At 43.7% G+C, this 72,089-nt stretch overlaps 1 protein-coding gene across 1 annotated transcript; it reads right to left on the bottom strand.

Moving 5' to 3' along the window:
* Positions 1-14,749: 14,749 nt before the first annotated feature.
* LOC143277463 (ubiquitin carboxyl-terminal hydrolase 25-like) lies at positions 14,750-67,539 on the bottom strand. Its single transcript, XM_076582298.1, has 24 exons — positions 67,352-67,539; positions 64,333-64,509; positions 62,684-62,813; positions 60,992-61,115; positions 59,495-59,660; positions 51,691-51,768; positions 51,111-51,260; positions 48,046-48,218; positions 46,430-46,515; positions 43,770-43,924; positions 41,507-41,634; positions 39,985-40,080; positions 38,514-38,711; positions 37,184-37,512; positions 32,030-32,100; positions 29,149-29,377; positions 28,245-28,475; positions 26,842-26,996; positions 25,102-25,289; positions 22,637-22,730; positions 21,703-21,782; positions 19,050-19,176; positions 16,695-16,881; positions 14,750-15,453 (listed from the first exon to the last, which is right to left on the bottom strand). The coding sequence occupies exons 1-24, from the start codon at positions 67,391-67,393 to the stop codon at positions 15,239-15,241; spliced, it is 3,609 nt and encodes a 1,202-aa protein (XP_076438413.1). The 5' UTR covers positions 67,394-67,539; the 3' UTR covers positions 14,750-15,238.
* Positions 67,540-72,089: the final 4,550 nt, after the last annotated feature.

Genomic DNA, 72,089 nt, shown 5'->3' with positions numbered 1-72,089 from the left:
CGTCCCAGAGGTGCAATATTGTTTTAAACAAGATGACTGGAAAGAACTGAATTTTTCCTATTTTTATGCCTAATTTGGTGTCAACTGACAAAGTATTTGCAGAGAAAATGTCAATGTTAAAGTTTACCACGGACACACAGACACAAGTTTACACAAGTGAGTCAAAAAACCACCCAAACAAAACACAAACAAAACAAAAAACACACCTGATGGGGATCGTTCCACGTTTCCCCAGTCGTCAGTCCAGGACGCCGATAACCACTTCGCCCACGGCTGCTGGTTGTACGAGCAAACTCTGAGACGTGTAACTTAATCGCGAGCACGCTTGCTGCCAGTGGCGAGAAAGCGAAATTTAATAATAATAATAATACTTTATTTTTATATAGCGGTATAATACAAAGCTCTGAGCGCTTTACAATCCAGTACCTAAAGTGAAACAAGAAAGCATATAAAAAGTAGTAGAAACATAAAAACAGAATAATTAATATTATAAAAACAACAACAAAAAAACAACAACAAAAAACAAAATAAACCAAAATAAACCACAATGCATAAAACTCAAAAAGTAACATACTATCAATACTACAACTGTTACACTCCAACACTCACACTAACACCCACGCACACACACACACATGATTAAATGGCTAAGATGACAGCAATTTTCACTTAAAATACATACATGTAAAAAGGAACATAATTGTAATCTGCATGCCACAGATTTTGTAAAAATTGTCAAATAAAATTTTGGATAGAAAAGGTAAAAGGGGTAAAAATCAGGTCATTCTCCCTTTCAACCCACACCACCACCATCCATCTACACACTCCCATTCTCTCTACTCTCCCATCACACACACTCACATAGCCATGGGCCTGGGACAACAGCACTACTGGAGTTATGACAAGTGTTTTTTAAAGAGATAAGTTTTAAGATTTATTTTAAAGGTACATATATGAGTTGTTTGTCTGAGAGCAATAGGCAGAGAATTCCAAGTTGTTGGGCCGAAGACGGAAAATGACCTCTTTCCACAGGAGTTAAGAAAATATCGAGGAACATTTAGCTGGGAGGAATCAAGAGAATTCCAAGTTGTTGGGCCGAAGACGGAAAATGACCTCTTTCCACAGGAGTTAAGAAAATATCGAGGAACAGTTAGCTGGGAGGAATCAAGAGATCTCAATGTTCTGTTTGTCAAGTACAGGTTAACAAGCTCAGAAAGATATGAGGGTGTGGTATCACAATTCAGGCACTGAAAGCATAGGCAGGGAACTTTATATTCAATTCTGGCTTGAACAGGCAACCAGTGAAGTGTCCGCAGGAGAGCAGTAGCACTCTCTCTCCTCGACTTTTTTAAGGACGAGTCGAGCTGCACTATTCTATATTTTCTGGAGCTTATAGAGTTTATCATTGGGAAGGCCAGCAAAGAGAGAATTACAATAATCTAGGCGGGATAAAATGAAAGCAACAGCAAGTTTGTTGGCGGCATCAACAGACAGGAAGGGGCGGATTTTACTTATCTTACGAAGCTGAAAGTAAAGAACGTTACACAGGTGGTTCACATGAGTTTCCGTCGTGAGGGATGAATCGAGGTGAAAACCAAGATTGCGGACAGAACTATAAAAAGAAATTTCTATGCCAGAACAAATGATAGACGTTGTATTTATCTGCTTCGGCTTATTTTTTATTACCAGTCAACATGAGTTCTGTTTTGTCATCATTCATTTTAGTTTGTTTTGTTTCATCTACTTTGCTACATTTTCAATCCCAGTTTTAAATTTAGAAGCTAAACATGGAATTTCAGAGGGAGTAGTAGAATCGTGCAGTTGAGAATCGTCAGCAAACAGATGATAGTGAGGTACAGACTGTTGGATGATCAAACTTAGACGTTGTGTGTACATTGTAAAGAGTGCAGGTCCCAGGACAGAACCTTGTGGTACCCCATATCTGAGCACACACGGAACAGACTGGTTTCCATTTACAAGGACAGAGTGTGTGCGACCTGATAAGTAGGAATGAAACCATTTCAGAACAGCACCATTGAGTCCGAACACAGCACACAACCTTCTGACCATAATGTCATAGTCTATCGTGTCAAATGCTGCAGAAAGGTCCAGCTGTGACAGAATGGATACCTTGCCTGCATCAGGTGCTAGCAACAGGTCAATGACCACACATAATAAGGCCGTTTCCGTGCTGTGTCCCTTTCTGTATGCTGACTGAAAAGGCTCAAGGAGACTGTGGATCTCAAGGTGTTTCATAAGCTGGCCAAGCACAATATGTTCTGGTAAGGGTAGAGGTCACCTTTACCAATCTTACAGCGCCTGGTAAGGGTAGAGGTCACCTTTACCAATCTCACGGCACCTGGTATGGGTAGAGACCAATCTCACAGTGCCTAGTAAGGGCAAAGGGCAGAGATAATTTTTACCAATCTTAAAAGTCTGCTTATGCACAAACCTGCTTCTAGTACTTCCAACCCTTTTCATGTGCTTAATTACTCATTCTGAAGATGAAAGACACAGGTCAAACACACCAAAATCCCTGTCAGCGCTCAGAGGGTTATGGAAACACAAAACACACCAAGCATGCACATGCCTGAAAACGGAGTGTAGCTGCCTGCATGGCAGGGTTAAAACAGGCCCACCACCGGACACAAGTGAACGTAGGGGCGAGGAGCAGCCCCATGAAAACAGTGTTAGTGCAGTAACTTTGTGCTTCACACACACACACAAACACACCCAGATACACACACCACACACACACAGAACGTACATAGCCAAACAGAAAACACACACATACATATATACATCTGCACACAGATACCCACAAAGAGAACAAAATCCAAATTTAATATGTTATTTATTTCTTGGAAAAAAAACAAACAACAACAACAACAACAAAAAAACAAAGAAAATCTGCATCTTTGTACACTGTCTGAAGTTGCTATGTACACACATGGTGATAATTCGATATCACAGACCCACTCACACACAGTGATAATTCAGTTATCACAGACTCACACAGTGATAATTCAGTATCGCAGACTCACACCCACACTCACATACAGCGATTTATCAGTTATCAGGGACCCACCTCCACCCCCATACACCCCCTTTCCACACACATTCACACAGTGATAGTTCAGTTATCACAGATTCCCCACCTTACCCACACCTACACGCTGATTATTCAGCAAAGCACACACACACACACACAGTGATAATTCTGTTTCACAATCCCCCGCCCCCCCACTCCCCCAACCACAAACAGTGATAATTCAGCATCACTCACCCACACACTCACCTGAACAGTGATAATTCAATATTGCACATCCACACGCACATCAGGTTATGCACAGTCCTATGTACAGGTTCACCACTGAACACTCAACTCTCAACACACCCCCCGTGACAGGAAAAGGACAAACACACCAACCCATAAACATATGGAAATAAGGACGAACACACCAACGCATGAACACATGTAAAGAAGGACGAACACACCAATGCATAAACACATATAAAGAAGGACGAACACACCAACACACGGAAAGAAGGACAAACACACCAACACATGGGAAGAGGGACAAACACACCAACGCATAAACACACGGAAAGAAGGACAAACACACAAACACATGGAAAGGACAAACACACCAACACATAAACACATGGAAAGAAGGACGAACACACCAACGCATTAACACATGGAATGAAGGACAAACACACCAACGCATAAACATACGGAAACAAGAGGAAAAAGACAAACGCACCAACGCACAAACATTCGGAGAGAAAACGGAAGGACAGACACACATAACACACAAGCATACAGAAAGGAGGAGCAAATGGAAAAACACACCAACATACAAGCAGACGGAAAGAAGGAGGAAAGGACAAACTCACAACCGCCATCAACTTACAGAAAGGAGGAGACACAAATCGACACTGTAACACATGGGAAACGGCGGAGAGGGAACAAACATGAACTTTTACAGATCTTCATTTAAACAGCAGCAGCAGCAGCATCAAAATAGAACAATTACAACAACAACATTCTGACCTTCCTATTTGTGTGTGTGTGTGTGTGTGAGAGAGTGAGTGTGGTTGTGTGTGTGTGTGTGTGTGAGAGTGTGGTTGTGGTTGTGTGTGTGTGTGTGCATGTGAGTGTGGTTGTGTGTGTGTGTGTGTGTGTGTGTGTGTGTGTGTGTGTGTGAGTGTGCTTTTAACCGTACAGGTTTCTGGACAGAACGCTGCCTGGTCTAACCCTTTCTCCTCAAGCAAATTATTATTATCATTATTATTATTATTATTATCATTTTTCAGATTATCTTTGTTCAATTGAGAAAGCAGAAAATCTGTTTTGTGTTTCAAGGTGAACAGGACTACCCAAATTAAGTACTTAAAAAAAAAAAAAAAAAAAAAAAAAAAAATCAACCATGTTAAACATAAACCTCCTGTCATATCCAGAGGAAAAATAAGAAACAATAAAAAAAAACAACAACCAACAACAGCAAAAAACAACAGTTTGTGGCATACCATCCTAACCATTACGCTCCTTACAGCAAATTATGACAAGGCTATGCTGAGGATATCTATCACTTAATCTATCAACCCAAGATTAACAAAAAAACAACATCATCATCATTTAAGCCACACACACACACATACACAAAAGAAAAGAAAAGAAAAAAGGAAAAAAAAAAAGGTCATATGGATGAATAACACTGCAGAGTGGACAGCAAGTGCCTGTCCCATTTCAAAGGTGAAAAGAAACAAGATAAATAATAATAATAATAATGATAATGATGACAACAATAATAATACTAATAATAACATAAGATCAAAGAAAATCTCTTCCAGAACTTACATTTTCTCTGTGTGTGTCACAAGCCAGGTCAATCACAACGTCTACTCTCTCCAGCCGACAACAAAGACCAAAGCAGACCTCCAGATATATTAAAAAAAACCCCAAAAAACAAAAACCCCAGAAGCTGTGCATTAATTAATACTCAACCCCCTATTCACGTATGTAGTCATTCATCTTTTATTTTGCTTACAGCCCAACTGGCCACACATGGCTGAAAAAAAGTGTATTGATACCACAGACCCCTCCCACATCCCCCCCTCCCCGCCCTCACCCCCAAAAAACCCAAACAAAACAAAATAACAAAACAAAAAAACCCAACAACATAAAAACGACAACCAAACCTCGGGAAAGAAAATTAGGCTCAACAATAACGCACAAACACTATTCAAATCTATTTTTTTGCCCGAGGGATTGGGGTAAAAAAAACAAACAAAAAAACCCAACAATAATGACAACAAAACAACAAACTTTCCTGATCATAATAATTCAAAGTACACAAAACTGTACATATAATAAAAGGCATAAAAACAAATACATTTCCAACAGGGCCATCACTCCTCAAAAGTGTATAAAAAAAAAAAAAAATTTTTAATCCCAAGTTCAGAAAAAGAACCCCCCAAAATATTAACTCATTCACCACCAAGTTTCTGTGTGAACAACACTCCCCCCAGCGCCAAATATTTTAGAAACGACACTCTCAGTCACACAGGCTTGCGTTCAAGTCAAAACAACACAACGGACTTGTTCACTTCAAACACAGTAAAGGGGTAAAGGTTAGTCATTGTTCTACTGGTGGGAAACCGGCTGCAGCTGTCAACCTTTGTTACAATGTGAAAAACTGGTCTTATCAACATGACCCCTCAATGTCAACAAAAATCGCCAATGGCGGTGAACTGTCTAGTCAACTGAAGTCGCCTACGGCAGTGAAAGAGTGAAGGCTTTCCAGGGGGGAAAAAAAAAAATTTCATGGAAGCCAGAAGATAAGAAAAGGAAGAGACGACAGGAAGAAAAGGAAGAAGCCAGAAGCGAACAGAGCGATAGAAAAGTGAAAATTCCTAACAAAGAATTTCCAGGAGGTAGGGATGCTGCTGAAGCTGCACCGCCACCCTTCTACTGATCACAGCAGATCACATCGGTAAGAAACGTAACCAATCACTCAATCCTTTGGTAAAATGCCCATACTAACCAGAACATGCTACATTAAGAAACATAACCAATCACTCAATCCTGTGGTAAAATGCCCATACTAACCAGAACACGCTACATTAAGAAACACAACCAATCACTTAATCCTGTGGTAAAATGCCCATACTAACCAGATTATACTACAGTAAGAAATGTAACCAATCACTTAATCCTGTGGTAAAATGCCCATACTAACCAGATTACACTACAATAAGAAACGTAACCAATCCCTTAATCCTGTGGTAAAATGCCCATACTAACCAGATTACCCTACACTCAGAAACAAACTAAACAGTCACCTGTCCTCTACTGATCAGACCATACTACATTCACTTTAACTCACTCAGTACGGCCAGTCCTCTCTTCTCCTCTGCACAGACCCCTCGGATGTCCAGTGGGTGTCTGAATGACCCAACCTTTAGCTTCTGTCGTCAGAATTGTGGTTTTCTTTGTCAACATTCACGTCTTCAGTATAAGAGCCTTCCGTTTGCAATATTTTGATGATGGTAATTGGGGTGAAACGCTGTTAGCGTCGTCTCTTTCGCCGTTCGCATGGAGAGAGTTAAGAAAGGTAACCAAGCAATCACTTATCCCATCCTGTGGTAAACACCCATGCTAATCAGTACAGTATCAGTATCAGTAGCTCACTGTGTTTGGACAAATCCATATATGCAACACCACATCTGCCAAGCAGATGCCTGATCAGCAGCTTAACCCAACGCGCTTAGTCAGGCCTTGAGAAAAAAAAAAAATAGAAAAAAGAGGAAGAAAAAAGAAAGAAAAAAAGAAGTAAATGAATATTCAGATAAGAAAAAGAAGAAAAAACCCCGAAGATATTAATAATAATAATAAATACAAATAAGAAAAAAAGACAATAATGATAATAAATAAACAAACAGGCAAATAATGAAAAACATACCGACTCACATACACATGCGCACACATGCATAACAGATATGCAACGAACATGCAGTTTCACAGACACACATTAAATTAACTGAAAAAACATAGCCAAACAATCACCTGTGGTAAACCCCCACACTAATCATAACACATTACACCAACAAACATAACCAAACAATCACCTGTCCCTGTGCTAAACACCCATACTAATCAGGACACATTACATCAAAGAACATAACCAAACAATCACCTGTCCTGTGCTAACCCCACACTAATCAGGACACATTACATCAAGGAACATAGCCAAACAATCACCTGCCCTGTGCTAAACACCCATACTAATCAGGACACATTACATCAAAGAACCTAACCAAACAATCACCTGTCCTGCGCTAAACCCCACACTAATCAGAACACATTACATCAAGGACATAGCCAAACAATCACCTGCCCTGTGCTAAACACCCATCTAATCAGGACACATTACATCAAGGAACATAACCAAACAATCACCTGTCCTGCGCTAAACCCCCACACTAATCAGAACACATTACATCAAGGAACATAACCAAACAATCACCTGCCCTGTGCTAAACACCCATACTAATCAGACACATTACATCAAAGAACATAACCAAACAATCACCTGTCCTGTGCTAAACACCCATACTAATCAGGACACATTACATCAAGGAACATAACCAAACAATCACCTGTCCTGTGCTAAACCCCCATACTAATCAGGACACATTACATCAAAGAACATAACCAAACAATCACCTGCCCTGTGCTAAACACCCATACTAATCAGACACATTACATCAAAGAACATAACCAAACAATCACCTGCCCTGTGCTAAACACCCATACTAATCAGGACACATTACATCAAAGAACATAACCAAACAATCACCTGCCCTGTGCTAAACACCCATACTAATCAGAACACATTACATCAAGGAACATAACCAAACAATCACCTGTCCTGTGCTAATCAGAACATAATGCATTAAGAAACGTAACCAAACAATCACCCATCCAATCCTACGGTAACCGCCCCCCTCCTCCCCCCACCAAACCACCCATATTAATCAGGACGCTCCACATGAAGAAATGTAACCAAACAATCTGTGTTAACCCCCCCCCCCCCCACACACACACACTACTCAGAAAACATCAAATCACCAACAAAAACAAAACAACAACAAAACCAACAACAATGTAATAACCAATCCTAACCGTAATAACATGTGACATGAATGCAAAATCTCAATAACACACCACAAGAAGGCACAAGTTAAACAAACAACACAACACATAAACGCAAATCTAACAAACACCACCACAAACAAACAAAAATCAAACATAAACACTACCAGAAAACATGAACAAAAAATCTGAACCGACAACGCATGACCAAAACACAAAACCGAATAAAATATTACATGAACTCAAGTAACACATGACATGAACTCAAATAACAAGACATGACCTCAAATATCACACAACATGACCAATTCCACAGACACCAGCACGCAGGGAGCCCACAACTCTAATACCACAATACAGAAAGGTGAATTCAATAAAACAGCACACAGCTAGAAAGCTACTTCAACTGAACATCAACCGCTAAACAGCCTCACAGCAAAACTCTTTGGAGGCAAACTACCCACCCTCCTGAAACCAACGGACGAAGCACACACGTTTGACACATGGGCTCAGCAGTGATTCAACGACCGGGATCGGTACAATTTGTACAAACTATTGTGAAGCAACGTCGGGCCCGGTCAGTACTTGGATGGGTGACCGCCTGGGAACACCGGGTGCTGTTGGCATTCCTTATGTCCCAACACTCGGCTTATATCACATATTAACATAAGTTTACGTTTGGGCCACCAGCAAAGTGAGAGCTGTATCATCAATGGTTTCTCCAGTCAATGGGAAATCATTTACAGCTTAGTCTTTTGTGAAGGACTATGACTCAAACTAGGAGGTAAAACTGCACTGGCTCTTAGTGCTGCAGCCTTGGGGGGTTAGTTGGCCTTTGGGAACCATCCCAACGCCGACTGTCCTAAACCCTCTTGGCCGAGAGAGTGGGGATGTAACTTGGGCAAGACACTCTCCACTATAATCAAATTCTAGCCCAAATAGTGGGAACAACAGTTGCCTCCTCTGCTGTTCTGATGGTCATAGTCGGACACGACGACTATCATATTGTGAATTCCAGTTTTTTTTATTAAAAAAAAAAAAAAAAAAAAAAAAAAAAAAAAATCAGCGTCACTTCTGAAAAATCACACACACAAACAACTGACACGCCTTCAAGCAAAACTGAAGATCAATGGTCCTTCGCATAGCGTTCCACTAAATGTCCGATTTAATAGAAATAATAATGCTGCTACTGACAATACCAATAACAGTTCTCCAAATAAAAAAAATGATGCCCATGATTACAACAACAACCATAACAAGGAGAAAAAGAAGAAGAACCCCCCCAAAAAACAACAACATTACAAAATAAAACTGGAATGGAGAAAGAAGAAAAAAAAAAAAAAAAAAAAAAAAAAAAGAAGAAGAAGAAAACTTAAGTTTTAAGAACAGTGCAGAGATCACTGATCAAGCAGTCACACAGGTGAAAAATCTATTTATCATATAAAAAATAAAGTATAATAAGAACAACATGAACCATAAACAAGAATACTACTACTACTTCTAATGAATTAAGGAAGAACAATCAACATTCCACCCACCAAGTACAGTAGAACTTCTTATTGCTATTCAGTTGACATTCTCCATCATAACACACACACACACACACACACACACACACAGTGACTCACACACACAATTTCAACAAGAAGCTAGCAACTCTTCCTCTCATTCTCCACCGGACGTGAAACCCGTACAAAAATTTGCGAGATTCTCTTGTGTGCAAGTCCTGCAAATGCAGCGATATGAACACTATTTAACTGAATCAAGAAAAAAAAAAAAAAATGCAACAGAGAAATAATGTATACATTCACACATCCTAACACCACACACGAAACTAAAAACAGCCAGTCTCGGATAATCTCAACAGTCAAATTCCGACAACGCTGTGAACTCAAACATCCAGCAAAATTCACAGAAAAGCTGGACAGTTCTGATCAAGTCTTTTTTTTTTTTTGTGGAGGGTGTGAAAGGAAATGTCATTGTTTAACTGACGCAACTGATTCTGCTCAACAAACATAATAAAGTTACTGCCATCATTCTAAAGTGCAGCAACCACTGCCTCTGCACTGGATTAACTCATTTCGCCCAACACAAAATAAAGCAAGTGGCATTGGTTTGAAGTGCGATAACAACATAACTGTTTTTAAATAGATTAACTCATTTCGCTCAACAAATATAAAGCAAGAGGCATCAAACTACAAATGGAAAAAAAGTAAAAAAAAACCACAACAAACAAATCACCACCACCGCCAATTAATGCTGGTTGCAAAAACAAGACTCACTTTTGATAAGAGACAACCAACGTTTCAGATGAAAGGTCTGTCTTCGGGGACTGTTAACTGGGAAACGACAGTGGAGGTAAGTGCAAGACGAAGGAGAAGTGGCACCAACTTGTAGCTTGAAGTGCAAGATCTATAACTTCTGTACATTCAAAGTGGCATAACTCAGCATAACTCATTTCACTAGAAAAAAGAAAAAAAAACAAACAAAAAAAACCAAGTGGCGTTGATGCACTCTTTTCAGCGGTATAACTCACTCTGTTCAACAACAACATAAATGCTGTCGGAAGGGGAAGGCGCTCAAATAGATAACACCACCCAACATCCTGGCCTGTAACCCGGTCTGTCACTTCTGCCTCATTTCAGATTAGGCAATACACACACACACACACACAAAAAAAAAAGAAAAAAAGAAAAAAGAAAAAAGAAAAACACAGATTCAAAGAAACTCCATCCTTTTGCCCCCTTTTTGGGGTGTGTGGCAGATACAACAAGAGTACATACTCACTGAATCAGTCCAACACCACCACTGAAGCAAGCAAAATACACACACACACTCACATAAAATAAAATTGTTAAAAAAATATAAAAAGAGACAACAAAACAAATCAAACTTCAACATATTAACCAGTATGTTCCAGATGTAAAGAAAACGTTCCACAACCTCGCCAAGCTTTATGAATTTACTTAAAAGTTGAGTTTTTTCCCATCGCCAGTCAACGAGTTCATTCGTCAAAACTGTCAGTGTTCGCTTGCTCATTCGTCAAAACTGTCAGAGAGTTCGCTTGCTCATTCGTCAAAACTGTCAGAGAGTTCGCTTGCTCATTCATCAAAACTGTCAGTGTTCGCTTGCTCATTCGTCAAAACTGTCAGAGAGTTCGCTTGCTCATTCGTCAAAACTGTCAGAGAGTTCGCTTGCTCATTCATCAAAACTGTCAGTGTTCGCTTGCTCATTCGTCAAAACTGTCAGAGAGTTCGCTTGCTCATTCATCAAAACTGTCAGTGTTCGCTTGCTCATTCGTCAAAACTGTCAGAGAGTTCGCTTGCTCATTCGTCAAAACTGTCAGAGAGTTCGCTTCACATGGAAACGTAGGAAACGAGGCGAGACAGGAGAATGAACATGGAAACCACACACACTGGGACATAAATCAAATAAAACAAAAAAAACAAACTTTTGTATTTCTTTATTTTTTTTTTTAAAGTAAATAAAACCCCATACAATTTATGGACGTTTTCATTCTCAGTGGTTTTCTGTACAATTCTTTTTAATCACCATTATAATTACTTTATAATTATTATCATCATTCCTTTATTTCTAGGTATTAAAGGACAGACACAGGGGGATCCTCAGCATGAACAATAAGCAGCAACGCATGAGCGTACATTTGAACACACACATGCGCATATAAACACATACTCACTTCGACTGATCATAGCACCGTTACAAACAATGCAAACTTTTACCAGCTTGACAAATGACGACCAAGACCTTCCAAACTGACGTTCCAGGTGATCAACGACTCCGTGGCATATTCAAATCCTACACCGACACTTCACATCACTCATGGGACGAGTCAAGCAGACGCTAAATCTACGACTACTGTTAGTCGCTCAGATCCCAAATTCTCGCTTCACAGAGAAGGGATCGCAAGGTTGCTCACTGCTTTATCCTGTTGCACACAAATACATGCACCTGTTTCAAACATTTTGCTGTTGGTTTTTAGACAGTATTTCATTAAAAACAAAACAAAACAGAAAACCCCCTGAAAAGTGACAGTACAAATGCAGCTCAGCATTTGCCCACGGTACAGCGCTAATTCATTTACCCTCTCTCAAAATAAAACTTTCAGTTCTTCCACAACAATATAACAAATAAAACAAATATCAATATCAAGTTTTAAAGCAAAAAAACAAAACAAAAACAATAACAAAAAACAAAAACAAAAACTCCACAAACCAAACAATAAAAACAACTCCCCACACATCTATACAGTAATGTGCAGCTGCAAATAACCCTAACCAAGCATGGAAAAAAAAAAAAAAAAAAAAAGAAAAAAAAAAAAGGTTTGTTTACCTGCAAAACACAAAAAAACTGAATGCAACACACACACGCGTTACACACACACATTTTATACACACTCAGACACACACACCCTCCTCTCTATACACGTACACACACACAGCGCAATGATGCGAATCACTCAAGACGGGGACCTGCCTGCTCACTTTAACATTGTCGTCACACGGCAGCCTCTCTCCGCTTCTGTTTTCTTTTCCCAACCATCAACATTCCCTATGCCGTGAACACACACACACGCACTCTCTCTCTTCTCTCCTCCCCCGCCCCCCCCCACACCTCTCCTCTTCTTTTTGTAGTGTGTGGTGACCTAGTAGTGGCAACACATCCGCCTAGAAAGCCAGAGGATCTGAGCGTACCGGATCGAATCCTACACTCCTAAGTATTTTCTCCCCCACTCCACTAGACTTTTGGGCGGTGGTCTGGACGCTAGTCATTCGGATGAGGCGATAAACGAGAGGTCCCATGTGCAGTGTGAACTTAGTACATGTTAAAAAAACAAAAAACAAAAAAAAACTAAAACTTAAACCCCCCCCAAAAAAACCATAGCAACAAAAGGGTTGTCCCTGGCAAAATTCTGCAGAAAAATCTGCTCTGACTGGAAACCAAGAACACTTGCAGACAGAAAAACCCTCAGAATACATGAAAAAAAAAAAAAAAAAAAAGGATGGGGGGGATGAAGCAGCACTGAACTGTACAAAGCATTCTTCCCAAAGACAGCGACCTGAATTTCACAAAAAAAAAAAAAAAAAAAAAAAAAAAAAAAAGTACAAACACCACAATATTTTTTATCCTTCAAACTCTACCCTGCCCTATTTCCTTATCAACATTTCATATCATTACCATTCTTTTCTTTTTTTTTATAGTTTTTTTGGGGGGAGGGTGGAGGGGGTGGGGGGTGGGGTGGGGGCTGCCCCTCCCCCTCTGAACCATTTCAGTGGCATTACTCCCACACCGCTCATTCAGAGTCCCCCATATGGGATCGTCTGTTGCAGTCAGGAATTACCAATATTCCACAGCCACTTCTTGTTCTTTGCTTACTGTTTTATTATTTTTTTTTTTTTTGGTTTGTTTGACATCCAGTTTCTCACGAGGCCAACACGCATTTATTCTTTTTCTTGTTCTTTTCCTCTTTTTGCTTTCTGCATTTTTTCTCTCCCCTTTCTCTCTCTCTGCCTCCTCGAAAACAAATCATCCACTCTCATTCTTTCTTCTCTCCCTCTCTCCACACCATTCTCCTGCCCTCTCTCTCTCTCTAGACACGCCTCCCTGAAAGTTATTTTGCGCCCACCTCCTTCACTTCCTTAAAGAAAAAGAAAAAACAAAACAAACAAAAACAAAACAAACAAAACAAACAAACAACCCCACATCACACACCCTTCAACTCATGTCTGTCCCATCCCATCAATTCAACCCCCCCCCCCCCCCCCTTTTTTGGTCGTCAAACCAACACAACAGTCTCCACCAATCCCTGCCCCTCATCCTCACCCCAACTCACCACCACCACCACCACCATCCGAGGTGAGTGCTATGCAGGAGTGGGGGTGGGGGTTGTAGGACGGAGGGGGTGGTGAGGGTTCGGGGGGTGGGGTGCTAGCTTTCTGTCTCTCTCTCTCTCTCTTCCTCTTCTTCTGTCTTTCAGTCTCTCTGTGGTGGGGGGTGGGGGTCCCTCTCTCTCTTCCTCCTCCTCTGTCGTTCAGTCTCTCTCTCTCTCTCTTCCTCCTCTGTTGTTCAGTCTCTCTCTGTGGTGGGGGGTGGGGGTCCCTCTCTCTCTTCCTCCTCCTCTGTCTTTCAGTCTCGCTCTCTCTCTCTTCCTCCTCTGTCGTTCAGTCTTTCTCTCTCTCTTCCTCCTCTGTCGTTCAGTCTTTCTCTCTCTCCTCCTCCTCTGTCGTTCAGTCTCTCTCTCTCTCTCTTCCTCCTCTGTCGTTCAGTCTCTCTCTCTCCTCCTCCTCTGTTGTTCAGTCTCTCTCTCTCTCTCTTCCTCCTCTGTTGTTCAGTCTCTCTCTGTGGTGGGGGTGGTGGGGTGGGGGGGTCTCTCTCTTCCTCCTCCTCTGTCGTTCAGTCTCTCTCTCTCTCTCTTCCTCCTCTGTCTTTCAGTCTCTCTCTCTCTTCCTCCTCCTCTGTCTTTCAGTCTCTCTCTCTCTCTCCATCCTCCTCTGTTGTTCAGTCTCTCTCTGTGGTGGGGGTGGTGGGGTGGGGGGGTCTCTCTCTCCATCCTCCTCTGTTGTTCAGTCTCTCTCTGTGGTGGGGGTGGTGGGGTGGGGGGGTCTCTCTCTCTCTCTCTCATCTGGTGGTCAGGGCCCGGTCAATGTCACCCTCTTCTTTCTCTCCCTCCCTCCCTCTCTCTCTCTTCCTCTTTTTTCTCTCCATCTCTCTCCCTCATGATTTTCTCACTCTCCTCTTCCTGTTCTCTCTCTCTCTCTCCCTCCCTCATGATCTCCTCTTCTCTCTCTCTTTCATCTGGTGGTCAGGGCCCAGTCAAGGTCATCCTCTTCTTTCTCTCCCTCCCTCTCTCTCTCTTCTTTCTCTCCCTCTCTCTCTCCTCCTCCTCCTCTATCATGACCTCCTCTTCTCTCTCTCTCATCTGGTGGTCAGGACCAGGTCAAGGTCACCCTCTTCTTTCTCTCCATCCCTCCCTCTCTCTTCCTTTTCTTTCTCTCCCTCTCTCTCTCCTCCTGTCCCTCTCCCTCTCTCTCCCTCATGATCTCCACTCTCTCTCTCTCATCTGGTGGTCAGGGCCCGGTCAAGGTCGCCCGCCTCGTGGGCCATTGCCATGACGGCGCGGTGCCGCTCGAACAGACCCGTCATGTCCGTGGGCCGGACGCTCTGAGGCCTCTCCAGCTTCCCCCCTTCTCCCTCGTCCTGCAGTCTGGCGTCGGCTAGGTTCTCCACAAACATCTCCGTCAGGAACGATCGCAGCTCCTCCACTTTCTTGTCTGGGGGTGGGAAAAAAAAAAAAAAAAAGAGAAAGAAAAATGTAAATCATTACATGGTCCGTGTTCTTTTTCCATTGTTGCGTCGCTTGACATACATCAAAGTGTCAATAATTCAAGGCTGATGCTAATACAATGCTTATTATTTGTTATGGCATTGCATCACTATCAATGTCTGATAACTGCTTTCACCCTGACCATGACAAAAAAAGTGAATTAAAAAAAAAGAAAAAAGAAAAAAAGGAGATACAGATTAGGAATATTTCAAGTCAAAAAGTTGGAAAAAAAAAGAAGATAAAAAAAAAGAAAAAGAAGAAATGGATTAGGAACAAATATAACGATTAGAAAAGCTGAAAAAAAAGAGCACCATTCCCACCATCACCCTCCAACCCCTTCCCAAAACAAAAGAACAAAACAATGAAAAACCACAAAACCCCCCCACAAAAACCCCCTCCCTGCACTGACTGTAGAGGTCCTTGAGCAAGTCACACAGTGCACTCCCTCCCCCCAATCCCCACGGGCAAGAAAAAAACAAAACAAAAAAAAACAACCTTCCCCCTACAAAAAACACAACCCCCTTAACAAAAAAACCCCCTCCCTCCCTGAACTGACCAGAGAGGCCCTCCTCAAGAAAGGTGCGTCATTCCCACCCTCACTCAGCCCCCTCCAAATACAAAACAAGAAACAAAATAAGAACCCCCCCCCCACCCCCGCCCCCCCCAAAAAAAAACCACCACCACCACCAACAAAAATATCCCTCCCTCCATTCACCAGAGAGGTCCTTTTTCAGGAAGATGCATCATTCTTACACACAGCTCCCTAACTCTTCCAACCCCCCCCCCCCCCCCCCCCCCCAAATAAAACCCCAAACAAAACCCCACAAAAAACACCCCCCCCAAAAAAAACATAAACCCCCACCCACACAAAACCCCCCAAACAAAACCCACAAAAAACGCACCTCCCCCAAAAAAAACACAACCCCCGCCACACACACACAAAACCCCAAACAACCCCCCCAAGAAACGCACCCCCCAAAAGACAGAAAATCCCACCCTTACCCACTCCCAACTCATCCCCCACACCCCTTAAAAAAAAAAAAAAAAAAAAAAAAAAAAAAAAAATCACACCCTTACCAGCCCCTCTTCCAACCCCCCCCCCCTCCTCCCAAAAAATAACAAAAAAACCCCACAAACCCCCCCACCCCACCCCCAAAGAAAAAAACAACAACCCCTCCCTGCACTGACCAGAGAGGTCCTTCTCAAGGAAGGCGCACCACTGTCCCCGGAGGTCCTCCAGGCTTGCCGTGTCGGCCTCCAGCCCCGACTGCGCCAGGAAGGCCAGGGACGGCAGGATCTGGTTCCGCATCAAGGTCAAGGCCTCCGACACGTCCGCGTCCGTCTCAAACTGCTGCATGGCCTCTGCGTTCACGTGCTGTCACCACCACCACAAAACCGCCCATCAGAGAGTCAAAAAGTGTCAGTTTAATACAGACGAACAAACTTGTTTGGTATTCAGGGGGGAAAAAAACAACCAAGAGAGTGAGAGAGCGAATGAACAACTGAATGGAGGGAGGGATTCAACTTCTTCTTTTTTTTTTTTTGAAGGTAGAAAAAGCAGAAAGAGTAAAAGAATCAACAAACGGATGGACATGTGAAGACTCTTATTTTATTAAAGTGAAAAAAAAAAACCAACCCAAAAACAACAACAAAAAAAAAACCCAACCAAGAGAGTGACAGAACAAACGAACCAATGGACAGAGGGATGAATAAACAACTCCCATTTTTTTTCATTATGGGGAAAAAACAGCCAAGAGACTTCAGAGAGTAAAAGAATAACAAATGAACAGACAGACAGACGTCACAGAGAGACGTACAAACTAACGTTTTTCTTAAGTGCGGGGAAAAACAACAACCAAGAGAGTGAGAGAAACAAACAAATGAACAGATAGATGGACACATTTTTTTCTTTTGTGGGGAAAAACTAAATGAAATATGACAGTGAGAGAACAAACAAATGGACAGACATACAAAATGAATGGACAGATACACAAACTAACTTCTTTTTTTTTTTTTTTTAAATTGTAAGATAAAAACAACCAAGACGTGGAGTGATGGCCTAGAGGTAATGAGTCGGCCTAGGAAGCGAGAGAATCTGAGCGCGGTGGTTCGAATTACGGCTCAGCCGCCGATATTTTCTCCCCTTCCACTAGACCTTGAGTGGTGGTCTGGATGCTAGTCATTCAGATGAGACGATGAACCAAGGTCCCGTGTGCAGCATGCACTTAGCGCATGTAACAGAACCCACGGCAACAAAAGGGTTGTTCCTGGCAAAATTCTGTAGAAAAATCCACTTCGATAGGAAAAACAAATAAAACTGTACGCAGGGGGGGGGGGGGGGGAAGAAAAAAAAGGTGGCGCTGTAGTGTAACGATGCGCTCTCCTTCGGGAGAGCAGCCTGAATTTCACACAGAGAAATCTGATGTGATAAAAAGAAATACCAATACAAAAGAACTAACAAACTTATTTTTTCATCGAGGAAGGAAAAAAAAAAAAAAAAAAAAGACAAAGTGAGAGAAAAAAAAATTAATGAACGGATGGACAAACGAACTTTTTTTTTTTTATATTTAGGGGGAAAATGATTTGTTAAAGTATATCTGCTTCTTTGCTCAAGTGGGCTTTTTGTATTTGTTTAATTTTTGAAGCCACTCTTTCTTATTTACATGGTGTGTGTAAACGATACTCATGTATAATGTTAAAAAAAAAAAAAGAACCAAAAAATCCAAGAAGAAGCTTGTTTTCATCCTGCCATCATGGTGACATTAAAAAGAGAGAGAGAGAGAGAGAGAGAGAGAGAAACAGGAGACACTGAGAGAACAAATAATCGGTAAGATGTACAAACTTTTTTTATTTAGAGGGGAAAAATAAACAACAGAAAAAAAACAAGCACACAAAGCTTGGTTGTTTTTTTTATATTGCCCCCATAGTGTCATTACAAAAACAACAACAACAGAATGGACAGACAGATGTAAAAGCTTTTTCACTAAGGGTAAAGAAAGTAACCCCCACGAACCCCTCCCAACCTTCTTCTTCTTCTGCGTTCACTCGTATGCACACGAGTGGGCTTTTACATGTATGACCGTTTTTACCCCGCCATGGAGGCAGCCATACTCCGTTTTCGGGGGTGTGCATGCTGGGTATGTTCTTGTTTCCATAACCCACCGAACGCTGACATGGATTACAGGATCTTTAAAGTGCGTATTTGATCTTCTGCTTGCATATACACTCAAAGGGGGGGTTCAGGCACTAGCAGGTCTGCACATATGTTGACCTGGGAGATCGTAAAAATCTCCACCCTTTACCCACCAGGCGCCGTCACCATGATTCGAACCCGGGACCCTCAGATTGAAAGTCCAACGCTTTAACCATTCGGCTATTGCGCCCGTCAGCCCTCCCAACCAAAAACCACAAAGATACACACACACACAAGAAGTGCAGAAGGGGTGGAGTTCAGGTGGGTGAGGGATTGAGAGGGGGGTGCAGGGGCTAAGTGGGGGGTGGGTGGGGGGGGGGCGGGGCGCGGATGAGAGGGGGGAACCGAACCTGCAGGCAGTTGTGTCGGAAGAAGGAGATGAGTCGGTTGTCGATGCCGGCCAGGTCCGACAGCCCGCTGCAGGCCGAGCGGTTGTGAAGCCACGCCTGGTTGAAGTAGGGCAGGGCCTCTGTAAACCTGCACACACACCACAACAGTAGTATAGAGACCATCTTTGGGCCAACGGGAAACTGAGAGCTGTATTGTCAATGCTTTCTCCAATGCAATGGGAAATCATACACAGCTTAGACTTTTTTTTTTTTTTTTTTTTTTTTTTGCTGCCCCATCATCTGTACCGTTTCAGTGGCATTACTCCCACGCCGCTCATTTAGATTCCCCCATACACGGTCACACCCGGGTTCGTCCGTCGCAGTTCCAGCGTCGGCAGTCCACAGGGAACCATCGATGTTAGGTCACCAGGAGGCCACACACCAGAGGAGACCCTGCACTGCTGCTGAGTCACTTCGGTGGTGTTCAGTGGTGCCTGTTCTGATTTTACGTACTTAGGACACCACCTACTAAGCCCCCTACTAACGACAATAATGGCTTAGTCGCGGAGCCAGACTGAGTGAGCGTCCCTCCCAGAGTGGAGACCGCCACCACGTCCTTCAAACAACAGCCCCCCACGAAACCACCGACACTGATGACATTCACAGCTTAGACTTTTGTGAAGGACTACGACTCTCAAACTTGGAGGTGAATTTGCACTGGCTCTTAGTGCTGCAGCCTTGGGGACTAACTGGCCTTTGGGAACCATCCCCAACGCCGACTGTCCTGGAACCTTCTTGGCCGAGAGAGTGGGGGATGAAACTTGGGAAAGACACTCTCCACTATAATCAAATTTCTAGCCCAGATAGTCGTGACAGCAGTTACCTCCTCTGCTGTTCTGATGGTCATAGTTGGACATGACTGACTATCATACATATATTGTATAGAGACAGCCGTCTCTACAAAAACCGTGTGGTCCCAAAACGGCTGTCTCTATACTACTACAAACATCCTTTTTGACTCACTTGTGTAAACAAAGTGAGTCTATGTTTTAACCCGGTGTTCGGTTGTCTGTGCGTGTGTGTGTGTGTGTGTGTGTGTGTGTGTGTGTGTGTGTGTCCGTGGTAAACTTTAACACTGACATTTTCTCTGCAAATACTTTGTCAGTTGACACCAAATTTGGCATAAAAGTGGGAAAAATTCAGTTCTTTCCAGTCATCTTGTTTAAAACAATATTGCACCTCTGGGATGGGCACAAAAAAAATCAAAAAAAAAGAAGCCTAATTATATGCAAACTGCATTTACTGTTATATTTATATTTTTTGTATTCTCTGAACTTGGCACTCTGACCTCTTATTCTGACACGACAACAAGAGGAGTCATTATTATCATTTTTTGTTCAAACAGGAACTTCTTTTGCTAAGCATGGAATTTTTATTTATTTTGCAAACGTTTTGGTGCAGATAGTAAACAAGGGAAATTACTCTGTAATTAATGCTAGGGAACTTAATTTATCACAAGTGAGTCTTGAAGGCCTTGCCTCTCTTGTTTTTTTTCTTTTGGGCTGCTCTAAAGAGATGCCAACAACCCCTGTCAAGTGTTTGTAGGAACAATCAGGAAATTTGGAAGGAAATTTTGTGAATTTGGTTGGAACACTCGAGACTCTGAGCCAAACCAGGAAACATACATTTTATCATCAAGGCATACAATCACTTGGGCCTGCCTGCAACATGGTTTAACTGTTATCGGAGGCTGTTTGAAATTGCTACATTAGGTCTGTTTTCAACTGTCCAGTCTCGTAACAGTCTTACTGGTGCTCTGTTTATGCTTGTTCCTTCCTTGCACTCCACAGCTTAATCCAATGGGCACAGACGCTGTTTGACCGAGACGCAACTTGATTCAATGGTAACACACACACGTGAGACCAAGGTTAGTAGTGACTGCCTAGCCTTGTGATTGATAGAGCGTCTGGGTACTGTTGCGTCTGGGTACTGTTACGACAGGAGTCACATGCTATCTAGTCCAAAATGAACTCGTCGGAACAATTCTGACACTGGCGTAACGTCGATAGTAAGCTTTCCTTGTAGTAAGCTTGCAGACCTTGTACAAGTGACACAACCCTTACCTTTCCTTGTAGTAAGCTTGCAGACCTTGTACAAGCGACACAACCCTTACCTTTCCTTGTAGTAAGCTTGCAGACCTTGTACAAGCGACACAACCCATACCTTTCCTTGTAGTAAGCTTGAAGATCTTGTACAAGCGACACAACCCTTACCTTTCCTTGTAGTAAGCTTGAAGACCTTGCTCAAGCGACACAACCCTTACCTTTCCTTGTAGTAAGCTTGCAGACCTTGCTCAAGCGGACACAACCCTTACCTTTCCTTGTAGTAAGCTTGCAGACCTTGTACAAGCGATACAACCCTTACCTTTCCTTGTAGTAAGCTTGCAGACCTTGTACAAGCGACACAACCCTTACCTTTCCTTGTAGTAAGCTTGAAGACCTTGTACAAGCGATACAACCCTTACCTTTCCTTGTAGTAAGCTTGAAGACCTTGTACAAGCAACACAACCCATACCTTTCCTTGTAGTAAGCTTGCAGACCTTGTACAAGCGACACAACCCATACCTTTCCTTGTAGTAAGCTTGAAGACCTTGTACAAGCGACATAACCCTTACCTTTCCTTGTAGTAAGCTTGCAGACCTTGTACAAACATGTGCACTGCTTGCCGGAAGTGATGGTAACGCCGATGCCAGTCCTGACGACAAAACCACAACCATCACTGTCAGCTTCACTTTCAAGGAGGTGTCAAGAGTGTGTGGTCTGATCTATACATGCCACACATCACATCTACTGCATAAAAACAAATAAAAAAAATAAAAAATAAAAAAAAAAGGACCCAAGGTACTGATCAGGCCTCGAGTCAGAATATTCAGATTCAAGGAAATGTCGAACTGGGCAGACTGGCCCACATGCATGCTATACCACACACCCTCAGATAAGCCTGCCTGCCTACTCATCTGTCGGCAGGGGAGCCATTTTGTGCAAACTGTCATACAAGTGTAACACTCTGTACAATGAAAAATACTTAATACCATGGTAAACACATACTGGGGTCTAAAACCTGGAGAAAAAAAACAAAACAAAACACCAACAAACCACACACATTTGTATTTGTGTTTGTATTTATCTTTATCGTCACAACCAGATTTCCCTGTGTGAAATTCAGGCTGCTCTCCTAAGGGAGAGCACGTCGCTACACTGAGAATGCCACACACTTTTTTTTTGTACTTTTCCTGCGTGCAGTTTTATTTGTTTTTCCTATTGAAGTGGATTTTTCTACAGAATTTTGCCAGGGGCAACCCTTTTGTTGCCATGGGTTCTTTTACGTGCGCAAAGTACATGTTGCACACGGGACCTTGGATTATCGTCTCATCCGAATGACCAGCGTATGCATGTGGACCAGTCTGCGCACGCACGCACACACACACGCACGCACACACACACACACACGCATTCACACACTCACACACAGAGGCACATACACACAGGCAAAGTCTGGAGCGAATGAATCCACATGCACACTGACAAAACTACCATTAAAACACTGACCTCATATTCCTCGTTAGCATGACCGGTGGAATCCGAATTGGCCTTCTTTATCTGGCTTATCTTTTCCCAAGAAGACAACCTCAGCTGTTTTTTCCTGGAAACAGGGGGGAAAAAAAAAACCCAACACATGAGCATCAACAGTATAGTCGAGACTGTTGCCTCTGTATGCACACAGACATCACTGTTCAGTTCATTTTCATGACAGAGTAAACAGGGGAGGGAGAAAAAGAAAAAAAAGGCACGGTGTGTCTGCGAATGGTGTTTGGGGGACGGCTGATCGGTGCTGATTCCTCCCGCATTACAAAAAGCTGATCCAGCTATTCCTTGGTCAAGAACAGAACCATCAAAAAAAAAAGAGGTTACCTCATATGGCATACAATATACTGTATTCTTTTCAAATGATTGTGGAAAGAAGTTAGTGTGTGCTGGGAAAAAGCGAGAAATGTGGCACAGTGATTCTGACTATAAAAAAAAAAAAAAAAAAAAAATGTTAATCTATCGTCTGATGTTGTGGGTGCTACATGGCCGCAACGCACAGCTTGTCTTTGAATAATTATGTCTTTTTCTTTCTTGTTCCGTTTTGCTTGTTGTTTGCTTGCTTTTTGCTTTTTCTCACTTACCTACACCATTTGCATTTTCTGTTATTCATCAATGCTACTGGGTAAATTAAAAATACATTCAAAAAAGAAAAGAAAAAAGGAACAGAACCATCTGCATGAACTTTCAGATCATATCTTTATTATCTTTAATAATAATAATAATGGTACTTATATAGCGCTGAATCTTGTGCATAGACAAATCTAAGCGCTTTCGCACCAGTCATTCTCACGCACGCATAACTCTAAAACTGGAGAAACTAAAAACACGGAAGAGGCAGGGAAGGGAGGCTATTTTGGGAAGAGGTGGGTTTTAAAGCCTGAACCGGACTATAAATGGCGGGCGATTTGAATCAAGCCAGTTTCTCACCAGAGTCTGACACTGTGACGTCGGTGAAGGTTTATTCAAAATAAAAGCCTAATAAAGCTACGGTTTGGCTTCATTTATGGCAGAGAGCGAGATTTGCCTAGCAGCTTCCAATCTAGACCTGAATTGACTTTGGAAAGTACAAAATGTGTCAGCTACACGTAATACAAAATTTGAATGCAGAGAAAAGGGGCGGAGCTAGAGCCGTTTGTGTTTGCGCTAGACGTGTCTGTCAGATAAAAATAGCACCAGCACGTGGTACTGTCCGGTGAGAATTGGAAAGCATGCAGACAGCCCCTCGACGTTGGCAACCGTAAACGACCACATTGTGTGGCAGGAGTACACGGATATCTTTCTCCGCTAACAGTGAGTCGGTCTTTGTTTTGCTTTCACCTCCCACATGTTTACATTTCTACCGGACACGTGCTCGCGCTTTTTATAGATAAACTCCGCCCCTTTCCCTTTTATGGATAGGCTCTAGTGCGCATGCGCAACCGAAACCTTGCTCTCGGGAGTTAAGACTTTAAGGCCAGACTTGAAAGAGCTGAGTGTGGAGACTTGACGAAAGCATACACGGCTTTTTTTTTTTTTTTTTTTAACAAAAATAACTACTTTTTTTCCCTGCAAATTTGTCAGGCTAGTGTCAAAGATGGGATTTTCTCCATTCCCACGATCGAACGGTTGAGAAGGATGGGTTTAGCAGCAATTAAGTTTCATGTCAACATCTGATTCACTGAGGATGCCTTCAATAAAAGTACTGACAGACTTTAAAAGACTGGATTGTTCTGAGTGACCCTTTTCGAGAAATCATTGCCCAACTTAAGATCTCTCTCTGCCTCCCTCAGACATACACACTTCTTCTCCCTCTTTGTTATATGTCTCATTCTACACTCTCTCTCACACACTCACACTCCCCTCCGCCCCCTCCCCCACCCCTCCTCCACCCCCATGTTGTTGGTGTGACTCATTCTCACACTCCCCTTCCCCCTTGTATTCGATAAGTCTCATTCTCACACTCCCCCTCCTATTCAACGTGTCTCACACTCCCCCTCCTATTCAACATGTCTCACACTCCCCCTCCTATTCAAAGTGTCTCACACTCTCCCTCCTATTCAAAGTGTCTCACACTCCCCCTCCTATTCACGTGTCTCACACTCTCCCTCCTATTCAACGTGTCTCACACTCCCCCTGTATTTGGTGTGTCCCACTCCCACTCCCTTCTTACTTAGGCGTGTCTCCCACTTAATTCAAACACCTTCTGACTCTCTCACTCACACACACACAAAACCCCCTCCCCCCCCAAAAAAAATCCCCCACCCCACCCCAAAACCACCATTTCCTTTACCCTTCTCCATGCTGACTGACTGACCCCCCAGAGTGGGTGGAGGGTGGGCAGGCCCCCAGCCCCCACCTCTAGACTGACCTGGGGGTGTGACCGCCCCCTCCCCACTCCTCCTCCACCCCACCCACCCCTCCCCCTCCCCCACCTCTCTCAGACCTACCTGGGGGTGTGGTCGAGCAGGGTGAGGTAGGCAAACTGCTCCAGCAGCACCCGGTGGAGGGTGGGGTGGCTGGCGGAGTTGCACAGCAGGTAGACCACCATGTGGCAGAGCCGCACATCCTCCCGCGGGAGCCGGTGCCCCACCGTCCCCGACAGGTCCCGCAGACGCTTCAGCTCGCTCGCTGCCGCCTGGTGGTTTTTGGGCAGAGGAGTTGGGGGTGTGGGGGTGGGGTAGGTGAGGGTGTAGGGGGGTGGAGGTGGGGAGAGGGGTTGTGGGGGATGGTGAAAATGGTGTGAGTCGATGGTTGCGGTAGGGCAGGCGTGGTTGTGTTTTGTTGTGTTTGTGTTGTGTGTGTGGCTGTGTGATGTTATGGTTTGTTGTGTTGTGGTGTGGCTTGTTGTTGTGGTGTGGTGTGGTTGTGTGGTGTGGTGGTTGTGTTGTGTTGTGGTGTGGTTGTGGTGTGGTGTTGTGTTGTGTTGTGTTGTGGTTGTGGTGTTGTGTTGTGTTGTGGTGTGGTGTGGTTGTGGTGTTGTGTTGTGTTGTGTTGTGGTTGTGTGGTGTGGTTGTGGTGTTGTGTTGTGTTGTGGTGTGGTTGTGTGCCTATGTGGTGTGGTGTGGTTGTGTCGTGTGTTGTGTTGTGTGGTGTAGAGTTGTGATGTGGTTGTGTGTTGTTGTGTGCCTTTGTGGTGTGGTTGTGTGGCGTTGTGTTTTGTGTGATGCTGTGTTGTCTGGTGTGGTTGTGTGCCTTTTGTGGTGTGTTGTGTTGTGTTGTGGGGTCATTAAATCTGCATTGACAAACGCACTCTCTCCCTCTCATCCATACACTCACCTCAGAAAAAAAAACCCACACACACTCATCTTACACTTACCACAAACAATCATCTCTCTCTCTAACACCCATACAATCAATACTTTCCTCTCTCTTTCATTCATACACTCAACACACACTCATCAATATCCCTCATCCATACACTCAACACCAGACTTATCTCTCTCACCTATAACACACACTCATCAATATCCCTCATGCATACACTCAACACAAGAATTATCTCTCTCACCTATAACACACACTCATCAATATTCCCCATTCATACACTCAACACAATACTTATCTCTCTCACCCATAACACACACTCATCATTATCCCTCATCCATACACTCAACACAAGACTTATCTCTCTCACCTATAACACACACTCATCATTATCCCTCATCCATACACTCAACACAAGACTTATCTCTCTCACCTATAACACACACTCATCATTATCCCTCATCCATACACTCAACACAAGACTTATCTCTCTCACCTATAACACACACTCATCATTATCCCTCATCCATACACTCAACAAAAGACATTTCTCTCTCACCTATAACACACACTCATCATTATCCCTCATCCATACGCTCAACACAAGACCTCTCTCACCTATAACACACTCATCAATATTCCCCATCCATACACTCAACACAAAACTTATCTCTCTCACCTATAACACACAATCATCATCATCCCTCATCCATACACTCAACACAAAACTTCTCCCTCTCTCCCATAAATCACCACAGGCATCGCTCATCTCTCTTTCACTCATACACTCACCACAAATTTTATCTATCTCCTTCACCCATACACTCAACACAAGCACTCAACTCTCTCTCATATGCGTGCCAAAAATACCTCATCTCTCACTCACGCACACACACACACACAGCCCTCAACTGCCCCCTCACCTGGGTGAGGGCGGATGCTGGTGAGGTCTCAGCTTCCAAGAAGTGGGCCACGTTCTCCACGGCCCTCACCGTGTCAGGGAACGACAGCTGTGCGTGGACGTTGGGCAACGACGGCGGCAGGGGCGGCTGACTCATCGGAGGCGATGCCGGCACGTCTGCACACGCAAACACAAACACATGAAACAAATACAAATAAAGAAAGAAACAAAGAAAGAAACAATAAACCCCGAACCCCCCCCCCCCCTCCCAAAAAAACAACAACAACAAACCCACGTATGAATAATCAGACAGGAACAGGTGTACATTGTAAATCCTGGTTATGTATTTTTTTTTGTTTTCTTGACAACACACGTGAATGATGCTTGGAATTTGGATGAGTGTTCTCTATTTCTTTTTGGAGAATTATTTGTTGTAATGTATCACACACACACACACACACTTGAGCAACCAAAAATACAGACATCTCCATGAGAGTACTTAAATACTCATTGAGACTGCCCATGAAACAGAATAGTCAACTGTGAACACTTTATTATGATACAGCTTTACGCATACTTAGAATAATACTTACTCAACGGAAACTGTGCAGAAATGGGAACATTTATGCGAAAAAGACCAGAAAAAAAAAAGAAAAAAAAGAACTGGTGTAAAGATAACCCAGGACCATGACCCTCAAAGCCCTATCCAATCAGAACCCCGACTCCAAAAAGTCCCCAACCAATAGTATCCTGACCCTAAAAGTCCCCCCCCCCCGCCCCCCCTGCCCCAAACCAATCAGTATCATGACCCTAAAAGTCCCCCCCCCCCCCCCCTGCCCCCAACCAATCAGTATCATGACCCCAAAAGTCCCCCACAACCAATCAGAACCCTGACCCCAATGGTCCCTAACCAATCACTATCCCGACATCCCAAAAGCCCCCCCCGCTAAAGACCCTATCAGTCCCTCCCACACCCCAACCACCCACCCTCTCAATCAGTACCTCAGCCCCAACAACAACCTTAACCACGCCACCCCTCCCCAAACCCCAAATTCACTCAATCAGTACCTTAACGCCAACTACACCAACCTCAACCCAATCAGAACCCTGACCCCAAAAGCCCCCCCAACCCCAAGACCCAATCAGCACCCCCCCCCCCACCCCATCTCCCAAATTTTCTCTATTAGTACCTTAACCCCAACTAAACCAACCATAACCAATCAAAACCCTGACCCCAAAAAGCCCCCCCCAAGACCCAATCACCCCCCCATCCCCCCCCCCCACATCCTCACCAGTCCCCCACACCACCTTCGACTCCAAAATTCTCTCCAAATCAGTACCTTAACCCCAACTACACCTGACTTTAACCAATCTGAACCCTTATCCCCCCCCAAACCCCTCCTTCAGACAGTCAGGACGACTCACTAGGTTTGTGCTGGGAGGAGGAGGCGGGGGCGACGGCAGAAGGGCCCTCGCTGTCGCCCGTCACCCATCTGCGGGCCTGGTCCTTGTCCCAGTCGTCCATCTCCTGAGCGAAAGCCTTGTTGTCGTTGGCAACCTCCGCTTGTAGGTGCCGCGGCAGCATCTCTATGGACTCCAGGATCTGGGTCACACTGCTGGAAGCGGAGGCCTCCGCCCTCTCTGGCGGAGTCGGACCTGCAGGAGTCAGACAAATCAAATGAAAAAATTATGGTCCTTAGAGCCTCATTGCAACAGAACACAACACAATGAAACACAACACAACGCAACAATAACACAACACAACACAACAGAATGCAAACAACAGAACACAACGCACCACAACACAATGCAACCCAACCCAACCACAACAAAACAGAGACGCAACCCCCCCCCCCCCCCAAACCAACAGAATGCAACCCAACCCAACCACGACACAACAGAATGCAACCCAACCCAACCACAACAGAATGCAACCCAACCCAGCCACAACAGAATGCAACCCAACCCAACCACAACACAACAGAACGCAACCCAACCACAACAGAATGCAACCCAACCCAGCCACAACAGAATGCAACCCAACCCAAACAGAATGCAACCCAACCCAACGAAACCCAACCCAACAGAATGAAACCCAACCCAACCGCAACAAAACAGAATGCAACCCAACCCAGCCACAACGCAACAGAATGCAACCAAACCCAACACAACAGAATGCAACCCAACCAAGCCACAACTCAAAGCCACAGAACCCAACCCCAACACAACAGAACGCAACCCCAACACAACAGAACAGAACGCAACCCCACCCCACCCAACCACACCACAACAGAACCCAACCCAACCCAAACACAACACCCCCTCTCACCTGGCAAGTGCTGTATCCGTGACCGGTCCACATACATCAAGCAGTAGGCGCTGGCGTTGTGGTACCCCCCCACACTCTCCCTCTCCAGCTCCTCCCACGAGGACTCCGACACGGTGATGTCGTTGAACTTGAGCCAGGAGGAGCGACCCTGGTCGTAGATGAAGGCCCAGTAGTGGCCGCTGGCCGCTTGGCCCTCGTGTACCAACACCGCATGCAGGTGGTAAGGGAACTGAGAGAGAGAGAGAGAGGTGGACACGCTTTTTAAAAAATTTTTAAATTTTTTGTTTATCTTGTGAGATAAATCTGACCACATACAGCTGTGGTAAGGGAACCGAGAGAGAGAGAGACAGGAAGAGAGAGAGACAGACAGAGAGAGACAGAGACTCAGAGACAGAGATTCAAGATTCAAGATGGTTTATTCAATCAAGGCCATAGCCCCATATGAACAGGGGGCAACAACAAAATTTTGTTTTGTATGTGTCATTGTAATTGTTAATGCAAACAGTGCAGCATATTCCATAACAAGCTCCAATAAAACTAGGATATAAGTATCAGAGAGAGAGAGAGAGAGAGAGAGAGAGAGAGAGAGAGAGAGAGAGAAGAGGCAGACATGCTTTTCATCAGTCGACATCTTGTGAGAGAATCTGACCACACTTCATGAAGGTGTTGTACGGGAACTGAGAGAGAGAGAGAGAGAGAGAGAGAGAGAGAGAGAGAGAGAGAGAGGCGGACATGCTTTTTTAATTTGTGGACATCTTCAGATCTTGCGAGAGAATCGGGCCACATGCACCTGTGGTAAGGGAACCGAGACAGAGAGAGAGAGGGAGAGAGAGAGAGAGAGAGAGAGAGAGAGAGATAGAGAGAGAGAGAGAGAGAGAGAGAGAGAGAGAGAGAGAGAGAGATGCTTGTTATCTGTAGACATCTTGCGAGAGAATGTGACTACACCATTATGGGTGGTAAGTGAACTGAGAGAGGATAGTTGGAGCCAGCAGACTGGGGGTGACCAGATTTGGTTGGGGTGACAATGCCTCTGATAACGCATCAGCACGAGTCCCTGATATTCTGAACATGGAAAGGACCCTCTCGATGAACGTGCAGTGGGTCTTAGGGGCCTCTGATAATGCATTAACTCTCTCCATACGAACGGCGAAAGAGACAACGTTAACAGCGTTTCACCCCAGTTACCATCATCAAAATATTGCAAGTGGAAGGCTCTTATACTGAAGAGGTGAATGTTGACAAAGAATACCACAATTCTGATGACGGAAGCTAAAGGTTGGGTCATTCAGACACCCACTGGACATCCAAGGGGTCTGTGTAGAGGAGAAGAGAGGACTGGCCGTACTGGCCGTAACACGAGTTCCTGACACTGAACATGGAAAAGACCCACTGCACGTTCATCGAGTGGGTCCGTGGGAAATCTGACATGTATATTAACATTAACAATGACATGAAAAAAAGGAGTGATATTTGTGTATCGGAGCTTCAGTCTGATGTTGGGATAGTCTGCTATGAAAAAACAGAGAGACAGACAGACATTGACAGAGACAGAAAGCAAGACAGACACAAAGAGACAAACAGAGAGAAATCTGACACATTTCGGTGACATAAAAAAATGAGTGAAATCTGTGTATCGGAGCTTCAGTCTGATGCTAGGATTGTATGCTACAAAAACAGAGACAGACAGACACAAATAGACACACACACACACACAGAGACACAGAGAAAGACAAACAGACACAAAGAGACAGAGAGAGAGAGAGAAAGAAGAGAGACCAAAGAATGAGACAATAACAGACACACACAAAGAGAGACAGACACAGAGAGACAGACAAGAGACAGAAAGACACAGACAGACACAGGGAAAGAGAGACAAGAGACAGACAGACACAGAGACAGACACAGAGGCAGACAGACACAAGGGACAGACAGACACAGAGAAAGAGAGACAAGAGACAGACAGACACAAAGGACAAACAGACACAGAGAAAGAGAGATGAGACAGACACAGAGAAAGACAAGAGACAGAAAGACACAGAGACAGACACAAGGGACAGACAGACACAGAGGCAGACAGACACAAGGGACAGACAGACACAGAGAAAGAGAGATGAGACAGACAGACACAGAGACAGACAGACACAGAGACAGACAGACACAGAGAAAGAGAGACAAGAGACAGAAAAACACAGAGACAGACAGACACGAGGCAGAAAAACACAGAGACAGAAAAACACAGAGACAGACAGACACAGAGGCAGACAGACACAAGGGACAGACAGACACAGAGAAAGAGAGATGAGACAGACAGACACAGAGACAGACAGACACAGAGACAGAGAGACACAAGGGACAGACAGACACAGAGAAAGAGAGATGAGACAGACAGACACAGAGACAGACAGACACAGAGACAGAAAAACACAGAGACAGACAGACACAGAGACAGACAGACACAAGGGACAGACAGACAAGAGGCAGACAGACACAGAGAAAGACAAGAGACAGAAAGACACAGAGACAGACAGACACAAGGGACAGACAGACACAGAGAAAGACACAGAGACAGAAAAACACAGAGACAGACAGACACAGAGGCAGACAGACAAGAGACAGACAGACACAGAGAAAGACAAGAGACAGAAAGACACAGAGACAGACACAGAGGCAGACAGACACAAGGGACAGACAGACACAGAGAAAGAGAGATGAGACAGACAGACAGACACAGAGACAGACAGACACAGAGACAGAGAGACAAGAGACAGACAGACACAGAGACAGACAGAGACACAAAGAGACAGACAGACACAGAGACAGACAGAGACTGACACAGGGAGAGACACACACAAAGAGAGGGGCAGCACACTATCCAGCTCACTTTCTGCATGGACTCGTCGGAGTACATCTTGGCCAGCTTTGTTTCCAGGCTGGCTATCATGGCCTGCAGTTCTGGAACCAACAGCATGTGTCACATCAGCACAAAGTGTTGGGAGTGGTTCGAGCAGACAGACCAACAGGTAGACAGACAGACAGACACACACACACAAACACAGACACACTATGGCTTGCAGTTCTAAAACCAACAGCATGAATCACATCAGCATTAAGTGTTAGGAATGGCTCGAGGAGACAGACAGACAGACACACAGACAGACACACAAACACAGACACATTATGGCTTGCAGTTCCAAAACCAACAGCATGCATCACATCAGCACAAAGTGTTGGGAGTGGCTCGAACAGACAGACCAACAGACAGACAGACAGACACACACACAGACACATTATGGCTTGCAGTTCCAAAACCAACAGCATGCATCACATCAGCACAAAGTGTTGGGAGTGGCTCGAACAGACAGACCAACAGACAGACAGACACACACACACACAGACACATTATGGCTTGCAGTTCTGAAACCAACAGCACGCGTCACCTCAACACAAAGTGTTGGGAGTGGTTCGAGCAGACAGACCAATAGACAGACAAACAGACAGACAGACACACACACACAGACACATTATGGCTTGCAGTTCTAAAACCAACAGCATGTGTCACATCAGCACAAAGTGTTGGGAGTGGCTCAAACAGACAGACCAACAGACAGACAGACAGACACACACACACACACATTATGGCTTGCAGTTCTGAAACCAACAGCACGCGTCACATCAGCACAAAGTGTTGGGAGTGGCTCGAGCAGACAGACCAACAGGTAGACAGACCAACAGACAGACAGACAGACACACAGACAGTTCTGCAGTTCTGAAACCAACAGCATGTGTCACATCAACACAAAGTGTTGGGAGTGGCTCAAACAGACAGACAGATACACACACAGACACACAAACAAAGACACATTATGGCTTGCAGTTCTGAAACCAACAGCACACATCATCAGCACAAAGTGTTGGGAGTGGCTCGAACAGACAGACCGACAGACAGACAGACACACACACACACACACAGACACACAAACACAGACACATTATGGCTTGCAGTTCCAAAACCAACAGCATGAATCACATAAGCATAGGAGTGCCTCGAGGAGACAGACTGACAGACACGCACACGCAAAGAAAGACACATTGTGGCTTGCAGTTCTAAAACCATTTTGTCTTACATATGTATATTCTAGCCAATGTTGTGTGAAAATGTGTTGACTTCGTACATATTTTACATCAGTTAGTCTTAAATTTGTATATTTTATTGTAAAGCGCGGTGAGCCTCTTCTGAGGTGTAGGTACTGCACTATATAAGCCTGTATTTTATTATTATTATTATTATTATTATTATCATTGTTATAAACCAACAGCATGAATCACATCAGCATAAACTGTTGGGAGTGACTCAAGAAGGCAGACCGACCGACAGACAGACACAGAAACACAGACATTTTGGCCTGCAGTTCTAAGACCAACAGCATGAATCACATCAGCATAAACTGTTGAGAGTGACTCAAGAAGGCAGACCGACCGACAGACAGACACAGAAACACAGACATTTTGGCCTGCAGTTCTAAGACCAACAGCATGCATCACATCAGCATAAACTGTTGGGAGTGACTCAAGAAGACAGACCAACAGACCGACCGACAGACAGAAACAGACATTTTGGCCTGCAGTTCTAAGACCAACAGCACACCATCATATCAGCTGTAACTGTTGTGAGTGGCTCGAGAAGGGAGACAGACAGACACACACACAAAGACAGACAGACAGACAGACAGACACACATAAATTATGGCTTGCAGTTCTAAAACCAACAGCATGCATCACATCAGCATAAACTGTTGGGGGTGGCTTGAGGAGACGCACACATTCACACACTCTCACACACACAGATATCATGGCCTTCAGTTCTGAAACCAACATCATGAAACCAAGCACACCTCAGCATAAACTGTCGGGAGTGGCTCGATCATACACACACACATGCACACACATACACACACACACACACACACCATGGCCTACAGCTCTGATACAAAAAGCAAGCACCACAGCAGCACAAACTCTTTGGAATGCCTCGAAAACACACACACACACACACAAACATCAAATACAACCTATGAACAGACCAGGATCAGGATCTTTTTTTTCTCTCTTTAGTCCCCCTTCTACTAGACCTCGAGTGGTGGTCTGGGCGCTAATCTTTCTGATGACACAATAAACTGAGGTACCTTGCGCAGAGTAACACTTAGCACACGTACAAGAACCCACAGCAACACACACACCGAAACAAGACAGTCTTAGTCAGCTGCAAGCCTGAAAACCAACATTGCAATGTGTAACTCCACACTTTTGAGCTGTGGGCTTTTTTATATATATATATTTTTTTAGTCAGACTCTATTCTGAAACCAATTACACGCAGAACCAAAATGTTCTGATCAAGACACTCTGGGCCCACACAGTACAAAAGCACATGGGATACAACTCTTTTAGCCGCCTGAAGCTTGTGAAACTGTCAGCGCTTGTAACACGTATACACTGCAGTATTTTACTTGTTCGATCCCTTTACAACCAAGGCTTCTCTCTGTCCCGCTTAACCGACCTTCTCACCACCCGTCCATCCCAGCTACCTGCCTTCACCTCACCTACCTTCCAACCTTACCTGTGTTCCAACCTCATCTACCTGTCCACTAAACCCATCCTTCCCAGCTACCTGTCTTCACCTCACCTACATTCCAACATTCCAACCTCACGTACATTCCAACATTCCCACCTCACCTACCTTCCCACGTCACCTACCTTCCCACCTCACCTACATTCCAACATTCCCACCTCACCTACCTTCCCACGTCACCTACCTTCCCACCTCACCTACATTCCAACATTCCCACCTCACCTACCTTCCCACCTCACCTCCCTTCCCACCTCACCTACCTTCCAACCTTACTTACATTCCCACCTCACCTCCCTTCCCACCTCACCTACCTTCCAACCTTACTTACATTCCCACCTCACCTACCTTCCCACCTCACCTACCTTCCCACCTCACCTACATTCCCACCTCACCTACCTTCCCACCTCACCTCCCTTCCCACCTCACCTACCTTCCCACCTCACCTACCTTCCCACCTCACCTACATTCCAACATTCCCACCTCACCTCCCTTCCCACCTCACCTCCCTTCCCACCTCACCTCCCTTCCCACCTCACCTCACCTACCTTCCCACCTCACCTCCCTTCCCACCTCACCTCCCTTCCCACCTCACCTACCTTCCCACCTCACCTCCCTTCCCACCTCACCTACCTTCCAACCTTACTTACATTCCCACCTCACCTCCCTTCCCACCTCACCTACCTTCCAACCTTACTTACATTCCCACCTCACCTACCTTCCCACCTCACCTACCTTCCCACCTCACCTACATTCCCACCTCACCTCCCTTCCCACCTCACCTACCTTCCCACCTCACCTACATTCCCACCTCACCTCCCTTCCCACCTCACCTACCTTCCCACCTCACCTACCTTCCCACCTCACCTACATTCCCACCTCACCTACCTTCCCACCTCACCTACCTTCCCACCTCACCTACATTCCAACATTCCCACCTCACCTCCCTTCCCACCTCACCTACACTCTAACATTCCAACCTCACCTACCTTCCCACCTCACCTCCATTCCAACCTCACCTACCTTCCCACCTCACCTACACTCTAACATTCCAACCTCACCTACCTTCCCACCTCACCTACACTCTAACATTCCAACCTCATCTACCTTCCCACCTCACCTCCATTCCAACCTCACCTACCTTCCCACCTCACCTCCCTTCCCACCTCACCTACCTTCCCACCTCACCTACATTCCAACCTTACTTACATTCCCACCTCACCTACCTTCCCACCTCACCTCCCTTCCCACCTCACCTACATTCCAACCTTACTTACATTCCCACCTCACCTACCTTCCCACCTCACCTGAATTCCAACCTCATCTACCTGCCCACTTAACCCATCCATCCCAGCTACCTGCCTTCACCTCACCTACATTCCAACCTCACCTACCTTCCAACCTCATCTACCTGCCCACTTAACCCATCCATCCCAGCTACCTGCCTTCACCTCATCTACCTTCCCACCTCACCTACATTCCAACATTCCAACCTCACCTACCTTCCAACCTCATCTACCTGCCCACTTAACCCACCCATCCAAGCTACCTGTCTTCACCTCATCTACCTGCCCACTTAACCCATCCTTCCCAGCAACCTGTCTTCACCTCACCTACATTCCAACCTCATCTACCTACCCACTTAACCCATCCATCCCAGCTACCTGTCTTCACCTCATCTACCTTCCCACCTCACCTGCATTCCAACCTCATCTACCTTCCAACCTCACCTACCTGCTCACTTAACCCATCCATCCCAGCTACCTGCCTTCACCTCATCTACCTTCCCACCACCCATCCTTCCCACCTTTACTTGGTGTTAAATATGGATAGACATTTAAAATACATAACGACTGGATTAAGATTAAGTATTTCGGAATTCGCGGTCCATCATTATAGATACAGAACATGTAATGATAACAGTTTAATTTGTCGATAATGTAAAGACTCACAAGACAATGAGATACAGTTTGTTCTTTGTTGTCCATCTTTTAAGAACATTCGAGAAGAATTCATTCCACCTAAATATTATTGACAACCTACATTGTTTAAACTGAACTTACTAATGTCATCAACCTTTCCTGAAACTGTTCGAAAAATTTTCTCAATTTTCATATAAAGCTTTCAAATTCTGAGAAACTGTAACTTCATGACAGCATTTTATTGTTCTATATACTGAAACATAGCACTGCTTTACATATATGTTCGTTTAATTGAATATTTGGATGTTAACATGCATTACAATGTGATGTTTGCCTACATATATAAAAGAATAATGTTCACATACCCCTTCATATGGGGCCTAGGCCTATACATGAATATACCATCTGGAATCTGGAAATCTCCCCCTTCACCCCCCCCCACCCATGCCCCCCTACCCACACACACTTTCACGCTCCCCTGTCCCTTACCTCGAACGTCGCTCTCCACCTCCTGCCGCCAGCGTCGCAGGCAGCCCTGCAAGACCCTCAGCTCTGAGTCGCTGACCTGCTTGGGGGTGGGGGAGAGGCCGCTGTTGGAGGAGGGGGGAGCGCGCCCGTCCCCCCCTGCCTCCACACACATCCGGTGACCCGTCGGGGAGGTGGGGGTGGGGGTGGGGAACGAGGAATGCTTGGGGGGTGGTGCAGGGGCGGGCGAGGGAGTGTCCGGAAAGGAGGCCAGGGTCGACGGGTGCCCCGGGTGGGGGGGAGGAGAAGACCCACCCCCCATGTCGTCGCTCGTCCCTCCCGCACCGCTGGAGCTGTTGGGGGTGAAGGGGAGGGAAGCAGGGGGGGATAAGTGAGGTTTCAACCCTCATTCATACACCACCTAGTCCTATCCCACCCCGCCCCACTCACCCTAAAAAATTTTAACCTCAGAAACAGACTGTGAAAAAATCCTGGGGAAGGGGGGGGGGGGGGTACAATAAAACTTTGCCTTTTCAACTATTTTCCAGAAGCAAATTAACTAAACATGGATCTGAACTGAATCTATTTCTTGACATTCGTCATGTGAAACTGCCGACTCGCAATGGACCACAAAATGCCTGTGCCTTTCGACGACGTACAATACTTGGGTTGCTTCATTTGCACACACAATTCATCTTCATGGGTTTATGAAGGGGCATGAATTCCATGCTTGTATGGATTATCAGAGAGACAGAAAGAGAGACAGAGAGAGAGAGACAGAGAGAGAGAGAGAGAGAGAGAGAGAGAGAGAGTATTCATCTTTACTTATTCGTTCATTTATCTAGTCATTGTTGTCCTGTTTGTAGTACATCTTTGCAAAGAAAATTTGGAAAAAAAAAAACCCAATAAGGGAAAGGGTGTTTCCCTGTCACCTGCACTTTGTTTTCCTCCACCTTCATGCTGCACAAACGCACACGCTCGCACACACAATTGTGTGTGTTCATACCAGTGTGTGTGTGTGTGTGTGTGTGTGTGTGTGCACGTCTGTGTTTGTGCATGCCTATGTGTGTGTATGTGTGGAGGGCAGCTGCTGTGTACATATGTATGTTAAAATGTATGTATGCAGTGTGTGTGTGTGTGTGTGTGTGTGTGTGTGTGTGTGTGTGTGTTTAGTTAGTTTATCACATTTGGGTGTACGTTTGTCACATTTTGGTGCATGCACATAACACTGATGCAATGCGTCATGTAAACAAAAAGTGTTTTGCACAGCATCCTTGGAGCAGATTTCTGGGCAGTGTGCTATATCAGTAATCACTACCATCATCATTACAATCAAACACAGCGTGTCGCTCACTTGAGGCCAGTCTTGGGAGACTCCATCTCCACGTCCGACACAGAGACGGCACTGGGAGCCGGAGAGGAGACAGAGCAAGGGGACATGGAGGAGGAGGAGGAGGAGGGGAAGGTGGGTTTGCTCTCGGCAAACTCCAGGGTGTACTGCAAGACGTCATGGAGCGGGCATCGCTTGCTGCCCGACCCGTAGTTCATAAACCTGCAAAATGCAAACAAAGCCCTCGCTACATTTCTGTAGAGATCTACGCTCGCCTGCTACATCTACATCCACGTTCACTTCCATCTACAAAGCCCTCACTACATTTGCATACATCTACATTTTGTCTGCTACATCTATATCCACATTTACCTCCATCTACAAAACCCTCACTACATCTGCATAGATCTATGTTTGCCTGCTACATCTGTATCCATGTTTACTCTATGTTTGCCTGCTACATCTGTATCCACATTTACTTCCATATACAAAACCCTCACTACATTTGCATAGATCAATGTTTGCCTGCTACATCTGTATCCATGTTTACTCTATGTTTGCCTGCTACATCTATATCCATGTCTACTTCCATCTACAAAACCCTCACTACATTTGCATAGATCTATGTTTGCCTGCTACATCTGTATCCATGTTTACTCTATGTTTGCCTGCTACATCTATATCCATGTTTACTTCCATCTACAAAACCCTCACTACATTTGCATAGATCTATGTTTGCCTGCTACATCTATATCCACATTTACTCTATGTTTGCCTACTACATCTATATCCACATTTACTATGTTTGCCTGCTACATCTATATCCACAATTACTTCTGTCCGTCTATGATGACATGTAAGTTTACCAATACATCTACCCACATTTACTTCAATCTACATTTACATCCACATTTTCACATTAACTTTCATGTACATTTACATAGATCTACATTTACCTATATCTATATCCACACTCTTTCATGTACATTCACATCTACATTTACCTATATTTTCATCCACATTTACTTCAGCTGCTCTTTGAGTTTGTGGGACTCTTCCCTCCGTCTCGTGGTCATCTTGTTGCTTTCAAGGTTAGTACTGATGGCCTTGGCCTAGTGATTGGTAAGTCTTAAGCATCTGGATAATGTTATGGCAGGAAAGCATGTGACCATGCTATGTAGTCGAAAAATGAACTCATCGGAAAAATTTTAATGCTGGCGTAACGACAGAACAAACTGCGATCGAGCGTGACAAAATACAGTGAAATCATTACAGCTGGCATCCCTGGATATGATACAGATACTTATACAGCACCTACAATATGATGTAGATATTCATAAAGCGTCTACCATAAACGGATAGTTGTATAGTGCCTATGATTTGATATGGATACTTGTATAGTGCCAATGATATGGGTGGCGCTGTAGTGTAGCGACGCGCTCTCCCTGGGGAGAGCAGCCTGAATTTCATACAGACAAATCTGTGGGGGGCTTACTTGTCCAGTCTGGCCTGGACAGCCGTCAGCTGCTCTTTGAGTTTGCGGGACTCTTCCCTCCTCCGTCTCGTGGTCGTCTTGTTGCTTTCTAGATACCTGCAAGGTTAGAGCTGTGTCATCAATGGCTTCTCCACTGCGGTGGGGAATTCACTGACAGCTTAACTCTCTCCATACGAACAGCGAAAGAGACGACGTTAATAGCGTTTCACCCCAATTACCATCATCAAAATATTGCAAGCGGAAGGCTCTTATACTGAAGAGGTGAATGTTGACAAAGAATACCACAAATCTGACGACGGAAGCTAAAGGCTGGGTCGTTCAGACACCCACTGGACATCCGAGGGGTCTGTGTAGAGGAGAAGAGAGGACTGGCCGTACTGAGTGAGTTAAGTCTTTTCTGTGAAAGACTATGACTCTCAGCCCATCGCTCGGCTTATATCACAGACTGACATAAGCTTACAGCTGAACCAAGAGCAAAAAGCAGGAGCTGTATGATCAATGGTTTCTCCACTGCAATGGGAAGTCATTTAAAGCTTAGGTCTTTTTTTTGTTGTTAAGGACTGACTCTCAAACTAGGAGGCAAGAAAGCACTGGCTCTTAGTGCTGCAGCCTTGGGGGGGCTAGTTGGTCTTTTGGAACCATCCCAACGCCGACTGTCCTGAAGCCCAAGAAAGTGAGGACGTAACTTGGGCAAGGCAGTATGATTAAATTCTAGTCAGGACAACAAATGCCTCCTCTGCTGCTCTGGTGGCCACAGTCGGACATGACTGACAACCATACAATTACTGTGACTCTCAAACTAGGAGGCAAGACCGCACTGGCTCTCAGTGCTGCAGCCTTGTGGGCTAGTTGGCCTTTGGAGGTCGTCACAACCCCATACAGGCGCACGTGTACCTCCATCTACACACCATGCTGCAAACCATGCCCACAGACATACATACTGAGAAAATGCACGTGTGTGCCTTTACACAGGTAATGTGTTGATCTACAGGTAAGCTAAACAAAATTAAGACCTAATGTATATTAATATTTAGATTACCTTTTTTTTTTCATACACATGCCACACATTACTGTGATTACTTCATGAACATTTAGTAACAGCTAATGTATTTACCTTCAAGTATTCCAAGAAAATTAAGACCTACCATAAAATTATGCTCAACTTACATTTAACAATAAACATGTCACACAACAACATAAGTACCAAACGAACACTCCATAAAACTACACATTAATACCTAAATTACACTTATTAACATACACACGCCTCAAGAGAAATTCAACTCCATAAACACTCAACAAAATCACACTTTCATTCGAGAGATACGTTTGTTTATAGAACATGCCACACATTTCTAAGTAACTACTTCATATACTTCATAAACATGGGTATGCAAAAATGCAAAAATGACAATCATTTCTATTATACACATCACCAAGAAATCTTACAAAAATCCATCAACATACACATATATGAGAAAAAAAAAAAAAAAGTGGGTATCAAAGCAACAGTGGATGCTACCTGTCTACATAGATGACGCTGGGAAACTCAATTTTGTTGTGTATTTTTTCAGGTCGTCCTAGCTGCTGGTTGAACTGAAAGCGGCACAGTTCAAAGGTCAGCACCGGGGGTAAACGGGTGAACCACAACTGAAACCAACCAAAATACCACTGTCCTTCACCTTTTCTTCTGCTACTTTTCGAAGTATGTATTACTACTACCACTCCTACTATCAATACTAGTAATAACAATAATTTTAAAATGAAGAAGACAAGGAAGAAGAAGAAGAAGAAGAAGAAGAAGAAGAAGAATTTCCTCTGTTTCTTCCAAGTGTGTAATAACAGTCAACGGATCTGGCCCAAAGTATCTTTCTGAACTCATCCATATCTATACCCCGTCTCGCCAGCTCCGTTCTTCCTCTGATACTCGACTTCTCAGGATACCTCACGTCAGAAGTAAGACCTATGGACACAGATCGTTTTCTTTTCAATCGCCAAAGACGTGGAACAAGCTCCCTGATAACCTCCGTCATTCTGATTCCCTCGCATCTTTCAAATCTCGTCTCAAAACTCACCTTTTCCCTCAGCAATAAGTTCAATTGTGGCAGGTCCACAACTACATGCATGTATATGAATGTGTATTGTGTGTGCGTGTGTTTATGTAAGTTTGTGCCTGCCTATGTGTGCGTATGTGTTAGGGTAGCTGTTAGATACACATGTATGTTAAAATGTATGTATGCAGTGTGCGTGCGTGCGTGCGTGTGTGCGTGTGTGTGTGGTCACATTTTGGTGTGTGTATGTAACATAGATATAATGTTTTATGTTATCAAAATCGTTTTTGTAAAGCACATAGAGCAGATTTCTGGATAGTGTGCTATATAAGTATCCATTATTATTATTATTATTAACAATAATAGCAATCACAGCCACAATAATAATAATAATAATAACACACAACAATAATATAACAACAATAACTTAATCATCATCATCATCATCGTCACCGCACACATGCAAACATACACAATCAGATGGAAAAGATACCTGTGCCAGTTTAGAAACAAACGTTTCTACATTTTATTGGTAATGGTAATATGTCTGAGCTGTCTGCAAGTTGAAGAGGCAAGTTTGCAATCGGATGGATTGGTTTATAAAAAAAAAAAAAAAAAAAAAAAAATATACACTTTCCTAGTTTATTTATCATTGTTGCTCATAGCTCAGCTGACCGCACTAGGCCAAAAAACAAAAACAAAAAAAAACCCAAAAAACCCCACCTCAACCTCTCTCTCTCTCACACATACACACATCCACCCACACCCTCTCACACACACATACCACACAGACACACATCCACCCACACCCTCTCACACACACACATACCACACAGACACACATCCACCCACACCCTCTCACACACACACATACCACACAGACACACACCCACCCACACCCTCTCACACACACACACACCACACAGACACACACCCACCCACACCCTCTCACACACACACATACCACACAGACACACACCCACCCACACCCTCCCACACACACACATACCACACAGACACCCACCCACCCACACCCTCTCACACACACATACCACACAGACACACATCCACCCACACCCTTTCACACACACACATACCACACAGACACACATCCACCCACACCCTCTCACACACACACATACCACACAGACACACACCCACCCACACCCTCTCACACACACACATACCACACAGACACACACCCACCCACACCCTCTCACACACACATACCACACAGACACACATCCACCCACACCCTCTCACACACACACATACCACACAGACACACATCCACACACACCCTCTCACACACACACATACCACACAGACACACACACACCCACACCCTCTCACACACACACATACCACACACACACACACCCACCCACACCCTCTCACACACACACATACCACACAGACACACACCCACCCACACCCTCTCACACACACACATACCACACAGACACACATCCACCCACACCCTTTCACACACACACACATACCACACAGACACACATCCACCCACACCCTCTCACACACACACATACCACACAGACACACACCCACCCACACCCTCTCTTACACACACATACCACACAGACACACATCCACTCACACCCTCTCACACCACACAGACACACACCCACCCACACCCTCTCACACACACACATACCACACAGACACACACCCACCCACACCCTCTCACACACATACAAACCACACACACACACACACCTCCTGGCCTGACTTGTGGTGCGTGGAACAGTCTTTGTCGACCGCCTCGATCTCATCCTGCATGGTGGTGGCTTCCAAGCTCTCATGGATGTCTCGGAAGCCATTCACCTGCAGGGGGAACTGCCCGAACGTCTCCTGCTTCGTGAACTTTTCACCTGCCCACACATGATACGATAAACAGAGATGCCGACCCTTGTCAAGTGTTTGTAGGAACAATCAGGAAATTGGGTAGGAACATTTTGAGTTTGGTATGAACACTCAGACTCAAGAGTCACATCAACAAACGTACATTTTATCTACGAGGCATACAAACAATGTAAACACGCACACGATTAGCTCAGCGTCATCATGTGAGATCAAGGTTAGTGCTGATGGCCCTGGCCTCATGATCGGTAAGTCTTAAGCATCTGGATAATGTTACGGCAGGAAAGCATGCGACCATGCTATGTAGTCGAAAAATGAACTCATCGGAAAAATTTTAATGCTGGCGTAACGACAGAACAAACTGCGATCGAGCGTAACAAAATACAGTGAAATCATTACAGCTGGCATCTCTGGATATGATATAGATACTTATACAGCACCTACAATATGATGTAGATATTCATAAGGCGCCTTCCATAAACGGATAGTTGTATAGTGCCTATGATTTGATATGGATACTTATACAGTGCCAATGATATGGGTGGCGCTGTAGTGTAGCGACGCGCTCTCCCTGGGGAGAGCAGCCCGAATTTCATACAGAGAAATCTGTCATGATAAAAAGAAATACAAATATGGATATTTGCATAATGCCTATAACATGGTATAGACATTCATATAGTGCCTATGACTGATACGGATACTCACATGGTGCCTATGATATGTTGTGGATACTTACATAGGGCCTATCTGACAGTCAGAGGCCGAGCCCTAAGAGCTCTACAAACGCCGACTCGTTTGCGCAACAGGCTGCCTACCAAGGCAGTGCCAACTGAGAGCGTAAATGTACATGATCAAACTGAACAGCAACACTTCCATGATTCAGTCTTGGCGCTGTTTTGATTCAACACTGCTGATGTTCACCATCATACGGAATTGAAACAAAATCGCATACGACGCTTTTGGGAGATTTTTGCCGGAGGCAGCTTACTGAAAGCCTGTACCTTGTACGTACTCAAAGTAAACTTTTTACTTTAAATTCAGCCCTATATTGCCTTATGAGCTGAAATTCATGGTAAATGGAAAAAAAGTCACTTAGGTTAAACACAAAACCTGGAAACAAAGTCACTTAGGTTAAACACAAAACCTGGAAACAAAGTCAATTAGGTTAAACACAAAACCTGGAAACAAAGTCATTTAGGTTAAACACAAAACCTGGAAACAAAGTCACTTAGGTTAAACACAAAACCTGGAAACAAAGTCACTTAGGTTAAACACAAAACCTGGAAACAAAGTCAATTAGGTTAAACACAAAACCTGGAAACAAAGTCAATTAGGTTAAACACAAAACCTGGAAACAAAGTCAATCAGGTTAAACACAAAACCTGGAAACAAAGTCAATCAGGTTAAACACAAAACCTGGAAACAAAGTCAATCAGGTTAAACATAAAACCTGGAAACAACAACAACAACAACAAAAAACCCCTTAGAAAACATCCCAGTTCATGATATACATCATCTGAACCATTAATCTCCCTGACGTAAATAAGACTACGCTGTGCTGAGGACGCCAACCATTCCACTAAATTCATCATCGCCAGATTTTAAAAACTAAACAAAACATACAACCCCCCCCCACCCCCTCACCCCACCCTCCCCCCCAAAAAAAAACCCCAACAAGATTATAAATACTAAAAACCACATGCACAAAAATGCACTCAAAAAAGCCAAACAAGACACGTGACCTAACACTGATAGCTTCCTGTGGGTTGCCGATGCTGAGGAGATGGAAGACAAACCCAGGTATGGCTATGTGTGTCTGCATGGGGAGGGGATGTGGGGGCAGTTTTGGGAGGGGGGTGGGGAGGTGGGGGGGAGACTCATAATAAGCAGTGAGTGAACAATGTTACTGAAACTACAGGCAGAAGATATATTGTCTTGTGTTACTTTTTTTTTTTTTTATCACGACACATCTTTCTGAGAGAAATCTTGGGCTGCTCTCCCTGAGGAGAGCGTTGTCACCACAGCGCGGCACCTCCAATACTTTACTTCTGCGTGCAAGTGTAGCTGATGCACTGTCACACACGCATGTGTGAGTGTGTGTATGTGGGATTTTTTTTTTTTTTCTGCCTCCAATTTTATTTGTTTTCCTATCATAGTGGATTTTTTCTACAGAATTTTACCAGGGACAACCCTTTTGCTGCCGTGGGTTCTTGTGCTAAGTGCATGCTGCACACTGGTCCTCAGTTTATCGTCTCATCCGAATGACCAGCATCCAGACCACCACTCAAGGTCTAGTAGAGGGGGAGCAAATAATGGTGACTGTGGGATTCAAACCAGTGCGCTCAGATTCCCTAGCTTCCAAGGCAGACGCGTCACCTCTAGGCCAACATTGCACTCGACATGGGCGCATGACCCCTAAGCCATCGCTCCACCACCGCCAACAAACAACCCCCCCCCCCCCCCCCCCGACCCCCCAATAAAAAATCCTCACAACCAGGGGCAGCAACTCCACTGACCTTCGTGTTCCCCCTCGGCCCTGAACTGACCGTAGAACAGTTCCGTCACGGGGTTGTTCACCGGAGGTTCTTCCTGGTGGCTTCCCCTGCACACCCACCACCACACAAAGATTCAAAAGACATGCTGCTCGCTGGGGTGTGGAGGATGCAGCAACAATACACGACAGTCAGTCGTGTTCCAACTTTGACCATCAGAACAGCAGAGGAGGTAACTGCTGTCCCAACTATCTGGGCGAGAATTTTGATTATAGTGGAGAGTGTCTTGCCCAAGATTTGTATTCCTTTTTATCACAACAGATTTCTCTGTGTGAAATTCGGGCTGCTCTCCCCAGGGAGAGCGCATCGCTACACTACAGCGCCACCCATTTTTTTGTATTTTTTCCTGCGTGCAGTTTTATTTGTTTTTCCTGTCCAAGTGGATTTTTCTACAGAATTTTGCCAGAAACAACCCTTTTGTTGCCGTGGGTTCTTTTACATGCGCTAAGTGCATGCTGCACACGGGACCTCGGTTTATCGTCTCATCTGAATGACTAGCGTCCAGACCACCACTCAAGGTCTAATGGAGGGGGAGAAAATATTGGCGGCTGAGCCGTGATTCGAACCAGCGCCCTCAGATTCTCTCGCTTCCTAGGCGGACGCGTTACCTCTAGGCCATCACTCCACACTGTCCCACTCTCATGGCCAGGAGAGTTCAGGACGGTCGGCACTAGGGACAGTTCCCAAGTCCTTCACAAAAGACTAAGCTGTAAGACACTGAACAACTTCAATGTCTGGCAATGTCAAATGAAACAAGCAATGTACACACACACACACACACACACACACACACAGTGAAACACATTCACGCACACACACAGAGTAACACACACACACACATATGCATACACAGAAAATAATAATATTCATGCTAATACTTTCAGTGGGTTACAGAAGCAAGAACATCGCCAGCATGAACACCCCCGAAAAAGGAGTATGGCTGCCTACAATGCAGGGTAAATAAACAAAACTGTCATACATGGAAAATGTAATATGTCTGTGTGAGTGTGTGTATGTGTGACTGAAACCTGATTGAATGACACAGGAAATGAAAGACAGCAATCAGTTGGCACTTCTCAGAGAGAGAGAGCAACAGAGAGAAAGAGAGAGAGAGAGTAGTGTGTAGTGTGTGTATGTGTGTGTGTGTGTGTGTGTGTGTGTGTGTATGTGTGAGCGTGGTTTGTGTGTGTGTGAGCGTGGTGTGCATGAGTATGGTTTGTGAGTGTGTGTGTTGTGTGTGAGCGTGTGTGCATGTGTGTGAGTGTGTGATGTGTCGGTGTGTGGGTGTGAGTGTGGTGTGTGTGTGTGTGTGTGTATATGAGTGTAGGATGTGAGTGTGGGTGTGTGTGCATGTGTGTGTTTGGTGTATATGTGTGTGTATATGTGTGTGTGTGTGTGTGTGTGTGTGTCTGCATGCACACAAATGTATGTGTGTGTATGTGTGCGCCCGTGTGTGTGTGTGTCTCTGTACGTGGTGAGTGCACCACCCCTCTCCCCACCACCTCCTCCTCAACACCCCCCCCCCCCCACCCCAACTCCCCCCCCTCCCCCACCCACTCCCCCATTCAGCAGACACTTACTCAGCAGCAGCAGCACTGGCGGCAGCAGCAGCAGCAGCAGGGGAAGGGGAGGGGGAGGAGGGAGAGGAGGGGGACGAGGAGGAGGAGGAGGAGGAGGAGCCTGTGAGAGAGTGGTCCGACTTGAACGCGTCCTCCAGCCACTCCAACAGCTTGTGCTGGAATTCGCTCACGTCCTGGTGAACACACACACACACATAGACAGACACAGACGCACACAGACACAACACATGCACAGACACCATACACACACACAACAATCACACACACACACATGGAGATTAAATTCATATTGGTTAAATCAATCAATCTATCAAACCGCTCACATCCTGGTGAACACAAACACAGACACACACACACATAACACACACACAGACACATGACACATACACACACACAAAACACACACACACACACAGACACATGACACACACAACACACATACACAAACACACACACACACAATCACAACCACACACACACATTATAAACACATGATCGATCACCTGTGTCTCACCTAACCTGCTGACTTTGTTTTCAACTGAGCATCACATAACCTGCTGACTTTTTTCACTTAACAATCACCTGTGCCTCACCTAACCTGTTAATTATTTTTTTCAACTGTAAATCACCTGCCTATGACTTAACCTGCTGTCTTTTTTTTTTCACCTGTCGATCAACTGTGCATCACCTAACCTGGTCAGGTCATTAGATCTGCTACTGGTAACCTGTAATCCAGTACAACCTGTTCAGGGTCGGGTTGCCGGCGACTAAACCGGCACTCCCACCGCTCCCTTCCGGGACTGGTGAGGCGGGTGGCTAGACACCCTTATGGAGATCCATAAAAGGGCGTTGGCTCAGGAGAGCCACCGACGGCCATCTAGCTCCACTGTGCTGTGTGCATGCCACACACAGTTGGCCCCCGGGGTGTGTCTACCCATGCATGCGAAGTCTGGATCCGGCAGAATCTGCGGAAGGAAACCTATCGGTTCAACGGAGAGGAAGGCGGTTACAGCAACGCACTGTGGAGTGCAGAGAGCAAGATGAGACACCGAAAGGATATCTTGGTCATCCACTGCATCCGTGCTCATCCTCCAGTCGTCTCGACTTAGTCTTGCCACTGGAAATTGGTGGACCCGGACGAGAGAGTGAGGTCGACGTTGCACAACTCCTCTTCACTTTAAACAAACTCATCGCGCAAGTCATCAGTCATCCAAAATGACCTTTCATCCTTCATCATTTCATCACCCCCAAGTCCTGTGGCAACAGGCGAGCGACGAAACGACAGGTGTGGGTACACTGGCAGTCGCAGCCGCAGACCTGCATGCAGGCGGCTCAGGCCATAGGGTTGTTCTTCGTCGACAGGAGCAGCGATGGAGCTCGGCAGCCGTCTGAGCGTCTGAGCAGCCCTCTTTAGGAATGCACTGCTCACCTCCCTGGCATGAGGAAGGGGCTAGAAAAGGTGCCCTAAAAATTGCCTGCTCCATATCACCCTGGCCAGCATACCGCAGCTGGCGGGGACCCTACATCAGCAGGTCGAAACAACAAGAAAGAAAAGAAAAAAACAAGGAGGCATTAGTCTTGAGACCAAGCTAAAGGTCTGCAGAGCAGTAGTTCTCCCCACACTACTGTACGCCTGCGAAACTTGGACAGTGTATCAACGACATGCCAAGAAGCTGAACCACTTCCACACAACATGCCTCAGGAAGCTACTGAACATCAAGTGGCAAGACAGGACCCCAGACACAGAGGTGCTCGCAAAAGCCACCCTTCCCAGCATCTTCACCATCCTGATGCAGTCCCAGCTTCACTGGGATGGATGTCAGAAGAAGCACTTCAGAGATACTCTGAAAGTCTCTCTGAAAGCGTTTGATATCAACCCTGACTCCTGGGAGGAATCTGCAGTAGACCGTGAGAAATGGCACGCTGCTGTGCACAAAGGCGCCAGGTTGTGCGAGGCCAACAGGACTGCTGCAGCTGTTCAGAAGAGGCATCTCATCCTCCTCCCCACCCCACCACCACCCTCCCCCCATCCCCCAGCTGGATGACAACGATGGTCATCATCGATCTCGATGGACACACCACCATCACCTAACCTGCTGACTTTTTTTTACCCATAATCACCTGTGTATCACGTAACCTGCTGTCTTTTTTTTTTTTCACCTGTTGATCACCTGTGCATCCCCTAACCTTCTGACTTTTTTCACCCATAATCACCTGTGTATCCCCTAACCTGCTGTCTTTTTTTTCACCCATAATCACCTGTGTATCCCCTAACCTGCTGTCTTTTTTTTCACCCATAATCACCTGCGCATCACCTAACCTGCTGTCTTTTTTTTCACCCATAATCACCTGCGCATCACCTAACCTGCTGTCTTTTTTTTTCGCCCATAATCACCTGCGCATCACCTAACCAGCTGTCTTTTTTTTTCACCCATCAATCACCTGTGCATCCCCTAACCTGCTGACGTTTTTCACCCATCAATCACCTGTGTATCCCCTAACCTGCTGACGTTTTTCACCCATCGATCACCTGTGTATCACCTAACCTGCTGTCTTTTTTCACCCATCAATCACCTGTGTATCACCTAACCTGCTGACGTTTTTCACCCATCGATCACCTGTGTATCACCAAACCTGCTGACTTTTTTCACCCATCAATCACCTGTGCATCCCCTAACCTGCTGACTTTTTTCACCCATCAATCACCTGTGCATCCCCTAACCTGCTGACTTTTTTCACCCATAATCACCTGTGCATCCCCTAACCTGCTGACTTTTTTCACCCATCACCTGTGCATCCCCTAACCTGCTGACTTTTTTCACCCATAATCACCTGTGCATCACCTAACCTGCTGTCTTTTTTTTTCCACCTGTCGATCACCTGTATATCACCTAACCTGCTGTCTTTTTTTCCCCATCAATCACCTGTGTATCACCTTATCTGCCGGCCTTTTTCATCTGTGCACCACCTAATCTGCAGACTTTTTTTTCACCTGTGCATCCTCTAAAACTGCTGACCTTTACTTCTTCACCTGTCGGTTACCTGTACGATGATCACCACCTCACCTGCTGACTGTCGGTGATGCCGGCCGGGGAGGAGAAGGCCTCCTTGAGGATGTCGACTGCCTTGGAAGGGTCCACATACTTGCGGGTCGAGCCCACCATCAGGCCAAACAGCAGGCTCAGCTCCTTCATGAAGCGAAGGTTGCGGCGTTCCTGCAGCAGCATTGCCCATTCTTTCACTTGCATGTGTGCGTGCGCGTGTGCGTGTGTGTGTGTGTGCGAGTGTGTGAACTGAGTTGAACAATCTATACCATGATTATCGTGATTCATATTGGCCAGAACATTAATGCTATGTGAATTTAGAGACTAAGGTCAAGGTAAAATCAGTGTGTGTGTCTTTTTGCAAGATTATCTAGTCTGCAGGGGTTTCTTGATCTTTTTTTGTTTTTCATGATTTGTTTGCAGGGTTTACCTTGGAAGCCTTGCCTTCTTTTTTTCTGTCACTAACTGACCATTACATGTGCCCCAAAGGCCGCAGTTATTCTGTTTCTGGCCGCCTCATTTGTATGGTCTCTGTATGAGATGCTCAGGATCTTACGGCAGCATATATCTATACATATATCATCAGATGTGTGCCACTCACATGCAGGTTGTTGGACGAGGCACTGGGGGACTTGAAGTTCAGCACCATCCTCCTGAACTTGGGTAGGTAGAACAACGACTGAAACAGAGCAGACAGCATCTACTGACATTGTCACATGGCAGGACACGAAACAAAATTCCCACCTACCATTTTATTTTCATTTTTTACCTGTCCTGGGAAGAGAAGGTTGTTGAACGACTGAAACACAACAGACAGCATCTACTGACATTGTCACTTAGCAGGACACGAAACAAAATTCCCACCTATCATTTTATTATTATTTTTTTACCTGTCCTGGGAAGAGAAGGTTGTTGAACGACTGAAACACAACAGACAGCATCTACTGACATTGTCACTTAGCAGGACACGAAACAAAATTCCCACCTATCATTTTATTTTCATTTTTCACCTGTGCTGGGAAGAGAAGGTTGTTGAACGGTGACTGAAACACAACAGACAGCATCTACTGACATTGTCACTTAGCAGGACACGAAACAAAATTCCCACCTATCATTTTATTTTCATTTTTCACCTGTGCTGGGAAGAGAAGGTTGCTGAATAGTGACTGAAATGCAACAGACAGCATCTACTGACATAGCGAGGGCAGGAAAGAAATTCCAACATTGACAGAAATACAACTTACACTAGTTATATAACCTGCTGACATGGAGCAGGAAAGAAATTCCAACCTTTTGTCTTTTTTATTTTATTTCAATTTTTTTACCTGTCCCAGGAACAGGCAGGTAGAACAATGACTACAACACAACACACAACACCCACTGATACAGTGAGGGCAGAAAAGAAATTCCCACCTGTCATTTACTTTTCCCCGTGCCAGGAACAGGCAGACAGAACAACGACAGAAACACAACTTACACAACCTACTGACATAGTGAAAGCAGAAAAGTAATCCCCCCCCCCCCCCCAACTTGTCCCAGGGACAGGCAGGTAGAACAATGACAGAAACAAAACTTACACAACCTACTGACATAGTGAAGGCAGGAAAGTAATTCCCTCTTACCCTTTCCCGCCTCCCCCCACTTGTCCTAGAGACCGGCAGGTAGAACAATGACAGAAACAAAACTTACACAACCTACTGACATAGTGAAAGCAGAAAAGTAATCCCCCCCCCCCCCCACTTGTCCCAGGGACAGGCAGGTAGAACAATGACAGAAACAAAACTTACAGAACCTACTGACATAGTGAAGGCAGGAAAGTAATTCCCTCTTACCCTTTCCCTCCTCCCCCCACTTGTCCTAGAGACAGGCAGGTAGAACAATGACAGAAACACAACTTACAGAACCTACTGACATAGTGAAGGCAGGAAAGTAATTCCCTCTTACCCTTTCCCTCCTCCCCCCCACTTGTCCTAGAGACAGGCAGGTAGAACAATGACAGAAACAAAACTTACACAACCTACTGACATAGTGAAGGCAGGAAAAAAACAACAAACAAAAACAAACAAAAAAAACAACAACAACCCTGCTAATCTTTTTTTTCCCCTGTCCCATGAACAGGCAGGTAGAACAACATCTACAAGACAACACACAACACCCACTGACATAGTGAAGGCAGGAAAGAAATTCCCTCATATATATATATATATATATATATATATATATATATATATATATATATATATATATATATATATATTCTTACCTGTCTCAGGAACAGGCAGGCAGAACAATGACTAAAACACAACAAACAGCACCTACTTACACAGCAAAGGCAGGAAGGAAATTTCCTCCTATCTTCTCAAAATATTTTTTCTAAATGTCTTGGGAACAAGCAGGCAGACTAGCAACTGTAACACAATATCCAACACACACTGACATAGCGAGGACAGTAAAGATTAATTCCCACTAATCTTTCTCTTTTTTCTTTTTCCTTTTTGACTCACTTGTGTAGACAAAGTGAGTCTATCTTTTAACCCGGTGTTCGGTTGTCTGTGTGTGTGTGTGTGTGTGTGTGTGTGTGTGTGTGTCCGTGGTAAACTTTAACATTGACATTTTCTCTGCAAATACTTTGTCAGTTGACACCAAGTTTGGCATAAAAATAGGAAAAATTCAGTTCTTTCCAGTCATCTTGTTTAAAACAATATTGCACCTCTGGGATGGGCACACACACACACACAAAAAGAAGCCTAATTATATGCAAACTGCATTTACTGTTATATATATATATATATATATATATATATATATATATATATTTTTGTATTCTCTAAATTTGGCACTTTGACCTCTTATTCTGCCACAACAACAAGAGGAGTCATTATTATCATTTTTTGTTCAAACAGGAACTTCTTTTGCTAAGCATGGAATTTTTACTTATTTTGCAAACGTTCTGGTGCAGTAGTAAAAAAGGGAAATTACTCTGTAATTAATGCTAGGGGACTTAATTTATCACAAGTGAGTCTTGAAGGCCTTGCCTCTCTTGTTAAACACTTTTTTAACCTGTCCTGATAACAGGCAGGTAGAACAACCACTGAAACACATACAGTACCTAAACAACACAGCTGGACAGTAAAGAACATTCTCACCTATCCATTTCTTTTCTTTTTTTTTTCTCTCTTTTTTTTTTACCTGTCCTGAAAGAACAGGTAGATAAATGTTTCTGATTCATTGCAGACAGGCGACTGGCTTTGGCACCTGACGGTTGAAAAATCAGAGTCAATGTTAGGCAGTGATAGGTTCTGCACTGCGAAAAGAGAGGTAAACTTTCATCCCCCTCCTCACAGTTTTCTGCCAGGGAAGCGGACTTTCTCAGACTTGGGATCCAATTCGCAGACCTGTTGTTTTTTTTTAAGTTTAGTTTTCACACTACTATCTACTAATTCATTACGGACTAAATGCTGCCCTCATATCAAATGCACTTGTTTCACTGATGCAACAGTTAAGCACAATGCTTATCTGTTGCATCACTGACCCAAGTGCATGCTGTATATGATTTTTGACTCACTCGTGTAAAGAAAGTGAGTCTATGTTTTAACCTGGTGTTCGGTTGTCTGTGTGTGTGTGTGTGTGTGTGTGTGTGTCCGTGGTAAACTTTAACACTGACATTTTCTCTGCAAATACTTTGTCAGTTGACACCAAATTTGGCATAAAAATAGGAAAAATTCAGTTCTTTCCAGTCATCTTGTTTAAAACAATAATGCACCTCTGGGATGGGCACACAAAAATAAATAATGAAGCCTAATTATATGCAAACTGCATTTACTGTTATATTTATATTTTTTGTATTCTCTAAACTTGGCACTTTGATCTGATATTCTGACCCAACAACAAGAGCAATCATTATTATCATTTTTTGTTCAAACAGGAACTTCTTTTGCAAAGCATGGAAGTTTTATTTATTTTGCAAACGTTTTGGTGCAGATAGTAAAAAAGGGAAATTCCTCTGTAATTAATGCTATGGGACTTAATTTGCTTTAAACTGATCTTTCTCGTCTTAAACATTAGATTTTGAATTTATACTCAATACATAAAAAGCTTGTGTGTTTTACTCTCAGTCACAAGTGAGTCTTGAAGGCCTTGCCTCTCTTGTTTGACTGTGCTGTGAGTTGACGAAGCCGCACCTGCATGAAAGGGTGTCATCAAAAGTCACTGGGAACATTGCTGTTTTTGCCTTTTTACATTCGTTACCAGTTGTTTATTTTGTTAAAACAAGGACTCCTCTTGAACAAAATCTTTATATAAAGCAATTTTCTTTAGCTGTAGACTTTTTACATTCATTACCAGTTGCTTCTCTAGTTAAATAAAATAAGGACTCCTCTTTTACGAATTCCTTATAAAAAGTAATTTTCTTTAGTTGTTGACTTTTTACATTTAATTACTAGTTGTTTCTTTTGTTAAAATAAGGAATCCCATTTTATGAAATCCTTATATAGTTTAGTTTTCTTTTAGTTGCAGACTTCTTACATTTAATTACTAGCTGTTTCTTTTGTTAAAAAAAGGAACCCCATTTTATGAAATCCTTATATAGTTTAGTTTTCTTTAGTTGCAGACTTCTTACATTTAATTACTAGTTGTTTCTTTTGTTAAAATATGGATTCCCATATTACGAAATCCTTATATAGTTTTCTTTTAGTTGCAGACTTTTTACATTTAATTACGTTAGTTGTTTCTTTAGTTAAAATAAGGAATTCCATTTTATGAAATCCTTATATAAAGTAGTTTTCTTTTAGTTGCAGACTTTTTACATTTAATTACCAGTTGCTTCTCTTGTTAAAATAAGGACCCCTCTTTTAAGAAATCCTTATATAAAGTAATATTCTTTAGTTGTACTTCTACAATGTATTTCAAATAATCACCTTTGATTCCAGTTTTCACCTTCCATCTGTGCTGTTTCCCCCAACTCACCATTCACCCCAGTCATGCTCTCCATCCTTTTAGACGCTAACATTCTAACGTGAAAATTAATATTTGTACAAAATGTCTACAATGATCAATATGTTTGACGGGACAGTAAACAAAAATTTCTTCTCAGGCCACAACAAAAACAACAACAAGACACCAGGCCACAACAACAACAACAACACAACAAGACACCAGGCCACAACAACAACAACACAACAAGACACCAGGCCACAACAACAACAACACAACAAGACACCAGGCCACAACAACAACACAACAAGACACCAGGCCACAACAACAACAACACAAGACACCAGACCACAACAACAACAACACAACAAGACACCAGGCCACAACAACAACACAACAAGACACCAGGCCACAACAACAACAACAACACAACAAGACACCAGGCCACAACAACAACACAACAAGACACCAGGCCACAACAACAACAAAACAAGACACCAGACCACAACAACAACAACACAACAAGACACCAGGCCACAACAACAACACAACAAGACACCAGACCACAACAACACAACAAGACACCAGGCCACAACAACAACAACACAAGACACCAGACCACAACAACAACAACACAACAAGACACCAGGCCACAACAACAACACAACAAGACACCAGACCACAACAACACAACAAGACACCAGGCCACAACAACACAACAAGACACCAGGCCACACCAAATAACAACACAACAAGACACCAGACCACAACAACAACACAACAAGACACCAGGCCACAACAACAACAACACAACAAGACACCAGAGACCACAACAACAACACAACAAGACACCAGACCACAACAACACAACAAGACACCAGACCACAACAACAACAACACAACAAGACACCAGACCACAACAACAACACAACAAGACACCAGACCACAACAACACAAGACACCAGACCACAACAACACAACAAGACACCAGACCACAACAACAAGACACCAGCCACACAACAACACAACAAGACACCAGGCCACAACAACAACACAAGACACCAGACCACAACAACAACCACAACAAGACACCAGGCCACAACAACAACACAACAAGACACCAGGCCACAAACAACAACACAACAAGACACCCAGGCCCACAACAACAACACAACAAGACACCAGACCACAACAACACAAACAAGACACCAGGCCACAACAACAACGACAAGACACCAGACCACAACAACACACAACAAGACACCAGACCACAACACAACAACAACACACAAGACACCAGACCACAACAACAACCACAACAAGACACCAGACCACAACAACAGACACAACAAGACACCAGGCCACAACAACAACACAACAAGACACCAGGGCCCAAACAACGAACACAACAAGGACACCAGGCCACAACAACAACACAACAAGACACCAGGACCACAACAACTAGAAAACAAGGACACCAGCACAACACACAAACCAACACAACAAAACACAACAAACACCAGACCACAACAACAACACAACAAGACACCAGTCCACAACAACAACAACACAACAAGGACACCAGGCCACAACAACACAAGACACCAGGCACAACAACAACACAACAAGACACCAGACCACAACAACAAGACACTACAAGACACCAGGCCACAACACTACTCAACAAGACACCAGAGCACAACATCACACAAGACACCAGACACAACAACACAACAAGACACCAGACCACAACAACCAACAAGACACCAGACCACAACAACACCACAACAAGACACCAGGCCACACAACAACACAACAAGACACCAGGCCACAACAACAACAACAAGACACCAGGCCACAACAACAACACAACAAGACACCAGGCCACAACAACAACACAACAAGACACCAGGCCACAACAACAACACAACAAGACACCAGGCCACAACAACAACACACAAGACACCAGGCCACAACAACAACACAACAAGACACCAGGCCACAACAACAACACAACAAGACACCAGGCCACAACAACAACACAACAAGACACCAGGCCACAACAACAACACAACAAGACACCAGGCCACAACAACAACACAACAAGACACCAGGCCACAACAACAACACAACAAGACACCAGGCCACAACAACAACACAAGACACCAGGCCACAACAACACAACAAGACACCAGGCCACAACAACAACACAACAAGACACCAGGCCACAACAACAACACAACAAGACACCAGGCCACAACAACAACAACAAGACACCAGGCCACAACAACACAACAAGACACCAAGGCCACAACAACAACACAACAAGACACCAGGCCATAACACAACAACAACACACAAGACACCAGGCCACAACAACAACAACAAGACACCAGGCCACAACAAACACAACAAGACACCAGGCCACAACAACAACACAACAAGACACCAGGCCACTAACAACAACCAACACAACAGACACCAGGACCACAACAACAACAACAACAAGACACCAGACCACAACAACACAACAAGACACCAGTCCACAACAACAACACAACAAGACACCAGTCCACAACAACACAACAAGACACCAGTCCACAACAACACACAACAAGACACCAGACCATAACAACAACACAACAAGACACCAGGCCACAACAACACAAGACACCAGGCCACAACAACAACACAACAAGACACCAGGCCACAACAACAACAACACAACAAGACACCAGGCCACAACAACAACAACACAACAAGACACCAGACCACAACAACACAACAAGACACCAGGCCACAACAACACAGCAAGACACCAGACCACAACAACAACAAAACAAAACACCAGGCCACACCAATAACAAGACACCAGGCCACAACAACACAACAAGACACCAGGCCACAACAACAACACAACAAGACACCAGACCACAACAACACAACAAGACACCAGACCACAACAACAACACAACAAGACACCAGGCCACAACAACAACACAACAAGACACCAGACCACAACAACAACACAACAAGACACCAGGCCACAACAACAACACAACAAGACACCAGGCCACAACAACAACACAACAAGACACCAGGCCACAACAACACAACAAGACACCAGACCACAACAACAACACAACAAGACACCAGACCACAACAACAACACAACAAGACACCAGGCCACAACAACAACACAACAAGACACCAGGCCACAACAACAACACAACAAGACACCAGGCCACAACAACACAACAAGACACCAGGCCACAACAACAACACAACAAGACACCAGGCCACAACAAGACACCTGGCCACAACAACAACACAACAAGACACCAGGCCACAACAACACAACAAGACACCAGGCCACAACAATAACAACACAACAAGACACCAGGCCACAACAACAACAACACAACGAGACAAAAGCAACAACAACAAGGTGGCGGGCCTTGAGTGACACACACCTGTATGACGGCGCTGAACCAACAGGTGTTGCCGATGTTCTTCAGGCCGACGGGCCACGTGCCGTGGCGCTTCCGTTCGTGGGGGTTGAGGGGGTCGACGAACCACAGCTCCCCCCTCTTCCGCTTCGTCCCCGCCTTGGACTCGGCCAGACTGGCTTCCAGCACCCTGCCAACACAAAGGGGAATTGAAAGAGCGGATTAGAAATAAATAAGTAAATCCAGCAGGACATGAGCGAAGGACTGTGTCGCACTGAAAAAAGGCTGTGTGGAAGGAACAGAGAGAGAGAGAGAGAGAGAGAGAGAGGATGAAAAAAAAACAAAAAAAAACAACAAAAAAAACAACAACCGAAAATGAAAACCCACATCTCAAATAGATGAGAGTGAAGGGCAAAAAAAGAAAGGTTTTTTTTTTTTTTTTTTAAATCATTAAAAACAAAAACAAACAAAAAAAACCCCAAACAAACCAAAAAAAAACAAACAAAAAAACCCAGCAACTGAAAGAGGATAAAAAATTAAAAAGAAAAAAGAGAGAGAAAAAAAAAAACAAGATAAAAAAAAAACCCAACAACAAAAGACACCTTTCAAAATGAAAGTGAGCAAAAGACTGTAACAGACTGACAAAAGGCAGTGAATTCCTGCAGTGAGGGAGGTGGGGAACGGAAAAAGAGGATAAGAAATGAAATAATGAAATGGTAAAAAAAAAGGGAAATAGATGTGAGTGAAGGGCTGCCTAAGGGCAGTGAATTCCAGGCTTACACAGCTTGATAAAGTAAGAAACAGAAAGGATACATAATTTAAAAAAAAATACAAGTATTAAAAAAAAGAAGAAAAAAAAGAATTGCAATGGATGTGACTGCATGATGGGCTGCCATAACACAAGTCAATGCAAGATTTGAACACAACTTAAAGAATTAAAAGCTGTCCCCTGCATGCGTGTGACTGTGCACACATGTGCAAGTGTGCGTGTGTGTGCAAATACATGTGTGTGTGCATGTGTGTGTGTGTGTGTGTGTGTATGTGTGTGTGTATGTGTGCGTGTGTGTGAGAGAGAGTGAAGGACTGTGATGGACTGCCAAAAAGCAATTCAAGGATTGCACACTGCTTAAAGAATCAAAAACTCTCCCCTGTGTGTGTGTATGTGAGTGTGTGTGTGTGTGTGTAAGTGTGCCTCCGTGTGTGTGCACGCGTGCGTGTGTGTAGGTGAGTGCTGGATGGATGCTGGTAAAGAGGACATTCCCTACGTAAACAGGAGGGAGAAGATAACACACTAAGGGAGGCTACCCCACAAGTCCACACTCAGACATAAACGCACCCTGTTATAAAAACACACACACACACACACGTACATGCATGCACGCTTACTCACACACACGCACAAAAACCCAATCCACATTTACACTCACTTACAAAATCCACAGGCACAGGCAAACACACACACACACACCCACCACCACCAACACGCCCAGAATCTTCCCTCCAGGAAATGTAACCGCTGACCTGCTGATGTCTTGCTCCTCACGGGTCACCTGACCTCCCAGAATGCCCTGTGCATCCTGCAGGCTGGCGCTGATGGCCTTGTTGATCTCCTGCTGCTCCCCTGTTTCGTGCGTCAGGTCAATCACTGGACACACAACACACTGTGTGACCGATTCTTTTAACAACATGCAACGTGTTCAGTAACCGACTCTTTGTCTTAACGACAACACATGCTCAACGGTGTTGTGTGACCAAGTCTTAATAACATAGACACAACAAACTGAGTGACTGACTCTTAATGACAACACACACACACACACACAACGGTGTTGTGTGACCAACTCTTAACGACACACACACAACGCATTGAGTGACCAACTTTTCATGACAACATGCACACATGTTGTGTGACCAACACTTTTAACGACACAAAGCACTGTATGACAAAACCTGAATGCCACAGATACAACCCAGAATGCATTGTATGACCAACTCTGACACAAAACAGTGTGTGACCAACTCTAACGACACAGACACAACACACTGTGTGACCAACTCTAACGACACAGACACAACACACTGTGTGACCAACTCTAACGACACAGACACAACACACTGTGTGACCAACTCTAACGACACAGTCACAACACACTGTGTGACCAAATCTCAACGACACAGATACAACCCACAATGCACTGTGCGACCAAATTTCAATGACACAAACACAACCCACAGTACACCATCTGACCAGTTCCAATGACACAAACACAACGCACTGTGTAGTCAACTCTCAACAATTCATTGTGTGACCAAAGTATGCAAGGCCTTTGTGATATATGCGCTTAATCCAATACAGGATTTGTGAAAAGAAAGAAAACAAAACCGACCGAGTTTCTCCTTCCCCCCCCCCGCCCCAACAGTCAAACCATCTGGTGTCAAGTCAAAATGGCCCAGCCATTAGTTTTTGTCATTAGAAATGCGGTACTCTTTTGTTTTCATCAACCTCTTCAGTCTTAGAAGTTAGTACCTTCCGTTTCTGACATTTCAATGGCATCAGCAGCGGTAAAACGCTGTCGTAGTCGCCTATTTTGTCGTGTGTACGGAGAGAGCTGAGTTGTGCGCATGTATGCACTTTCCTTTTATGGAAATACAACTGTCCATGACAGAAAAAAAAGGTATATGTACCACTGTTTTAGAGGGGAGTGGTTGATTCCTTCACCAGAACCTTTGGCATGTTAGATGAACCACCCCCGTTCTTTTTCTTTGCTTGTTGTTGTCTTTTCCTCTTTTTCTTTTCTTTCTTTTCCTTTTCTAATATCATTTTGTCGTCAAAGAAATTGTGTGCATCTGTCCCCTTCTTCATCTCCTCTTTTCATCATCACTTCTCCTTTCATGATTATCTTTATCATTATCATAATGATTGTAATTGTGACTGATTATTATGACAATCATTACTGATTATTATGACAATCATTATTACTATTATTATCATTCATACTATTAGTATTACTGCTATTGTTAGACTTCTTACACTTCATTAGTGACTGCTGGATCTGTCTCATAATTATGTAATCTACCTTTATGGTTAAGTTGTGTGCATGTATGTACATACTTTAATTTCACTGGAAGCATATCCTCCGTCCAGAGGGAGAGGATAAAAAGAATTTAAAAAAGAAAAAGAAAAAGAAAAAAAAAAGAGAGAGATAAGTATACCGTTGTTTTTGCGGGGAGGGGTCGACTCTTGCACGGGAAGCTTTGGCATGTTCTCCTTGTTCTGGCTTTGGCCCTGCTCTGGCCGTGGCTCTTCCCGAAAACTGACCGACTTGGGGTTCTTGGTTCGCATCTGCACGAGGAGACACATATCATGATATACACAAGAGATCTTCAGTTTGACATCTATTCAAGGAAGTGTTATTAGACGGAAAGAAGAGAGGTAGCGGATGAAAGTGAGGGAATGCTTGATTGTACACACCAACGCACACGTATGACGTACGTGATCCATGCGTGTTTACATACATGCATGTGCCTACACAAGCATGCGCGTATGTGTGTGAATACCTGCACATGCATACATGTACGCGTCTTTTCTTCTTTTTATTTTATGTATTTCATTCCATAATTCTCTTTATGTGGATGTTGACTGCTGGTAGATGTGTATAGTGTGTGTGTGTGTGTGTGTGTGTTGTCTGTATGTGAGTGTGTGTGTATATACTATGTGCGTGTGTGTGTGTGAGTGAGTGAGTGTGTGCACACGCATGTGTACGTGAACACAAGTGTGCATACATGAGCGCATATGTGTGTGAGCATGTGTTCTATTACTACATTACACATCAGTAATAATATAGTATGAATATGGTTATCACAAACAACCATGTCATAGTAAAAGTACTAAAACACCATATGCCTGAGCAACTTGATTTTTGATACAGCGCTACCTTAATTTTTGTTAATAATATAATCAAATATCTCAAACTGAAATTTTACAAGTCACCAACTGACCAAAAATATTAAAAGAACTAAATTATACACAGCAATATTTTGGTGGTGTCATTAATGACAAACAAAATCTGTCAAAAACATTTTTCGAATCTAAAAACTGCTAATTCTTTTCATCTGACCTTTCGTGTGAAAAAACAACAACAAAAAAACAAAAACACAAAAAACCCCTGATAATGCACCCAGCAGATAACTAGATCAAAAGTAGACAGAAATATCAGAGTTACTGCCCTTGCATCAAAAAGTTAAGGTCACAAAAAGTGATTTTGTTTACACCACTATGTGACTAGTGATTCCCTAAACAGTATACCGCAACTGACAAAAGCTGCTGGCTATGCGCATGGCGTGGCAAGTCGTAAGAATTTCCTGATGCCGGACAGACGAAATAATGTGTAAACAGTCACACGCAAAGGAGGAAAGTGGCAGAACGTTTAAGACACTTATTTGCCAATACAGTGTTTGTGAGGGTCTGGGTTTGAATACCAGCCTCGCCCTTTCCACCAAGTTTGACTGGAAAATAAAATTATGTATCCTGTCATCTGGATAAGACAAAAAAACCCAGGTACCCCAGGCAGCATGCACGTGGTGCACTGATACAGTGATAAAGAACCCTTGCACTCTGACCATACTCAGCAGAAGAAATCCACCGATACTGATAGGTACACAAATAAATAAAATTTATGTGCAGGCACTCAAGGTGTAACTAAGCTCGTTCGATTATGCTCCGGGTCGGGCATACACCTAGCAGATGTGGTGGGGTGTATTCCAATGGATTTGTCTGAACACGGTGACGCCTCACTGAGAAACCGAGACTGAAACCAGCAATCGCAGGCAAAGGGAAAGCCAAAGAACGGCATTCTTAGTACCTGACGTCGAAGAGAGTCATCCTGAACTAACATGGAGACCACATCTTCCACTTCAAAGGAGCCGTCCTTCTTTCTGCAGGCGTTGATGGCTTCGTCAATCACTCGATGGTCCTCAATGCGTGTGATCTCTTTCACTTTGGCATACGTCTGAACAAGTAGTTTGTCTTCGCGGCTTTTCTGCAACAGACAATAAGAACAACCATACTTATTTGCTTCCATATATAATGCTGATCATAATGCAAGCTGTAAACCAAGCACAAAAGTGCTTTACAAACCCAATACTTAAACTAATGAAATAAGCACACAGAATGAAAAAGAATCATTAAATTTAAAGCCATATAAATACATTGATGATACAGCCTGCATGAAAATTGACTTCTCTTGCAATTAACCCCCCACCCCCACCCCACCCCCATCAATCTGTCCCACCTGTCTGCCCCCTCCATTACACCCCCCCACATAAAAGCTTGGCTTTGAAAAATTTCTATGCATTTAAAATAAGAATATAACAATAATAATCATTATTGCATTAACAACAATAATAATGAAACAAAACCAGTAAAAGACATATTCAAGAACAAGAGGTGATTGGCTAATAGGTGTTTATCATACGTACATGAATCGAACCCAAAGGCAGATCCTTTGCTTTCTGATCAGGAGATCTAACGATTCTATGACTGATGTAGCATGTCCAATATGAAACTGATCTTTACACATATATCTGACGAAGGCTTTTTTCCCCTCAAGATAGAACATATGATACAGGCAAACACACACACACACACACACACACAAATGGTATACAATGAATAAGTGATTCCATTTACAGCTGATCATGAACAGTTCATACAGAAAAATTGCACACAATCATAGTTGTATCATATAATCAGAACTTTGTTAATGCATAAACTAGAATGCGCACCCCTACTGCTATGGAAATGGAAAGGATGCACTACATGTTTATCGAGTAGGTCCCCAGGACATTCAAATTTATATATATATATATATATATATATATATATATATATATATATATATATATATAAAGAAGAGAAGATGAACATATACACTAAATGTAGAATGAATATGTGTATGGAAAAAATGAATAGTAAATTAAAAGTACAGGCAACAGAACGTAGATAACATCGTATCAAAAGGTTGATTTTCTTTAAATACACACACAGAGAGAGAAAAATGAGATCTAACTTGTTTAGAGACTAAAACCCACTTCATTTTCTATTGTCACAAAGTTCTACAACCTATCACGGTGGAGTGGGTCACCTGGTGGTGGCCTAGTCTAGTGGTATGTGTCTGCCTAGGAAGCAAGAGAAACTGAGTGCACTGGATCAAATCTCAACACTCACTGCTATTTTCCCCACTCCGCTAGACCTAAGTCCTTGGATGATACAATAAACACTATGCACTATGCACACAGCTCTTAGTCTTGTAAAAGAACCCACTCTAACATAAGGGTTGTCCCTGGCAAAATCTGGAAAATACAGTATTACAATAAACACTATGCACCATGCACACAGCTCTTACTCTTGTAAAAGAACCCACTCTAACATAAGGGTTGTCCCTGGCAAAATCTAGAAAATACATTATGATAGGAAAGCATACACTTGCACGCTGAAAAAAAAAAAAGAAAGAAAAAAAAAAGGGGTGATGCTGTATGGCAGCAACACGCTCTTCTTGGGGAGAGCAGGCTGAATTTTAGATGGCAAAATCTGTTAAGAGTTATATTTTATAAAATGCAATCAGCTCCATGCCACCTTTTCCCCACGTCTACCATGCACTGTTGTCACCCTGTTACTGTGTTTTGTTAGAACTGGTGACATTTGTAGAATTATGTACCATGTAAATACTAAGTTCTTGTAAAGTTGTACCCTATATAGTTCTTGTCAAACCACACCCATGCAGAGTTAAGTTCTTGCACAGCTGTACACTGTTCAGTGATGCTGCCAGGATTTTGTAAAAAAGAAGAAAAAAAAGAGGATTATATTTACATATATATATAGTGCCTATTCTCTAAATCATGGAATAAAAATATACATAATGTAGAGCTCTTGGTGTTTTATGAAAATGGGTAAACACACACACACAAACACAAGAAGTACACAATGAGAAAAACTGGCAGGGTGGTGAACTACATCTGCTTAAAGAAGTGATTTTTGTTTTCTTCAAATTTTAGGCAAGACTGGAATGAAATGGAAGACAAAGAAAGCCTGATCTGCAGAGGGGTTTGGTTCCAGACAGCTGGGCCATGAAAAGAGAAAGAATTATTGAACCGTTATGGTTGTAAACAATGTGGTGATGCAATACTAATCATGTTCAATATTACAACATACCATTGGTATTACCAGTAAAAGATTAGACAATTATTCATGACATGTTTGCAGTACGTTTGTCCATGTCTCGATGTTAACTAAGACTGAGAGAGACTACACCAAATGATTCAGAAGTAGAATCGTCATTTGAGTTTCATGTTGAGGTCACAAACAGCAACATTTTTTCGTCAAAATACAAAGAAATGGTAAGTCTGAATATGAAATAACGCATTCAAAACAAGAAACAACAATGAACCGAAACACCGAAAAATATTCACTTCCCTGACTGACAAGTGACTTTGAGAAGGAAACGTTTCAAACTGAAAGTTGAGGCTGTTACACTAGTGGTCGGGTTCTCCTTTTTTAGATGTTCCAGTTTCGAAAAAAACAGAAAGGAATGACAAAATTGTGACTGCAAAAACAAAGATAAGTGGTGATCTAAACAAGATATTACAACTGATATTCAAGTACTGATTCTGTAGTCATTATCGATGAATATCAACTGGTACCACATGCACATTCCTCTTCCAGACGAACATCACAAGTTTTGGAACAACTCCAAGAGCAAAAACATCGGACTTTCGACATGTACGGTGACACTGCAAAGATTACACCTTGTTGAACACTTCTGAAAGCAAAGACTTGAATTTCAGTATCGTATCAATTATTTTTGCAAAACACGGAGACAGCACCTTGCTATTGTGCTGCTGTAGACTTGATTGCTCCACAGTCATGGTTGATTCCGGCTACACAAAATGGCGACCATTTATGCATTCCGATCCTATGTGTCGTTAATATACAACATTGTTCCGTATGAATTCGAGTGAATTGTGCACAGATAACTTATCAAATATCAACAATATCAATTAGTGAAATACTTTTTAACAAGCAAATAACAAGCCAAAGAGAGATCGTGAATTGCTTAAAAGTGGGTTGAACTATTCCTAACAGCGGGGTGAACTTTATTTTCATGGAAGAGCTGTAAACTTTTGAACTATCTTTTAACCGTAATGTGGTAAACCTGTATTTACGCATTTGGCAGTTTCCATCATCATCATCATCTCTCTCTCTCTCTCTCTCTCTCTCTCTCTCTCTCTCTCTCTCTCTCTCTCTATATATATATATATATATATATATATATATATGTCGTCTCCATCCGCACACCATAACGCACGCTTGCCGGACATAGGAACACACACACACACACACACACACACACACACACTTTTATTGTTTGATTTTTTCAAATTATCTTTAGATAGTCCAATTGGATTGTTGTTATAACTTCCTTCTTTTTGTTTCTTCCTTTTCTTTCGCATCTCTCTTTCTTTTCTTTTTTTTCTCAAATATGTGTGTGTGTGTGTGTGTGTGTGTGTGTGTGTGTGTGTGTGTGTGTGTGTGTGTGTGTGTGTGTGTGTGTGTGTGTGAAGTAATCTTGGACTTTTAACTGTTTGATCCCCCCCCCCCCCACGTTGCCCCGCCCCCCACCCCCCCCCCCCCCCCCCTCCGCAAATCTTTTGTAAAATAGTCTAACTGGTTGTTATAACCTTTGATTTGTTCTTTTCTTTTCTTTCATTTCATTTTACGCCTATAAGCTTAGAGATGGAAAGCTATTCTCTTAGTCAGATTGTTGTTAAGTTAACGTTATGAATAGTATTGTTCTTCACGACATCCCTTCCCCTTCCCCCTCTCCCCCTCCCCTTTTCTTTTCTTTTTTCCCCATGTTTAATATCACTTTATGTGGATCTAGACATTAAATGAAATTGAACACACACACACACACACACACACACACACACACACGACACACACACACACGACACACACACACACACACACACACACACACCACACACACACACACACACACACACACACACACACACACACACACACACACGCACACACACACACACACATTGACACACGAGTGTAGCGCGGAGTTGCATAAATATATTAATGTGCGAGAAAGAAAAAAGAACTTGAAAAAATGAATCTTTTTTTTCCATTACCACCCCCCCCCCCGCCCCCCATGCACCACGTGACCACCACCACCACCACCTCTCTTTTTTTTTTTTTTGGCTTTCTTTCTAGCTGTTGTTGTTTTCAATATGACGTTTTTCCCCAACGTACATCAGTAGACTATACCAATTACAATCAACGTGTCGTTGTGCTTCAAGTTATACAAAATGATGGACCTTGCATGTTAATGCATGTACGATGGAAGTGGCGTAAGTCTCTGGTCAGTTTTTTTTTTTTTTTTCTAATTAAAAAAAAAGAAGATTTAAACAACCTGCATGGTCAGTGTTTATTATCACACACGCGCGCGCGCGCGCGTGCGTGCGTGTTTATTTCCCGAAGGGCTGGAAAAGTATTTGGTCGAATGACATGCCGGAGAGAACTGTCAGTTTGTCATTTTCCACTGATGATGGCTGGAAGTCACTGAAGGAGAAAAACAACAACAACACATGAACCGCTTTTTCAGTGGTTTCCCCAGTGTGGCAGCTAGCTTTGCTATGGGCAACAATGATAAAAATGATAAAAAAAACCAAAGCAACAACAACAACAACAACCCCCCCTCCCCCCCGCCCCCCAAAACACAACAACAACAACAAACAAACAACCCCCCCAAAACAAACAAACAAACAAAAAAACCAAAACCAAAACAAACAAACAAAACAACAACAACAACAAAACAAAACAAAAAAAACCTGAACCAGAAAGATTTCATTTAAAATTGCCATTTATCCATTATATCCATTATATTCAGCCGTCATACAGACAGACGCACACGTACACGCTCACCCTTCACACAACAACCAACAATCCAAACGTACACTTTGTCATTCTCAACCATTTACATAATATTCACGTTCTAATGCCTACCTACCCCACACGCACGCCCTCACACAAAATCATATTTTCACCGATAGAGAGAGAAAGAGAGAGAGAGAGAGACAGAGAGAGACAGAGAGAGAGAGAGACAGAGAGAGAGAGAGAGAGAGAGAGAGAGAGTGCGTGCGTGCGTGCGTGTGTGTGTGTGTGTGTGTGTGTGTGTGTGTGTGTGTGTGTTTCTGGTGTTAGTGAGTGTTGTGTAGGTTGCTTTGTTGTTGTTGTTGTGATGTTATTTTATGTTTTATTACAACTATTAATTTTATCATGATGGTCCAGCAGAAAATGAAGGATAGGGGAGGCTATCGAAAGAACTCTTTATATTATCATCTCCAGCATGGTTTGCTCCCTTTAAGTAAAAACAAAGAAAGCAAGCAAGAAAGAGGAAATCAATAACTCCGCAGAAATCACAATAAACTATATTTTTCTCTTTGTTTTCCCAATCGTTTTCTTTTTTAAAACGAACATAATTACTTTAATTCGACTCATTTAAAAACAATTAACCGACCAACTAGCTAACCAACTGATCAAAAAAAGAAAAGAAAAAAAAGAAAAAAGAAAAAAAAAAGAGACGAATACACACACATAAAATAAACAAATTAATGAATTGATAAACACACAAACAATCAAATGAATTGATAAATAAATAATTAAATAAATAAATAAACTAGCAAACAAATAGGTAAATAAATGAGTGAATAAATAAATACATACGTACATGAATAAATAAATAAATAAATAAATAAATAAATAAACAATTATATAAATAGATAAATTAATAAATGAATAAATGAATAGCGAAACAGAGAGGGTTGGAGGGGCGGGTGGGGGAGGAGAATGGAGAATAGGATACAAACTCTACGTCATGGTGGACTGACAGCAACGGCATCAGTGGAGGCCATTAATTTTAATTTGCTTTGAGATGGTTCTCACTGCGATGCAGAGCACACGACGGCCAAGCAAATCCAGTTTTATCTGCATACACCACTGAACAAAAGAAAGGAACGAAAGATAATTAAGGCATACAGTGACATCCAGTGTGTGTGTGTGTGTGTGTGTGTGTGTGTGTGTGTGTGTGTGGTGTGTGTGTGTGTGTGTGGTGTGTGTGTGTGTGTGTGTGTGGTGTGTGTGTGTGTGTGTGTGTGTGTGTGTGTGTGTGTGTGTGATTTTTTAGTTTTTGTAACATGCAAAAAAAGTCGTTTTCGCTGTAAGATGATCAGATTCGCAAATGTTGCCCAGCTGGGGAGCGTGTCGATACTCCCCCGTGTCGATACTCCCCTGTGTCAATACTCCCCTGTGTCGATACTCCCCCGTGTCAATACTCCCCCGTGTCGATACTCCCCCGTGTCGATACTCCCCCGTGTCAATACTCCCCCGTGTCAATACTCCCCTGTGTCGATACTCCCCCGTGTCAATACTCCCCCGTGTCGATACTCCCCCGTGTCGATACTCCCCCGTGTCAATACTCCCCCGTGTCAATACTCCCCCGTGTCGATACTCCCCCGTGTCAATACTCCCCCGTGTCGATACTCCCCCGTGTCAATACTCCCCCGTGTCGATACTCCCCCGTGTCAATACTCCCCCGTGTCGATACTCCCCCGTGTCGATACTCCCCCGTGTCGATACTCCCCCGTGTCGATACTCCCCCGTGTCAATACTCCCCCGTGTCGATACTCCCCCGTGTCGATACTCCCCCGTGTCGATACTCCCCCGTGTCGATACTCCCCCGTGTCAATACTCCCCCGTGTCAATACTCCCCCGTGTCAATACTCCCCTGTGTCGATACTCCCCTGTGTCGATACTCCCACGTGTCAATGCTACCCCGTACACACACACGTGTGTGTGTGTGTGTGTGTGTGTGTGTGTGTGTGTGTGTGTGTGTGTGTGTGTGTGTGTGTTGTTGTTGTTGTTGTTGTTGTTGTTGTCTTCTTCTTCTTCAGTTTAGCGTCTTTTAGCCAAAGGTGTTATTTGGCAGATAGGGGGGAAAAGACGGCTACTGGTGAAGGTAACTGTTCGTGTGTGTGTGTGTGTGTGTGTGTGTGTGTGTGTGTGTGTGTGTGTGTGTGTGTGTGTGTGTGTGTGTGTGTGTGTGTGTGTGTGTGTGTTGGATAATCATAATTGGTGAAATTTTGAATAAAACATGAGATTACAATAAAACATCATTAGAACGAAATGCTAATGATAACAGTAAGCGAACTTGACTAATCAAAGATTTGAATCGGTATGATTAAGCGTTAATAAGCAATATAATATAATGCGATTAGCAACTTGACATATAAACAGGTAAAAAAGATATTGATTAATTGTATGATTTATTTAAGGCATATGGTTTTGAGGGGTGGGGTTATGCGTCAGTGTTTGCATGGATTTTTCACGGTTTTCGATTCTTTTTATTGATTGTTTTCACACCGTCACACACACACACACACACACACACACACACACACACACACACACACACACACCGTGACACACATACATAGCGTTTTGCCGCTGTCAGGTTTAGCACGGATAATTCATGTTACATAATTTGTAATA

Source organism: Babylonia areolata, chromosome 34 (assembly GCF_041734735.1).
Source record: "Babylonia areolata isolate BAREFJ2019XMU chromosome 34, ASM4173473v1, whole genome shotgun sequence".
NCBI classification, from domain to species: Eukaryota; Metazoa; Mollusca; class Gastropoda; order Neogastropoda; family Buccinidae; genus Babylonia; species Babylonia areolata.
This window is presented reverse-complemented; position numbering and strand designations above follow the sequence as displayed.

What these genes read in the sequence shown, in the direction of transcription:
- LOC143277463 (XM_076582298.1), bottom strand. Translation starts at nt 67,393, where the DNA reads ATGACTGTGGAGCAATCAAGTCTACAGCAGCACAATAGCAAG. An exon ending in TCTCCCAAGACTGGCCTCAA is followed by an intron (nt 37,513 to 38,513) that starts GTGAGCGACACG and finishes CACCCCCAACAG; the next exon opens with CTCCAGCGGTGCGGGAGGGA. An exon ending in GGTGGAGAGCGACGTTCGAG is followed by an intron (nt 32,101 to 37,183) that starts GTAAGGGACAGG and finishes TGTTGGTTCCAG; the next exon opens with AACTGCAGGCCATGATAGCC.